The sequence below is a fragment of the Chiloscyllium plagiosum genome, chromosome 11 (genome assembly GCF_004010195.1).
Source record: "Chiloscyllium plagiosum isolate BGI_BamShark_2017 chromosome 11, ASM401019v2, whole genome shotgun sequence".
NCBI lineage: Eukaryota > Metazoa > Chordata > Chondrichthyes > Orectolobiformes > Hemiscylliidae > Chiloscyllium > Chiloscyllium plagiosum.
This window is the reverse complement of record NC_057720.1, coordinates 57,447,090-57,509,508: the sequence shown is the minus strand read 5'-3', so window position 1 is coordinate 57,509,508 and position 62,419 is coordinate 57,447,090. Positions and strand designations below refer to the sequence as shown.

Genomic DNA, 62,419 nt, shown 5'->3' with positions numbered 1-62,419 from the left:
ATTCGTTGCCGCAGAGTGCAGTGGAGGCTGGGACGCTAAATGTCTTCAAGGCAGGAGATTGATAAATTCTTGATGTCACAAGGAATTAAGGGCTACGGGGAGAATGCGGGTAAGTGGAGTTGAAATGCCCATCAGCCATGATTGAATGGCGGAGTGGACTCGATGGGCCGAATGGCCTAACTTCCACTCCTATGTCTTATGGTCTTAAATGCCTCAGTACTCTGACCACTCTGTGCTTTTGCAGCTGTGAGTTCTCCTTTCTTCCTTTCAGTTTTGGCAAACCAGTTTGATTGCCAGATATTTCCTAAAAGCTGTTTGTGATTTCCTTTTTTTGTTCGTTAAAAGTAGGACCATGAACTGTTCTTGGGTAATACTTGTCTCTCTGGCACTTTAGGCAAGCCCCACTTTTGGTGAGGGCTGCATTGATACAATTTTGATGGGGGCATTAACCCACATGCAGTGACTACTGACTGAAAGAATGCAGAATAGGCAGACTGTGATGTCTATCTGTGTGTAATGTTGATTTCATGCTACTGCTTCTGTTTTGGAGCTCATTGCAACAGCTGATGTCTTTTCTGTACACTGACAGTGAACATACGCTTCGCAGCAAGAAGGACTCCTCGCCTGACAGATTCAAAGCGACTAGATGCGGCTACTTGTTTAATCTCTGGTTAATTTCTAAAGAATAGTTAAAAAATTATGCCCTCCTAACTGTCCCCAATCCACGAATGTGCGCTCAACCTGCATGCCAATTTGATTAAGCAAGTTGGATTTTTTTGTCGGTTTATAATATTTGTGTTGTTTAATCCTTTAAATGACTTAATATCTCCGAATTTTATCTCCGAAAAAAATCTTTAAAGCATGCTAAAACACTATTGAAAATGGTTGTACTGTACAGGCCACATTTCTTAAAAAATCTCGTTGCGGAAAAAAGAAATCCAGTTTCTCTACTGACTTTCACACTTGCCATCACTTTAAATTTATTATATGAGATTTTTCATGAACGATGACAAAGCCATCTGCCTACAGAAACGGTCAAAGTCGCTAAAACACTTCTTTGCTTTAAATGTTTTCGACTTTGGCAAAGCAGCCAATCTAAGGCATCGTGTCTTGGAAAGAATGCAAAGCTTTGAGGAAACGGGTGATTTATTACAATGGAGGAAAGATGATATGTGTACGGACATTGAATGATTAGGGCTGTGCTCCAAGCGCAGAAAAGATTAAAATTAAATTCGACAGATATCTTCAAAATCATTCATGTTTGGTCGTGAAAAATATCTGTTTCTAGTGTCAGAGAGGTTTTATTAATGGTCTTTTATCTGTCTACATTCTTTTCCCTATTTCTTTGTTTAAAGAGCGAAACTTGCTTTTCATTTTCAAGCAGGAAAACGTTTTCAAAAATGAATCATCTCTAACCAATGATAAATTTGGATTTTCAGTTCCTTTCCTGTAGGAGAGATAGGGATTGGATGGAGATGGAATGTATCCTGTGAGGGTGACAGCTGCACCATCAATTGGTCGGAATAGACAATCCGTGGTCGATAATTGGAGGATCCAGCAGGCCAATAGCGCAGACGATTGGTCGTCAAGCCGGAACGATTGACCGATTGGCTGGCTCTTTGTGAAGGCGATGCTGATTGGCCGCGTGCGGCGCCGGTAGCCAATGTCGATTGGTCGAAGGTCTGGCATTCGCTCTGCACCGATTGGTTGTAAGGCGGGAGACGGCCTGGCGGTGTCGCTGATTGGATGGTTCCTGGCCGGGGCCGGAAGTGGGACAGGATCCGGAGCAGAGAGAAGATGGCGGGTATTAAAGGTAGGGTCGGGCTTCGCAGTTACGCTGTGCGTTCACTTGGGCTCTATCTTCGCTGCTTCAGTTAGTATTGACAGAGACTGCCGTGGGGAAAGAGGGTGAAGTTTCTCTAAAGATACGGAGTGGGGTCCTTTTTGTGTGAGAACCCAGGGTTAGGTCAGTGAGTCGCTGGGCTGAGTGAGCCCCTTGACACTGGGTCATTGAGTGGGGGCGATGGAGTTATTGTCAGAGACACCCTGGGAGTGAAGATCTGTGGGGAGATTGTACAGGTGAGTGAGATATTGAGGTGAGGGGAGGGGAGAGGTTGGGAACAAAGACGGAAAAAGCTCAACAAACCTGACAGTATCCCTTGTGGAGAGAAATCAGAGTTCCTGTTTCAGGTCAGGTCACCCTTCCTCAGAAGAGATTGGGGTATGGAGGTTGGAAGGGCAGGGTGTGTGAGATCCCTACGGCAAAAGGAGAATTCATATTTGGACAGTATTGTTAATTAATCTAGAGTGTGCCAAGAATCCTGCTGAGAACCAATATAGGTTTGGTAGTTGGTCTCTCGGGTTGATGTACTTAAGTATACTTAAAGGTACATATATTGATACTGGCAGCCTGTGTCTGGTGGGGTTCTGGGACACTTACTTTCTGTGCAATATCTAAATGCTTTAGACCTGAATGTATGAGTGTTGTTCAGTATATTCATGGATGATAGTGAGGAGGATAAAGCCCAGAATTACAGGAGACTACAGATGGGCTAGTCAAATGGGTGTTCGGTGATAAATGGAATTCAGTTTGAATAAGTGAGAGAGGACAACTAGCAAGCAAATACATGGTGAACAGTAGGACCCTGGGATGCCCACAGGATAAGAAGTACCTTCTTATGAATTTCAACCAGTCTCTTAAGGTAGTGGGACAGGTAAAATAACTAAAAAGGCAAATTGGACACAACTTCATTAGCTGAGATAGAGTTTAAGAATAAAGATGTTATGCCAAAACTATATTGATTGGGTCACAGCGAGAGTTCTGTGTACAGTTCTAGAATCCATATTCTAGTAGGAATGCGATTGCACTGGAGAGGGTGCAGAGGAGATTTACCAGGATGTTGCCTGGCCTGGTGAGTTTAATTTATAAAGTGAAATTGGATAGACTGGCCATATTTTTCCTTGAAGCAGAGGAAACCGAGGGGTGGTATTGAAATGTATAAAAGTGAGGGGTGTAGATGTTTTCCCTTGATGGGGGGAGTAATGACCAGGAGCATAGATTTCAGGCAAAGGAGGTGAGGTTTGGTGGGGGTGTGCAGAAAGTTTGCCCAGAGGGTGGTGAAAATCTGAATTTACTTCCTGCAACAGTGATAGAAACTGAAACCCTCAACATTTGAGAAGTATTTAGATGTACACCTGCAATGGTAAAGCATACAAGTTTATGGGCCAAGTGCTGGAAAATCAGATTAGAACAGTTAGGTTTTTTTTGATTGCGTGCAGAAGCCTTTTTCAGTGTTGCAGAATTTTTTTGGTTCTTGCAGCTAATGTGTATGGCTCTGTTCCTTGCTACAGAAATGACATGTATTACATTGTACCATGTTTCAATGCAACAAAATAGGTGGAAGCTGATTTATGGTATATTTTTCAAGGTAATTTCTTGACCAATCTGTCAATCTACCTTTTTAATGATTCAAATCAAAATCAAGTTTTAAATACAAATAATGCTTAGCGGTTAATTGTCAGTCATCATCTAATGACTTAATTTTCCATACAATGTCTCTACCAATCTGAGTCATATTGTCAATGAAGCAACACTCCCCAGTCTTACAGCATATTCAGTGAGCCATATTGAGCAGACGCAAACACATGAATGGGAATGAATAGCAGTATGAATTTGGAATTAGCTCAATGACAAAATGCATAGCCTTGTGTATCAATGCTTTTCAGCCTGGTAGTGATTTGTAATGACATTCCCCAATGGTTATTTTTGGGTCCATTATGGTTTTTGTTCAACTCCTATAAAAGGTTTGGGAGTTGAGAATGAGTTTGCAAAAATACAAAATTTGGCAGTTATAAATTGTGATAGTTATAAACTTTAAATTATGTAATATGGTCAGAAATTGGAGTTCAACCTGGACAAATGTGAAGCATTGCACTTTGGTAGCACTAATACAGAAAAAGTACTAAATATTTTGCAAATTAGTAGTGTTGTTTGTACAGATCTAGTTATCCAAGGACGTGCATCCTTAAATTGGCTACAGTCTCAATAGCAACAATCTTATAATGAAATGAGGTGTGTTGTAGGAACATTATCAATCAAAATATGATGATAACACAAGTAGCTCTGAGCTCAGCTATTGAAACTTGGTCAAAGATGTAGATTTTGAGTGTCTTAAAGGAGAAAATGGGGGTGGAAAGTTGTAGGAAGGGTACTTTGAAACATGGATTTTCGGTGACTTTTAGCCATCACTGATGGAATGATTTAATATTGGGATGAACAAGAAGCCAGAAAGAAATGATTTCCGATTGTTGCTTTCCAGACTGGAGGCCTCTGACTAGTGGTGTGCCACAAGGATTGGTGCTGAGTCCATTGCTTTTTGTCATTTATATAAATGATTTGGATGTGAACATGGAAGGTATAGTTAATAGGTTTGTAGATGGCAGCAAAATTAGAGGTGTAATGGACAGTGAAGAAGCTTACCTCAGAGTACAACGGTATCTTGATCAGATGGGCCAATGGGCTGAGGAGTGGCAGATGGAGTTTAGATAAATGTGAGGTGCTACACTTTGGAAAAGCAAATCAGAGCAGGACTTATACACTTAATGGTAAGGTCCTGGGGAGTGTTGCTAAATAAAGGAACATTGGAGTGCAGGTTCATAGTTCCTTGAAAATAGAGTCGCAGTTAGATAGGATAGTGAAGAAGGTGATTTGGTATGCTTTCCTTTATTGGTCAGAGCATTGAGTATAGGAGTTGGGAGGTCATGTTGTGGCTGTAGGATGTTGGTTAGGCCACCTTTGGAATATTGTGTCCAGTTCTGGTTTCCTTCCTAACAAAAGGATGTTATGAAACTTGAAAGGGTTCAGAAAAGATTTATAAGTACGTTGCCAGGGTTGGAGGGTTTGAGTTATACGAAAAGGTTGAATAGGCTGGGGTTCTGGAGGCCCTTTTCTCTGGAGTGTCGGAGGCTGAGGGGTGACCTTTATCGAGATTTATAAAGTCATGAGGATAAGTAGACAAAGTCTTTTCCCTGCTGTGGGGGAGTTCAGAACTAGGGGGCATAAATTTAAGGAGAGAGGGGAAAGATATAAAAGGGACCGAAGGGGCAATGTTTTCACACAGGGTGGTGCATGTATGGAATGTGCTGGCAGAAGAATTGTTGGAGACTGATACAATTACAACTTTTAAAATTCATCTGGTTGGGTGTAGAATAGGAAGAATTTAGAGGGATATGGGCCAAGTGTTGGCAAATGGTTAGGTTAGGATATCTGGTCGGTATGGACAAGTTGGACTGAAGTGTCGTTTGTGTACTGTACGTCTCTATGACTCTGTATTGAGGATTTGGGGTTGAAGAAAACTACAGATGAGGACCAAGGGGAGGCTATCGAGAAATTTGCAAACAAAGGTGAGAATTCCAAAATCAGGACATGCTTGACTCTGAGCTGATACAGATCAGTGAGTACAGAGGTGATGGTATCAGGAATTACCATGAATCAAAATGCATGAGGATGAGTTTTGCAGGTCAAGTTATGGGTGCCCTTGAGTAGAGTGTCGAATGGGAGACCAACATGCATACGTTCAAAAAGTTGAGTTCAGGAAATAAAGGTGGAAATATGCAGTCTTTGTGCATGACGCACAAAGTTGAAAGTTCAGCACAGGATCAGATGTGCATTGTCTGGCTTAATCTAGTGTTGCTAGGGAGAGGAATAAGGTTGGTAGATTGGGAATGCAATTTGAAGTGCAGACTAGAAATGGCTTTAGTCTTCCCAGTATTTAATTGGAGGAAATTTCTGTTTCGCCAGTGTTGGATGTCAGGCATGCATGCTGATGTATTAGCAACAGTGGTGAGAAACCATGGTCATGTGATAAAGCTGGAGTCTTTTGATGATGTCACGAAGGAATATTGTGTGGATCAGGAAGTCCAAGGTTTCTAACAGACAAGTCTGGATTGGCAGGGCTTGATTTCCAGCTATGAGCTGTAACTTGATAAATAAACAGAGCAGTTGATCCATCTAAAGATAAATGGATTTTTAAGCCTTGGAGTAAAACTCAGGTATTTGTATTCAAAATAAAAGGCATGTATAGATTAAAACAGTTCATTTTAAAACTCGAAGTGTAAACTCAAAAGGTAATAAAATAGGCAAATCTGCAAATACAGGAAATGGGAGAACCATACAAGTGAAAAATGGATCTTTTCCTTTTTAAGGTATAGGAGGTAAGGGGCAATTAGGTTAGATTTGATTCCCTACAGTGTGGAAACAGGCCCTTCAGCTCAACCAGTCTACACCGACCCTCCGAAGAGTAACTAACCCAGACCCATTTCCCTCTGATTAATGCACCTAACTTTATGGGTAATTTAGCATAGCCAATTCACCTGACCTGCACATCTTTAGATTGAATGGCTCTTTGCAAAGTTATGAAGAATCTTGACAGAATATATTGAGAAACTGCTTCTAATGTCACCAGAGTCAATGAACATAAATAACAATAAATGCCTTTTTCATTCTTCATGCCTGTGCTTGCTCTTTAAAAGAGTTGTCTTAAATCCTCACTTTTTTCTCCAGAGCCCTGTAACTCGGAAATCCTCAAGAGCATGTGTAACCCAGTTTGAAAATTATGTGGGTTCACTTAGAGTCATAGAGCTGTTTTCTATCAGCCTTTCAGATCCTGATCACTTTAAGTGGAAACATTCCTCATTTGTCATTTAGCCTTTTGAATTTATTAAAGCCCATACTTAGGAAATTAAGGGTAGTATTAGATTTAACAAAAAAACCTGACAAGGTTGCAAATCTGAGAACAGAATATTGAGAAACAAGCAGTTCAGAAAGTTTTTGGCTCTTTTGTTAAACATTCAGAAACACTGCCTCCATTGCTGTCCAGAGGAGAGAGTTCCAAAAGTGCACAGCCTTCTGAGAGATGAAATTCTCCTCATCTCTATCATAAATGGGAGACCTTATTTTTACACTGAGTCCTTCAGTTCTACTTGTATCTAGAGAAAGAATACTTCCAACGTCCATACTGTAAAACCCCCTCAAATCTTTGTTTCATGAAGAGTACCCCTCATTCTAAATGTCAGTGGATATTGTCCCAATTTCTCCAACCTTTTCTCATAAGATACCCCCATCCAAGGAAGCAGCTGCATGAATCTTCTCTGAACTGCTTCATATGGATTTATTTTCTTTTTCAAATAAGGTGACCAATACTACTCCCTGCTCCAAATGCAATGTCACCAATGGCTGTACAACTGCTGCAAGACATTCTTCTGTGTTTGTTTATATTCCTTACATAAGGAATGACATTCCACTTCCCTCCTTAATCATCTGAATTTTAAAGTGGAGAGGTTCACATTTTCCTGTACCTTACCTTCCAATGTTATGCTCACTCACTTAATATATTGATGCACTTTTGCAGCCTACTCCTGTCCTGTACGCAGCCTGTCTTTGCATCAGTCAGCATGTTTAGCAACCATACCTTCAATCCCTTCATCCAAGTTATTATGCTAAATTGTAAATAATCAAGGTCCCAGCACTGATCCCTGTGACACTTCACTCATGGCATCTCGCCAGTCTGAAAATGATCCATATACGCTGCTGTTAGCTGACCAATTCTCTATCCATCTTATTATGTTATCCTTCACACCACGAGATTTTATTACGCGTAGTAACCTTTGATATGGCACCTTGTCAAATACACATTCATTGGTTTCCCTTTATTGACATGTTAATTCTTCAGAGGATTCCAGTAAAATAGTCCAAACATAACTTTCCTTTTGCAAACCATGTTGACGCTGCTAGATTTTATTGAGATTTTTTAAGCAGCCTGCTATAACTACCTTAGTTAGAAGTTATAGTATTTTCGATGTGACAGTTATGATAACTGGCCTTTTTCTGTCCTTCCTTGAATAGATGAGACTTTTTTTTTCCCCCAATCTAATGGAATCTTTTCAGAATCTAGGGAATTTTGGGAAGCTAAAATTGATGTGTCTCTTATCTCCTACTTTTTAAAATCATAAGCCTGTAAGATAGCTGAACAGAATTAAGCCATTCAACTATTGCTGATATATTTCTCAACCACATTCTCCTGGCTTCTCCTTGTAACCCTTGATCCTCTTTTAATCAAGAACCATCCCTGTCTTAAAGATACTCGATGACTTGGCCTCCACAGCCTTCTGTGGCAGTGAGTTCATAGATTAATAGTCCTGTGGCTGAAGAAATTCCTCCTCTTCTCAGTTCTAAATGGTTGTCCCTTCACTCAAAGGCTGTGCCCTCAGGTCCTACTCTCTTCTACTGTTGGAAACATTTCCATGTCCACTGTATTTAGGCTTCTCATTTTTCTGTAAGTTTCAATCAGATCCCCCCCCCCCCTCAATCCTTCTAAACTCCACAAAAAGACCCAGAGTCCTTAACTGCTCCTCATATGACAGCCTTTTGGTCCCAGGATCATTCTTGTAAACCTCCTCTGAATCCCTTCCAATGGCAGCATGTCCTTGCTTAGAATCGGGGCCGAAATGTTCCACATGTGGTCTGACCATAGCTTTGTGCAGCCTTTGCAGTGCATCTCTGTTCTTGTATTCTCGTCCTTGTGAAATGAATGCTAACATTGCATTGTCTTTCTAACTGTCAATTGAACCCTCATCTTAATTTTAAGAGAATCCTGAACTAGGGCTCCAAGTCCCTTTGTGCTTCAGATTTCAAGCACCTTTTGCCATTTAGAAAATAGTCTATGCCTCTGTTGTTCTGATCAATGTGCATGCTGACTCAGCTCTATTTTTCACTAACCTCGAAATACTTTGAAGTCTCATCCTTTAAGAATGGACTGTAAAACCTTAATGACATCTGAGGTTAAGCTAGCCAGCCTATAATTTCCCATCTGCTGCCTTCCCTTTGTAAACCGGCATATTATATTAGCTGTTTTCCAGGCTTCTGGGATCCACTCCTCAGCTATCTCCTTATATACCCTGTGGTGTAGTCCATCAAGTCTGGATGGTTTATCCATCTTCAAACCTTTCAGCTTCCCCAGCACCTTCTATTTAGTTATGGTCACTGCACTCACCTCTGACCCCTGACTCTCTTGAAGTTCTGGAATACTAACAGTGTCTTTCATCGTGAAGAATGATGCAAAATACCTGTTCATTACTTTGATTAGATTAGATTACTTACAGTGTGGAAACAGGCCCTTCGGCCCAACAAGTCCACACCGACCCGCCGAAGCGCAACCCACCCATACCCCTACATTTACCCCTTTAACCAAACACTATGGGCAATTTTAGCATGGCCAATTCACCTGACCCGCACATCTTTGGACTGTGGGAGGAAACCGGAGCACCCGGAGGAAACCCACGCAGACACGGGGAGAATGTGCAAACTCCACACAGTCAGTCGCCTGAGTCGGGAATTGAACCCGGGTCTCTGGCGCTGTGAGGCAGCAGTGCTAACCACTGTGCCACCGTGCCGCCCACTACCACTATTTTAGCTAAGTCGTAATGTTCGCCATTACTACTGCTCCAACCTCACATTCCAGCAATCCATTGTCCACTCTGACTCTCTTATCTTTTACATATCTTAAAAACCTCTTGCAATCTTATTTTATATTACTAGCTAGCTTACCCTCATACTTCATCTCCCCCTTTATTGTTTGTTTTAGTTGGCCTCTTTTAGGTTTTAAAGGCTTCCCAATTGCCCACTTTCCCCACTGCTTTTTCATTATTAAAGGATTGGACACTCTGAAGGCAAGAAACATGTTTCCGCTGATGGGTGAGTCCCGAACCAGAGGACACAGTTTAAAAATAAGGGGTAGGCCACTTAGAACAGAGTTGAGGAGAAACTTCTTCACCCAGAGAGTGGTGGGTGTATGGAATGCTCTGCCCCAGAAGGCTGTGGAGGCCAAGTCTCTGGATACTTTCAAGAAAGAGTTGGATAGAGCTCTTAAGGATAGTGGAATCAAGGGTTATGGGGATAAGGCAGGAACAGGATACTGATTGAGGATGATCAGCCATGATCATAATGAATGGTGGTACTGGCTCAAAGGGCACAATGGCCTACTCCTGCATCTATTGTCTATTGTCATTTGCTTTTATGCTGTCCATGACTTCCCTTGTCAGCCATGGTTACCTCATCCTCCCCTTAATATTTGATTCCAGCTTCTCCCTCTCAAACTGCAGGGTGAATTCTATCATGTCATGATCACTGTCCCCCAAGGGGTTCCTTCACCTTAAGCTCCTTAATCAAGTCTGCCTCGTTACATATCACCAAATCCAGAATTACCCATTCACTAGTGGGCTTAACCACAAGCTGCACAAAAAGCCATCTCATAGACATTCCCCAAATATATTTTTTGGGATCTGTTACCAACCTGATTTTCCTAGTCCACCATGATTATTGTAATAGTGCCTTTTTTGCATGCCTTTTCTATCTCCTGATTCATTTTCTGCCCCAAGTCCTGACTACTGCTCCAGGAGCTGTACATAACTCCCATTGGGGAATTGTTTTCCCTTTTGCGATTCCTTTACTCTACCCTAGCTATGTTTCTCTGATCCCACAACATGCCTGCCAAATTCAGTCTGTGCTAAATCTCATTTAACTTGTTTTGTATACTGTGCACATTTTTGTACAAACCCTCAAATCCTGAGATAAAGTTTCTCATGACTTGTTGGCTGTTATTTCTAGTAGTCTCCTGGATACCCTGTCCATAGTGTTGTAATTGCCTTAAGTTCTTTCCTCCCTTTCATCACCTGACTCAGAATTATTTCTGGATGCTTTTTTGTGTCCTTCAAAGAGATAATCAATGCAAATTATTTGTTTGTATCATCCACCATTTCTCTATTTGTCATTAAGTTTCCAATCTCATTCTCTAGACGACCAATACTCACTTTATGCTTCTGTTTTTTAAACACATGTAAGAACCTTTTACTCTTTATATTTCTAGTTAGTTTTCCCGCACCCTCTATTTTCTCCTTTTATTAGTCTTTTAGTCACTGAAATGTATCTTTTCTGAGTATTCTTAAGTGTCTACTATTGTATCTCTACTGACCTATCCCTGAACCTAATTGCACAGTTCACTTTTTCAGTTATCTTCATGCCCTCATACCTACTCTTAAAGTTTTGAATGCTAGTCTGAGATCCATTCTTCTCTCCTTCAGACTGTGAAACTCAATTGTGTTATGATTGCTGCTACTTGGTGTCTTCATTATGAGATCATTAATGAATCTCGTTTCAGTGCATTTTACCAGATTTAGAATAGCCAATTTTCTGGTTGGCTGCAGTACGTACTGCCCTGAGAAACCATTCCTTAAACACTTATTAAGCTTATGCAGGCTACCTTTAGCAAATTCATATATAGATTCATTCAGTGTGCTTGTAATGGTTTGAGGCCAATATCCTAATTCCAAGGACATTATTGCAGGAATTTCTCAGGATCATGTCTTAGCCCAAACATTTTCAACTGCTTCATTGATAACATTCCTTTACCCCTTTACAAATGAAAGAATTTGTAAACTAAATAGGTTACACTGCCTCTTGACAGCCACTGCAACTATATTTTAAAAAGGGATATGTATCAAGATGAAATTAACATCTTATAGCGCCGGAGACCCGGGTTCAATTCCCGCCTCAGGCGACTGACAGTGTGGAGTTTGCATGTTCTCCCCGTGTCTGCGTGGGTTTCCTCCGGGTGCTCCGGTTTCCTCCCACAATCCAAAGATGTGCAGGTTAGGTGAATTGGCCATGCTAAATTGCCCGTAGTGTTAGAGAAAGGGGTAAATGTAGGGGAATGGGTGGGTTGCGCTTCGGTGGGTCGGTGTGGACTTGTTGGGCCGAAGGGCCTGTTTCCACACTGTAATGTAATCTAATCTAATATCCGTGTGTGTTGATGTCTCAGCTTCTGTGGGGTCCATCTGTCATGAAAGGTATATACTATGCTAGTGGACTTCCTATACTTCCATTCCATGGACAACATGGTGCAGGCGTAACCCCAGAAGAGGGGCAGACAGTTCAGTGCCACAACCTACTCTGAGGCCTAGATATATTAATGGTCACTTTGGCCAGTCCAACAGCAGACCCACAAGATCCTTCAGACTACCAGCCCCTCTCTGCAGAAAGTGCCCTTAGGCCAGGGGCAACAAGAATTTTAAAAGCAGTCCCTTTAAGTAACTGAATAGGGGCTGCAAGTGAAAACACCAAAATAAATGTGATTACCTCTCTCCTGTAGTTCACAGAAACTAGGTATGGCCGAGCACCCAGTGAATCCAATTAATGTTTTTTTAAATAGAGCTGCTGTGACTTGCTTCTGTCAGGTTAGATGTGGTGATGTTTACGGATGATTGTTTGATGCAATTCTGAACTCAGCTGCTGAAGTATTCTGTGTCCACATTTTTATAATCTCTGATAAAATCTGTAACCTCTTATGATCTGGCTAGAGACCATTAAGTTTTTTTGGTAAAGCAGTCGGCATTTGAAATTTCAGGCATTCTGTAAAAGTAACTTACAGAATCATACAGTTTTAAGCAAACGTTTGAAAAAATTAGTGTCAACAAAGCCATCATTGCTATCTATTGTAAACCCTTAACATCCAGAACTAACCTGAGGTAAATATGAATTAACAGGTAAACTATAAACACAAACTCATATTAAATTGTAGACACCAGAAGATGAATCCCATAAATTTTCTCAACAATGTACCCAGATGTCAGTGATCACTGAGTCTCAAAAATCCTTTAAAACCCTTGTTTGTCTTTACAAGAAATTTCACCTTTTTTTTGTTTTTTGAGTATATTGCCTCTGCTTTCTATTAAACATGATGTAGAGATGCCGGTGTTGGGCTGGGGTGGACAAAGTAAAACGAAATACTCTCAACACCAGGTTATAGTCCAACAGGTGTATTGTAAGCACTAGCTTTTGGATTGCTGCTTCTTTATCAGGTAGTAGTCTCTTTCAACTGTTTTTGACTAACCGTCACATGGGTTCTCTTTTGCACTCCCCACTCCCATTGGTTGGTTTTCCTTGATAAACCACCTTGCTGTCATATTAGTATTTCTGTCCTGGGCCTGCAGCAGTATTCTACCAAAGCACAACACAAGCTCAAGAGACAACATCTCATTTTCCTGAGGCACTTTACAGCCTGTACAGCTCAATATTGAACTCCACAGTTTCAGAGCCTGATTGCGTGATTTTTCTTTTATTCAGCCCAGCATTCACACTCCCACGGCTGTGTCTTGTTTCCTTTGCTTGCAGCAGATAAGATCCATTTTCTCTATTTAACAGGTTTACAACTATTTTACGTCTGTTTTCTTTTTTGCCACAGTTAACACCATCTTTTATACTGGCTACCTTACCATCTTTCACTCCTGCTCCTCCTCTGCCTCTAGTAAAAGTATACAAACTACCATTTTCCAACCACATTCAATTCTGAAGAAGTTATATTGGACTTGAATCATTAACTCAGTTTCTTTCTGCACTGTACCAGACCTGCTGGGTGTTTCCAGCATTTTCTGTGCATGTTTGACAAGCACTCCGTTATACTACACAGTTTCACATTTGCTTCTTTTGAGAAATATGCAATATTACTTCAAGGGTTTGTATACATCCTGATGCCTGGATCCCTTTTCGGGTCAATTTATTTTCCCTTTCTGTAATTATTCTGCCTATTTCATATTCTTAAATCCCTGATCACATCATGATGAAATTCCATATTCTGGTTGAAAGGGAGAACTCTGGGTTCATGTTTTAAACCTAAATAATAATAACTATAAGGTTCTAAAGGAAGATGAACTTGGAAACTAGGGTAAAAGGTCAGTAGAGTCACAATGGCAGACTTTTAAAGAGATGTGTTAAAAACTTACAACAAAGATTTATCCCTGTAAGAAAGTAAGGCTCTTTGAGATAGATATATCATCTGTGATTGTAGTAAGTTGAAAGAAACACTGTTCAAATCTGCAAAGATAATTGCTCAGAGGGTTGGGCAGAACAAAGAATGACTAAAAAATGATAATTGAGGCAGAAAGCATAGGATGAGAAAAAACAAATAACAATACAAAATTGGATTTTGGGTTTTTGCAAGTATTTGACTAAGAAAAGGATAACTAAAGCTCGTGTTGAACCTGTAGAGAGGAATGTTTGTTTGGGGAATGAACAAAGAAATGGCAGAGGCCTTGAACAGGTGTTTTGTGGCTGTGACAATGGAAGGCTGAAATAAAAGTTTCAAATGAAAATCAAGCACAGGTAAGGTGGGATGAATTTAAAACCATCACCATCACTAGGGAACATGTGCAAGGAAAACTATTCGACCCAAAAGCTGATGAGTCCTCAGGACCAGGTGGCTTGCACTCTTAAGGTTTAAAAGAAATGGAAACATGGATAGTAGATCCGTCGATTATAATTTTTCATATTTCCTTAGATTGTTCTTAATGTGTTGGAAAATGGCAAATGTAAGGCCTGTATTCAAGAAATAAAGCAAGCAACTATCAGCCAGTCTGTCAATAGCAAGGTAGTCTGAAAATTGTGATTAAATGGTGAGGAAAGGAAATGTTGTTTATTACAATGGAAAAGAATATGAGTAGGAGAGATTTACTCCAGATCAACAGGGTGTTGTTAACAGCATGTCTGGAGTACTAACTATAGTTCTCATCATTTTTATTTGAAAAAGATATAGAACATAGAACAATACAGCGCGGAACAGGCCCTTTGGCCCTCGATGTTGCACCGACCTGTGAACTGTTCTCAGCTCGACCCCCTACACTATCCCAAAATCATCCATGTGCTTATAATTGTAATAGAAACATTTGAGCAGTTTGACTTGGCATATTCCTGTAATGAATTGCTTGTCTAATGAAGAAATGTGGAACAAGTTAGGAACAACTGTTGTTGTTTAGAGGAATGAGACACAAGAAAGAATGTTCTCCTTGTGCAGGGGATGAAAACTAGGTGACATGGCTTAAGTATAAGGAACTTTGCTTTAAAAATGGGGATGAGAATTTTTTTCTCTCAAATTTTCTTCTCCAGTGATAGTGGAGGCTGGATCATTAAATATATTCATGACAAAATTTTCATAGGCAAATGCGTCAAGGGTTAAGGTGTGCAGACAGGAAAGTGGAGGTAAGACTACAAGTAAATCAACCATGATCTTATTGAATGGTAGAGCAGAGTTGAAAGGCTATGTGGTCTACTCCTGTATCCTATGTTCCTATGCTTTAACATACACATTTGCATGAAGTAGCATTTGCCAAGTTTCTGCTCACTCTCCCAGTCTACGTGCGTTCTCCTCCATATTAACCAGTCTTTTCTGATATAACTTGCAAACTAAAATGAGGCTCCATTTATCCACTTCCAATTCCTTGACAAAAATGCTGCAGTAGTGATCTGTAACATTCACCTAGAAAGTTTTATATGTGCACACACCCTGCCTTTCCTGGCTTAGCCATAATTCAGCCAGTCCTCGGCACCTTCTGTTATAGTAACATGACGGCCAATTATCACAGAAATATTGTGTTAAAAGCTTTATCAAAATCCAAAAATGAGTTACATTATCTCCTTTATTTATATCTTTTCATTGATTAAATACTCTTAAATTATTCACACGTGACTCCCCTTTTGTACATCTGTGTTGATTGTTGTCAGTTGCTTACATTTTATTTAAGAACTTCTAATGTTTTCCTTGGTCCTGATGTCAGACTAATGATACCTGAATACCATTTTCCCCTGCTGTTGCCGCCCTGACCCTGAATGCTTTTTTAAAAAAAATGTTTTGCTTGTTCCTCTGAGAGCCATGCAAATGTGTGTGTTAAAGCATAGGGTACAGGAGTAGGCCACATGGCCCTTCAAGTCTGCTCTACTATTCAATAAGATCATGATTGATCTACTTGTTTTCTTACCTCCACTTTCCTGTCTGCACACCATAAATACTTGCTTAATCTGTATTTGCTCATTTAATTCCAGGTTTAACAACACACTAAGGTAAACCAGATGGGTCTATTTGTTCCTTGTTGCATTAATTTTTTATAGTTCTGTTTTGACCTATATTTTGGGAAAGTTGGTAACAACATCCATACTGTGTTCAAAATCATAATTTCTACCATTGCTGATACCAGAAATCAAGTGTAAGGTGGAGCTGTAAAGTTTTCAGGTGGGCTACCAAGCAAACTTCGAGATACAGATCTTTTTAACAGACCTACCAAAATCTTTTTAACTTGGCTTGTTTGATGTCGGCAACACTGACTTATCAGCATTTATTACCTGTCCCTGGTTGTCGTTGAGCTGCCACCTTGAACTGCTGAAGTCCATGTGCTGTAGGTTGAGTAGCAATGCACATCGGGAAGGAATCCCACGATTTTGACAGTGACAGTGAAGGAACAGTGATATATTTCCAAGTAAGGATGGTGAGTGGCACGGAGGAGAATCTGCAGATCGTAGTGTTCCCATCTATCTGCTCTTTGTTCTAGATGGAAGTGGATGTGGGTTTGGAACATGCTGTCTGAGGATCTTTTGAATTTCTGCAGTACACACTGCTGCTACTGAGCGTCCGTGGTGGAGGGAGTGGATGCTTGTGAAAGTTGTGGCAATCCATCAAATAGGCTGCTTTGTCCTGGATGGTGTCAAGCTTCTTGAATGTTAATGAGTTTTGAGAATATTTGTAACTCGGGTTGAGGATCTGGATGTAAATTTCCTCACTGAGCTGGAAAGTTCATTTTCAGATGTTTCGTCACCATACTAGGTAACGTTATCAGAGAGCCTCTGGCGAAGCACTGGTGTTAGTGGCCTGCTTTTTATTTATGTGTTTATGTTTTTTTTGAGTTGGTGATGTCATTTTCTGTGGTCATATCATTTCCTGTTTTTTACCACCACCTGAGAAAATGGGGTCCAAGTCAATATGTTTGTTGAGTTTGGTCGGAGCTGCACCCAGACAGATAAGTGGAAAATATTGTAGGTTGTGAATGGGTTTTGTGGAGTCAGGAGATTAGTTACTTCAGTATTCCTAGCCTCTGACCTGCTCTTGTAGATACTTTATGTTGAGCCCAGTAGACTTTCTGATTAATGCTAATCCCTAGGATGTTGATTTTGGAGCATTCCGTGATGTTAACACTATTGAATGTCAAGAGGCAGTGGTTAGATTGCCTCTAATTGGAGATGGTCATTGCCTGGCATTGGTTTGGTGTGAATATAACTTGCCACTTGGCCCAAGCCTGGATATTGTTCAGACCTTGTTGCATTTGGACATGGACTGCTTCAGTATCTGAGGACTCACGAATGGTGCCAAACACTTTGCAATCATCAGCAAACGTCCCCACTCCTGACTTTCTGATGGAGGGGAGGCTATTGATGAAGCAGCTGAAGATAGCTGGACCGAGGGCACTACCCTCCAACAGCCACATCTTCCTACCTGTCAGGTATGACTCCAACCAGCTTGAGAGTTTTCCCCCTTCTACCTATTGATTCCAGTTTTGCTAGGGCACCTTGATGACACATTAGGTCATCTGTAATCTTAGTGTCAAGGGCTGTCGTTTTAAACTCCCCCCTGGAATTCAGATCTTTTTGTCCATGTTTGAACCAAGGCTGTAATGAGGTCAGGAACCGAGTGACCCTGGTAGAACTTAAACTGGGTGTATTGAGTAGGTTCTTGCTGAGCTGGTGCTGCTGGATAGTACTGTTGATGACACCTTCCATCACTTTACTGATTGAGAGTAGACTGATGGGGCAGTAATTGGTCAAGTTGGATTTGTCATGCTTTTTGTGCACGCGATATTCCTGGGCAGTTTTCCACATTGTTGAGTAGATGCAAGTGTTGTAACTGTACTGGAACAGCTTGGCTCGGGGAGCGGCATGTTCTGCAGCACAAGTCTTCAGTGCTATTGCCAGAATGTTGTCAGGGCCCATGGCCTTTCCAATATCCAGTGCCTTCAACCATTTGTTGATATTGCATGGACTGAAGACTTATTTATTATGCTGGAGTCCACTGGAGAATGCTGAGATGGATCATGCACTCTGCACTTCTAGCAGAAGATTGTTGCACGTGCTTCAGCCTTATCTTTTGCACTGATGTCCTAGGCTCTTCCATCATTGAGGATAGGGAATATTTGTGGAGCCACCTCCTCCAGTGAGTTTAATTGTCTACCACCATTCATGACTGGACCTGGCAGACTGCAGAATCTAAATTAGATCCATTGGTTATGGGATTGCTTTGCTCTGTCTGCAAGTTGCTTTTTATTCTGTTTTGATTTGCAACTAATCCTGTTAATAGCTTCATCAGCTCAACACCTAGTTTTTAGATATGCTTAATGCTGCTGCTGACGTGCCCTCCTGCACTCTCCATTGAACCATGGTTGATTCTCTGGCTTAATGGTAATGGGGATATGAAAGGCCTTCAGGTTGCAGATTGAGTTGAAGTACAATTCTACGACTGTTGGTGGCTCATAGTGCCTCATGGATGCCCAGTCTTGAGTTGCTAGATCTGTTCAAAGTCTGTCCCACATGGCATGGTGATAATGCCCACAATGCAATGTAGAGTCGTTTGACTGAGAAGACAAGACTTCATCTCCACAAGGATTTCGTAGTGGTCACTGTTAGCAATACTGTCATGGACAGATGCATTTGCAGCTGGCAGATCGGTAAGGATGAGGGCAAGTATATTTTTTCCTCTTGGTTCCTTGCCACCTGCTGCAGACCCAGCTTGATCAGTGGCACTGCTGCTGAGTTGTTCTTGGTGTGGAAATTAGTATCCCTCACCCAAAGTCAACATTGTGCCCTTGTCACCCTCTGTGCTTCCGCCAAGTGTCGTTCAACGTGGAGGAGTACTGATTCATTGGCAGAGGAAGGACGTTATGTAGTGATCTGTTGGAAGTTTCCTTGCACATGTTTAACCTGAATCCATGAGTCTTCATGGGATCTGGAGTCAAGGTTGAGGACTCTTAGGGTAACTCCCTCCAGACTGCATACCACTGTGCCGCCACCTCTGCTGGGTTTGTCCTGCCTGTAGAATAGGACATAGTCAGTGATGGTGGTATCTGAAACATTGTCTGTAAGATATGATTCTGAGTATGACTTCATTAGACTGTTGCTTGATTGGTCTGTGAGACAGCTCTCCCAATTTTGGAACTAACCCCCAAATTTAGTATGTTAGGTTCTTTTACTCTTGAAATTCTTACACACTTGATGCAACTGCAACACACCAACTTCTGTGAACAAGCAACCAAATTTATTAGCAAAATACTGTACAAGCCTTGGAGAAACCCTGAACATTCTTCACCATGCTTGCGAGTAGTGTCCAGGGGTGTCTCTCTGAACAAAGGAAATAGTCTTTCCTCTATACAAAAATCTTTCCATCTCAGTTAGTAATGCCCACAAGACAACCCTCAGCCATCTCCTCATAGTCACATGCCACTCAAGATACAATGCAGTGACCACCCCACCTCCAGAAACAATGTAATGCAAATCATCCCTTAATGGTCAAATCTGTTGCAAATTGTTTTTTCTAACTGTAGGGAAGTAGTCAAATTCCCAGCGTAATGTTCTTATTGATTTCTGGATAAAAATATAAATCATCCCTGAATGGCAAGGAAATAGCCGTGTAAACGTCCCACATTCCACCTATAAGACAAAGACACACCACCTTACCCCAGGGCATTCAATTTCTTGCAGGTCAGTACAGCAAATTAACCTTTTTAATATCTCAAGTAAGGAGAACTTGGCAGGGTCGACAGGGCTATTGCTGTTGTCTTTTCCAGTGCCTAGGTAAATGCCAGATAGTCTGTCCAGTTTAATTTCTTTGTGACTTCGTAGGGGCTAATACTGAGGGGCTTGCTAGGCCATTAAAGAGGGCACCTGAGAGTCAACCACATTGCTGTGGCTCCAGGATAACATGTAGGCCTAACCAGGTGAAGATTCCATCCCTGAGGGGCGTTAGTGAACTAAATCGGCTTTTCTGACAATTTACTGTGGTTTCACGGTGATCAATAGATTCTTAATTCCAGATTGTTTATGTTGAAGTCAAATTTCATCATCCGGGTCTGGCAAAGCTTAATAGACTTTCTGTATTAATAGTCATCAATAATACCATTAAGCCATTGCCTCCCCCCTAATTTGCTTACATCATAAGCCATTGTATTTGAATTTTTGAGACTCTTTAGCAAATCAGGTTTCATAGAATCCCTGCAGTGTGGAAACACGCCCTTCGGCCCAGCAAGTCCACACTGACTTTCTGAAGAGTAACCCACCCAGACCCATTCCCCTACACTTACCCCTGAGTAATGCATATCGCTGAACACCACGGACAATTTGCCATGGCCGATTCACCTAACCGACACATCTATGGATTATGGAAGGAAACCGGAGCGCCCGGAGGAAACCAGCACAGACACTGGGAGAATGTGCAAATTCCACACAGACAGCTGCCCAAGGCTACCGAACCCGGGTCCCTGGCGCTGTGAGGCAGCAGTAATAACCACTGAACCACCATGCTGCCCATTTCCACAACAGATCTGCAAGGAATCAAATTTTATCATTCTATTAGTATCAAAGTGAAGTTTGGAAGAACAAGATTTACAGCTATATATTTTGGGTCCTTTTGCAATTCAAAATTGACGTGTACATGTGCTGCTTATTTCATTCTCTTTGTGCACACATCTGTCAGTGCACAAGTAGAATGAAAGAAGCAGCACATGTACCCATCTCTTCCAATGTTCTTCCAAACTTCATTTTGATACTAATAGAATAAAATTTGATTCTTTACAGATCTATTGTGGAAATGGGTGGCATAGTGGCTCAGTGATCTGTATGCAGATATCCTTCAAACGATGCTGTATTTATTGCCTTGCTGTTTGAAGAACCTTGGTGCATGTAATTTAGCATCTGCACTCATTACAGTGACCAATGTTTTTTAAAAAAAATTCATAGGCTGCAATCACTCTGGAATGTCCTGGAGTTGTGAAAGGCTATATAAATGCATGTTTGTTTTCTTTTCTCTGCAATAATTTTCTCCAACTAAAGTTCTAAAATGTTAATTAAGGTGAATGTTTTTTAAAAAAAAATACACATGACTAAGTTCATGCACTTGAGTACAAAAGGAGAAACAATACTGATCAGAAATGTGTAGATTTTTCCATGTTCAGGAAGTGCGTTAAGCTAATAAAATGTAGTTTTATATAAAAAAAATTCCAAAACAACTAAGAAGTCTCCATCACCTCTGGCAAGCTAGAGAATATAAGGTGGAAGGTTGCAGTAGAGTTTTAAAAATGTAGTTTGAGGAACATTAAATAAGAGGCATGTGGACATATTCGACTGATGTTCCAGCACTGTTGTTTATTGCTGCCAGACAGACCATAAAAATGTGTTTGGCAGTTATTTTGTTTGAGGCCACCATCTCTTCAGTGGTTCTGGGGTTTGGGCACAAACATGAAAGTCCATTGCCAAGTCTTGGCTCTCCCTTTGTCATAAAGCCATATGTTAATATGTCTTAATATTTATTTAATGAGCAAACTAATGAGACGAACTTTTCAAACAATTCAAATAATCTTTCCCCAGTATTTCTTTTAAGCTTGACTTGTTATTTTTCCAAAAAAAAATGTTTAAGTGGAAATGCAAAAAAACCCCAAATTCTTCAGTACCAGAGAAGTTTGGAAAGGTAAAGGCTTTTTCATGAATTGTTATGCTTCACTGCACTTAGTTTCTATTGAGTCTAAAACTTGGAAAATTCTTGATTATGTCAGAAAAACAGAAATGCTGGAAATACTCAGCAGATCTGGCAGCATCTACACAGAGAAACAATTAACTTTTCAAGTCTAAGTACTTCCTTTCGTACTTGAAACCTATAATATTTGACTTTTCCATATTAGTGAAAGGGATGGTCTGTGATAAGATAGGTGGTAGAAGTGGTTAAATACAAAGGTTTCATGGTGCAAGGGTGAAAGGAACGATATCAGGACAACAAAGAAATGATCTGTCTAGAGATGGTGTGAATGGTAGCATTGCGAATAGCTGTTCAGTGTCTTGATTGCCATTTGGACACTAGATGGTACTGCAGTATTTTCTCCATACAGTTCTTCAAAACCCATATTTCTCTTTGCTCAAATCTGTTGATATTTATAATATTAAAGAAGCACTCCAGGAAAGCTCAGACAAGTTCTCTTTGGTGTAAAGCACAATTGCTTTCTGTTTCTTGTCCAGTTCACAGTTAATCCCCATTGCTTTTTCTTCCACCTGTGGTTATTCAGTTTGTGAGAAATCTGCTGGTGTGATAACATCCAAAATCATATTTTCTTAAGATTACTATAATTCTTGAAGCGAATATATATGACAGGTGCAGTCTGTGAGAGTAGCATTTTTTTGGCTTTCCTCTGTTTCCTTTACCTGCTCTCTTTACTGTCTCATCTATTGGCTGAGCATTAGATCTACTGTCAGAGGTCCTCCTGCATTTCACACTTAGATTTGATTAGATTAGATTACAGTGTGGAAATAGACCCTTCGGCCCAACAAGTCCACACCGACCCGCCGAAGCGCAACCCACCCATACCCCTACATTTACCCCTTACCTAACATTATGGACAATTTAGCATGGCCAATTCACCTGACCTGCACATCTTTGGACTGTGGGAGGAAACCGGAGCACCCGGAGGAAACCCACGCAGACAGGGGGAGAACGTGCAAACTCCACACAGTCAGTCGCCTGAGGCGAGAACTGAACCCGGGTCTCTGGCGCTGTGAGGCAGCAATGCTAACCACTGTGCCACCGTGCCGCCCACTTTATCCGTTTTAGTTTCCCTAAGTTTGATAAAATGCAAAATATTGGATGTAATTTGCATTTAAAATTCCTGCATTTAAAACCAGTTTCTTTGGTTTTGTGCACTAGTCTCTAAAGAGTTGATTTAGAAGTAGACCACAAAACAAACCACGGCACATATAGAAATAATATAGCCTATCTGTGGCTTTGTTAAAACTGTCTTTCCACCTCCGCCAACAGTGCCTGTCTCTACCTTATGCCGATGTTGCTGTATTCCTCATCAAGGCCTTGATATCCTTGCTTCCAACCTCTATAGCTTCAACAGCACACAAAGCTCAAGTGTACATATCCCTATTTGCCCCAAGTCACCCTATTACACTCTATTTTTACCCTCTTGTGCATCCCTGATTTAATAATTTCATCATTGGTGGCCACACTTTAAACTATTGAGGAGCTAAAAGCTCGCGAATTCCTTTGTTAAAACTTTGTCGCTTTCCCCTTAAAGATAGTCCTTCAGCTATATTTCTGTGACCACATTTTTGGCCATGTCGAATAATCTCCCCTTATGTAACTTCTTATCACAGAATGGGACATTTTGTTATGTTAAAGATGCTATAATAAATGCAAGGTGCTGCTTTTATCATTGTGAGAAGCATAGAAGCTGTGAATAGACTATGCCATTTACCCCTTTGAGTATCCTCTGCCATTCAGTATGATCATGGCGGATCTTCCAACTCTGACCTGGTCCTGATGTCTTCCTTCGATTTCTTTAGCCCGAAGAACTATATCAACTCCTTCTTGAAAACATTCACTGTTTTGGCTTCAATTGCTTTCTACACCAGAGAATTATATAGATTCGCCGTTCTTTCGTTGAAGAAATTTCTCCTCAATCCTAAATGGTCTACTTCATATCCTTGGTCCCTGGTGCTGAACTCCCCAGTCATTGGAAAAAATCCTGCATTTACCCGTCAAGTTTTGTTAGAATTTTACAAGTTTCTGAGATCTCCTCTCATTCATTCAAATTCCAATGTATATAGTCCTAACCAATCTAGTCTCTCTTCACATTAGTCCTGCCATCCCAGAAATCAGTCTGGTAAACCTTTAGAACATTCTTCCTCAAATAAGGAGACCAAAACTGCACACAATACTCCAGGTGTTGTCTCACCAAGACTGTGTACAATTGCAGTAAGGCATACCTGCTCATGTACTCGAATCCTCTTGCTGTGAAGGTCAAAATATCGAATGCTACACCTGCATTCTTACTTGGTGACAGGTACACCAGGGCGCCTGATCTTGTTGGACCTCCTCCAATGATCATAGTCATGGTTACCATAAAATAAGTTTGATATTACAGGTTTCATTCCCTGAATTAAAATTACATGAGCATTAGCAATAGCTCTGGATTACTATTCTGTGACATAACCACTATGTCACCATCTCCTCTAGGTGTTCCCACTTCAGCCATTTGAGGAGGCTCCAAAGATTAAACTGGATTTTTGGCCGGGTTCCGTAAAATAGCTATTGGCCTGTAAAATGGTATTTGAATTTTCCTTTAATTTACTCATAATCTGATTACTTTGCGTTTTACGTTGTTATTTTAGGTATTTAAATTAGGTTATTCACAAATGATGAGTTAGACACCCCTACTTTGTTCTGGTTCATCGTAACAGTTACCTTCAGTGAAATGCAAATGAATTTGACCAGAATCCGGGGTGAGCGGTTTTTCTGAGAAGAGCTGTTATCACACCTAGGTTGCAATTGTGCCCAAAGTGAATATTCTATCTCCCAGAGACTGTTCATATTTTGTTGAACAGTGCATTCATCCAGTCCTTGTTTTAATGTCCACTTTTCAGCAGAAACCATCATATAACAACGCAGTGTTTAGTTCTGATGAAGACTCAGAGTCATTGAATCCCTACAGTATGGTTTGGACTTGAAATGTTAACTGGTTCTCGCTCCTCAGATGCTGCCAGACCTACTGAGTTTCTCCAGCACTTTGTTTTCAAACAGTTTTTGGGAGTTGTGGGTCCTATATTTTTCAGTCAGAATGTACACAGCTCAGTGCAGGACCAAGTCATACGGATTAATGAGTGTCTACATATTGGGCTTATAAGGATTTTTAAAAAGAATGGCATTGCAGTACAGGGGAACCTCAATTATCTGGCACTTGATTATCCGAATTTTGGATTAACCCAGAAGATCGCAAGGTCCCGATGCTTGGCGAAACTGTGTTAACTGGCATTCAATCATCTGAACATTCGATTATCTGCCAAAATACTCCCTGCCTATGTTTGCTCAGATAATGGAGGTTCCTCTGTCGTTTCTTTCTGGTCTTCAGACTTGCCCAATGTGCTTAATGAATTGCCCCATTGAGGAAGGTTCTTGTTCAGCAGCAAACATCCAAAATTTGGGTAATAAACACTGAATCTGTTTTGTCATTTTTACTTGAGTGTAGGGACAGCTTCCTATTCTTCAGATTCTGTTATATCCATTCCAACCATCTGAGCAGTCAGAATGGAGCTCTGTTTAATGTTTCATCTGAAAGATCAGGTACAATTGTGGCAAAAGACTTTCGATGTGGGCAAATATGAGGTGTAGTCCAAGAAAGAGTGATCTGATTGACGTGCTTGAAATGACTGAAGGATTTGATACTGTAAATACAGACAAACCCCATTTCCTTGGGTGAGGAATTGCAGAACAAAGAGGAGCAATTTTAAACTAAGAGCTCGACCATTCGAGTGAAATCAGGAAGCACTATGGTATCTTCCCTATTAAATGCTTGTGCATGCTGAGTCTCTTTAAATTTTCAGGAATTCTATGGAGAGAATCTCAGTTGGTGGAGGTATCCAGTGATATGAATCAAGAGCCAGCATAAGTATGATGGGCCAAATGACTTTGTTCTGAATATTTCTGTGGTTCTTAAATGAAGTTGACGTATATAATCAAACCTTCACAGCACACTTAATGATCAGATTATCTTGCATTTTTCCATTGAACAATGCTAATTTTCCTTAGTGCTGTACTGAAGTATTCACTTAGATTTTACGCTCATGTTCTGAAGGGAGCTTGGAATCACAGCCTTTGAACACAAGCATGAGTGCTACCACTGCATCAAACTTCGACTTCAAACCTGAATTAGCTGATGCAAGAGAGATGTTGCAAGCAGTTTTGACATTGCGAATTTGGTGAAGGGACAGAGATTGATTCTGACTCTGGTTGATTTGCGAGTTACCCCGATGGCTGGACATGAGAAGCATGGAGTTTAGGTATCTTCAATGAAGGGCAAAACCGAACAAGTCAGTCTACTGACATACTGAGAGACCTAGTCACTTCAGGTCAGTCAGTTTGAGATGGTTAGGAATCAGAAGATCTCCCCAATTATGAAACTTTATTTCTGAGGAACAGTCTGAATGGCAGAGATGACATGGAGTTTACATTAATAACTCCGTGGAAAGATAGGCAACCAGTTTCCTGTGGACCAATTGGAATGTGATAACTACTTCAAATACAGATTGACAGAAGACACCTGCTGTGGAATATTGCTAATGCAGTTAAAATAGAAACTAAATCAAATAACATTATAAAAATGGTCAATGGCAAAACCGTTACACGGTGTAACTTGGAGAAAGACCAAGTTTCTGTGAAGATTTAAAAAAGCAAGGAAATCAAAAAAGTTGATTGTTGCTAACATGAATTGGAAAAGGTTTATAGCCTTCAATAAACCCCTTGCTATGGAATTCCACAGTTTTAAGAAGCTGAGAAAAAATGAGTTAGGAAAGAAGATAATTCATTGCCCTCTATTTCAGTATAGGGAGGAGGAGCAGGAGAAACAGAAAAAGAAGGAAACTATTGTGCTTTTAATAAAATGAGATATTGAAAACTAATGAAGAGAAATGAAAATTGAAAGAACAATTAATAGTCTTGACAACAAACTACTTGATTTTGTTAAGCACAAGGAATGATATAACTCAGCCCCATTATTGGAGCTAAAATATTTCTCATAGTATACTGGTCAACACTAACGTAATTTGTTTTTTTTTCTCATTTTTATTGCAGCTCTGGTTGGCTTATCTTTCAGTGGTGCCATAGGTCTAACCTTCCTCATGTTAGGCTGTGCCCTTGAACAGTATGGGTAAGGTTGTTTTTAATGGGTAAAAATCAGTTTGTTCAAGAAAATCTTGATATTTACTGCACTGAATGGGCAGGTCTTTGAAAATAGTTCAGTGCTTTTTATTTCTAGCCATAATACTACTTGATGATTTATCACTCTGCTACTTTGCTTCTCTGGCTTCACGTATAGGTAGGGAAAATAAAGCTCTCCTCATAAAGTTAATGTCTATTTTCTAAACCCTTGAAAACATTCTGATAATATGCAGTTTCCTGCTTAGATGTGCGTAGTGCTGACAATCAATGATGCAAGTCTCTGACCAGAGTTTAGGCAACAGAAGGGGAAAAAAGAGGTAGTGATTCCTATTTACTAGTTAGTGAACATTTCTCAATGTTAAGTCATAGTATTAGGGAGATTTTTTTTTCCCTTATTACAGGGGAAAAGAGGAGCAGTCCTGTGGGGAAAAAAAGCCTGCATTCTGATTGCAGTGAGATAGATGCCTTGGAGACAAGCAGCACCAGTATGATAGTCCAAGTGTGGGAACCTTGATGGGGAAATTCTAAGATCAGGTCAATGGCTGAGATAATGGAAGATGTGTGTTAGACCTTGGGAAGACTGATTAAAGATTTTGACCAATGTTGGGGTTGAAGAACACTGCAAAAACTCCGATATCTACAATGTTTGGCAGACAAACTAGCTCCCAACAGGACTAGTGGTAGGAGTGGGGAGATTTGAGAGCTGGGAGCATTAAAGGGGATTGGAGTCTGGGGGACTAATGGACTACTGGGAGTTAACAATATTTGGGGTTTGTGGGGGCAGGTGAGTGTAGTCAAGGTGTAGCAGTTTTGTAAAAAATGGAGCCCAAACTGCCATTTCAGGACCTTCCTAACTATTGCATTCATCCATGATCAGTTTATACTTCCTATTACGCTCTACCTTGCTTTCTCCATTATTGGTGAATTCTTATGCTGTCTCCTGTTTGTTCCCATTTGCATTCCACTCTGTTCCGTAGTCCTGCATCTCTCTCCATTGTTCTGCTACAGCCTCCCTTTCCATTTTTGAGTTTATAGTTTCATGACCTCCCTTTTCAATCCAAAGAAAAACAACTGTTGGGTTGTCAGAACATTGGAAGCAATGTTACCCAAGAGATTTCTGTGAGGGAGTTTGAATTCTAGAGGGATGTAGAGGAAGTTTACTCTTAAATAAACAGATGCTTGGAAGGTGAAACATTACCATTACCAGAATTTCTTGTTAATACTTTTACATGCTTGCATGCAAAATAAGAATTTATTTCAGTGCTCCAACTTTCTTTTACCTTTTTCCTACTGTCTGCAGGTTTTCAATCCAGAACTTCTTGCTTAATTGCTTTATCTTTTATACTGTCTTGCAATGTTGTTTAAATTGTAGCTATTAACTTGGGTTCCTCTGATAAAAGATTATGGAGTTTGTTTTGTTGATATTTATCTGAAATGGCTGTGGGACAATATCAAGTCCTGCCTTCATCAGAGATATACAAATGTTTGTTCTATTGGCATTTGTAATAAGGCCTTTAGTAATCATCTTGCCATTTTAATTATGTTTTCTTTCATTTTCAATCCCGCCACAGTGTATACTGGCCATTGTTTGTGCTGATCTTTTACTTCCTGTCGCCCATTCCAAGTTTTATTGCACGAAGATTGGGCGATGACTCTGATGCAGCAAGCAGTGCCTGTCGTGAACTTGCATACTTCTTCACTACAGGGATTGTTGTTTCTGCCTTTGGGCTCCCAATAATTCTTGCTCGAGTTGCAGTGGTAAGTTTTTAGTCCAACACCTTACCACCATTTGTCACCTTATTTTGTTTTATGACTTACTAGTGGGTTTTTTCCATGTCCAAAGTAGAATACTCTGGGTGTTAATTTTTTTCAATTGTGAAAATAGAATTTAATGATTTACAGACTCTTTCTATCATAAAAATGTAGACAGTTGATGAAAAACAACAAGATGGAGGGTATTCCAATAACTAGTTGTCTAAAATTTACAAGGATGTTGCCAGGGTTGGAGGATTTGAGCTATAGGGAGAGGCTGAACAGGCTGGGGCTGTTTTCCGTGGAGCATCGGAGGCTGAAGGGTGACCTCATAGAGGTTTACAAAATTATGAGGGGCTCGGATAGGGTAAATAGGCAAAGTCTTTTCCCTAGGCTGAGGAAGTCCAGAACTAGAGGGCATAGGTTTCGGGTGAGAGGAGAAAGATATAAAAGGGACCTAAGGGGCAACTTTTTCACGCAGGGGGTGCTACGTGTATGGAATGAGCTGCCAGAGGATGTGGTGGAGGCTGGTACAATTGCAACATTTAAGAGGCATCTGGTTGGGTATATGAATAAGAAGGGTTTGGAGGGATATGGGCCAGATGTTGACAGGTGGGACTAGATTGGGTTGGGATATCTAGTTGGCATGGAAGAGTTGGATTGAAGGGTCTGTTTCTGTGCTGTGCATCTCTGACATCAAATTAATTCTCTTTCTCCAAATGATTAATCATTTCTCTGGCTGAGAGATTAATTGTTTGCAGCTCTTTACAAACTTGAGACACCTGGTCCACTGTAGATGTGAGTTTGATGAACTGCATGGGAATTTGATGATGTGATGACATTGAAAGTCTGAGTCAAACAAGGACCAGATTAGGTTCTGAATATTTCTGGATACAAGGTGTTCAGGAAGGAAGGGGAGGAGGGATGACTAATGATCAAGGAGAACATTATACCACTGAAGAGGGAAGATGCCTTAGAGCTAACTGAAAAATCATTGAACTTGAAATGTAAATTTTCTCTTTCCACAGATCATAGCACAGTACAGGGCCTTCGGCCCTCGATGTTGTGCTGACCTTTTATTCCATTCTAAGATCGCACTAACCTGCATACCCTTCATTTTACTATCATCTATGTGCCTATCCAAGAGTGGCTTAAATACCCCTAATGTATCTGACTGTACTACCACTACTGGCAGTGCATTCCATGCACCCACCACTCTGTGTAACGAATCTACCTCTGACATCTCCCCTAAACCTTCCTCCAATCACCTTAAAATTATGTCCCCTTGTGATAGCCATTTCTGCCCTGGAGGGAAAAAATCTCTGGCTATCCTATCTATGCCTCGATGTTGCCAGATTGCTGAATTATTCTAACACTTTCTGTTTTTGCTATGTATCAAATGTTTGCATTATTATGTACTATAATCTAAATGATAATTATGCAAATTGTCACTATCCAACAATGTATTCCTTCCTTTGGATCTAAAGATTGTCATCTGGATAATACAAATTCCAGCCTTGGGCGACTGTCTGTGGAGTTTGCACATTCTTCCCATGTCTGCGTGGGTTTCCTCTGGGTGTTCCGGTTTCCTCCCACAGTCCAAAAATGTGCAGGCCAGGTGAATTGGCCATGCTAAATTGCCCATAGTGTTAGGTGTGTTAGTCAGAGGGAAATGGGTCTGGGTAGGATACTTTTCGGAGGGTCAGTGTGGACTGGTTGGACCATAGGGCCTGTTTCCACACTGTAGGGAATCTAATCTTAAAAAAAAAACTCCTGACTATTTTCCATCACTTGGCCCATCGCCTTGTATGCCTTGGCATTGCAAGTGGACATCTAATTACTACTTGGATGTTATGGCAGTGTCTGCTTCTATCACCCTTTACAGACTATAAATTCCAGATTTCCATTATCCTCTGTGTGATTTTTTTTCCCTTATCCCCTTAAAAACCTCTTCCTCCTTGCCTCAAACCTATGTGCCCTGGTCATTGAACCCTCCCTTATAGGGAATTGTTTCTTCTTGTATAAGCCCCTTATAACTTTTATATATCTCAATCAGGTGTCCCTTCAGTCGTCTCAGCTCCAAGGGCAATATCCCAATCTATTTAGTTTCTCTTCATAACTAAAACTGTCCAGCCCAGGCAACATCCTGATAAACCTTCTGTTCACACTCGCCTGTGCAATTACATCCGTCCTATGAAATGGATTCAAACTGCACACAATACTCTAACTGTGGTTTAATTAATTTTTTTTTCACCATAACCTCCCTGCTCTTAAACGCTATCCCTCAGGTAGTAAAGGCAAGTCTAAAGTTTTTCCCACTTTATCTACCTGCCTTGGTATTTTAAGGGACTGGATGCAAACCAATGTCGCCCTGACTCTGTGTATTCCAACATCCTGTAACTCATCATGTATTCCCTCATCTTGTTTGTCTTACCAAAGTGTATCACCTCATTTATTCAAGATTGAATTCAATTTGCCACTGACTAGTCTGTCTATATTTTCCTGTAATCAAAGGCTACCCTCAATGTTTAGCATCCGACCGATTTTGGTATCATCTGTGAGCTTACTGACTAGCCCTCTTATACTCATGCCTAAATCATTTATATATACTACAAACAGTAAGATCCTGAACAATGATCCCCACAGCATTCCACTGGACACAAGTTTCCAGTTACAAAAACTCTTCTTGACCATCACTTTGTTTCTTGTCACTCAACCAATTCTGGATCAAATTAGTCACGTTTCCTTGGATTCCCTTGGCCCTTCGGCTCACTACTAGTGTCTTATGTGGGACTTTGTCAAAAGTCTTGCTGAAGTCCAAATAGACTCTGTCGAATGCATTGCCCTCATCCACACACCTGATACTACTTTGAAAGATTCAATCATGTTGGTCAAACATAACCTCCCCTTAATGGATTTGTGCCGACTGTTCTTGGTCAATCTCAAATTCTGACTCTCAGAATTGCTTCCAATAGTTTCCTCATGACTGAGGTTAGACTGAATGGCCTGTAGTTTCCTTTTGCACCCTTCCTAAATATTGATATCACATTGGCTGTCTTCCAATCCTCTGGCATTTCTCCTGGGACTAGAAAGGAATTGCCTCAAGCCAGCTATTTCCTCCCTATGTCACTCAATAACCTGGAGATGTTTCATCTGGCACCAGAGATTTATCTACTTTAAACCTTTCTGACCACTCAGTATTTCCTCTGTGTTAATTTCTTAATGTATATCATGGTCCTTCTCCCTGATTTCTATACCTACATCATCCTTCTCATTAGTCAACATCAGCACAAGTATTCGTTTACAACCCTACCCACTGAGGTCCTTAATGAGATGCCCCCCCCCCACCACCACACGTTTTTCCATAGTTATTCTTTATCCTTCATTTACTTGTGAAATAATTTTAGATTTTACTTAATTTTCCTGACATTAATCAATCTTGTCCTTTTTTTATGTTCCCTTAATTTGTTTTTTTAAATTTCCCTTGCACATTATATACTCTTAGAACTTGTGACGTTTTGAGCATTGGACTTGTTTCCTTCATTATGGAAAACCCTTGGGGGGCTTACAAGAGAATATAACCCATCCAGAATATAATGATAACATTTCAGGCAGCATACAAAATACTTTCTAGTCGTATTAAATGGTCCTGTTGTAGAGGGGGGCAAATAATGTAACAATTTTTGTCAGACCACCATGTTGAGATTTTTAATCTCTGTTTCATGTTTCAGATCCAGTGGGGAGCTTGTGGACTTGTGCTGGCAGGCAATGCAGTAATCTTCCTCACCATTTTGGGCTTTTTCTTAGTATTTGGTAGAGGTGATGACTTTAGCTGGGAACAGTGGTAGTATTGTGATGAAAAGTAAATTTGATGACCCTTTGGCATTGAAACTGAATTGTATTATTAAAACTCCAAGCTTAAAGTGCAGTATATGACACTATTTTCAATGTTTCGTTTGCTGTAAACATTAAGAAGCAAGGTTCGTGACTGTATTTTAAAGATTTCATTACCTGGGGCTTTGCCAAGCCGTCTCCTCTCCAAAATGGCAATTTTACTTGGAAATGGGAGTATGCAAATAATTGCTTGTACAGTCCAGTGAACGAAATTACTCACATGGTGTGTGATCACACAACTCCACAACATTTTATTTTTTGTATTTATTATAACATTATAATTTGGAGGAGAAAGTTGTCCATAAATCTTTGCCTGTTTCAATTCCATTTTTAAAATTATAATTTACTTTGGGTTATGACATGTGATCAATGTTGCATGCATGCTGTTGTAAAGGCTTGGAATTTATTGGATTAGCCCGCCCTGGGATGCCCCTCTTTTAGGTAAAGGAACACCCATTGACCAGTGTTGACTTGGCAACACCTTTTCAGGGATACACCTTTTAATCTTAACACACATCCTGGTGTTAAAGCTTTTTCAATGCACCTTATGAGGCAATATGCATAATTTCCAATGAATAGAATGCTCCTACTCACTCCTTTAGAAGCTCCAGTCTCTACCATTTGAATGCTTGTGGAAAAATTCTAATACTTTAAAAACCGGATTGTATTAGAAAACAAAATGCAGTGCATTTTCAATCCCCAGGAAATGTTTCTTTATCGGTTATGCACTTGGCAAAGGGCTTTGTATGTTCAGAAATTGAAGCACTAAAAAAAGTACTACTGGACATTTTGCTATTGTATTAACAAAATGTCCTATCCTTTCTCATACTGACTCCAATTTTGAAGAGGGAATTATTTTACTGAGTCTTTATCATTTTGGCTATATATCTACATTAAATTAAACCATCTTTTCTAAGAATGTACTTAATTCAAGCATCTGAAATTTATGTGAAGGAATTATGAAAATGGACACTTTGCATTATGAACCTCTTGCAAAAGGTGATAATTTGGCAGTGAATTATAGATGATATTTGATTCTGCATTTGGTTGATATGTCCTCTTGACAAATGGTTTAATTTCAGCATTAAGCAAGCCCAAAGAACTACATATAGACACAACTTTGAATACAAGACTTATAGTTCTGCATATTTGCTCAAAACATTGCTACCATATGTTTGTCAATTTGGGTAAATGGAATAACATTTACTGTGCTTTTTGTTTCAACTTTGCCTTTTAAAATAGAACAACAGAAAAATTACATTTAAATCACGTGGGCACTTGAACTGTTACCGCATTAGCTTGCTTGTTTTCTAGAATGACCTGATAACTTGTAGCCTAGACTAAGTAATGTCCTTTTTAAGAGGAAGCTTTGACCACTCAGTTACACAACATGGTATAACATGCATCTAATTATCAAAGATGAGAGTTAGATGAATGCTTAATATATTTGCATGATATTTCTCTGTAATTTTAATGGCGTCATTGAATGACTGTTTAATAAAAATAACTGTGGTCAAAGTATGTATTTTTTTGTTTCATGTATTAATATTGCCAACAGTAATTTCTAGCCTTGCCTTTTAAAACAACCAAAATTAATTGGGATAAAACCTTCTGAAACAAGTTACATTTTCTATTATTGTGCAATTACTTTTGTTTAATGTCTTAAGTAATAGTCCTTTTTTTCCTGAGGTAGTTGAATTATAAACTGAACTTTTACCAGATATTAATGCCCATTGGGAATGAAATTATGTGCACCTGAAGTAATGGCTTTTGGTTATGGCTTGTATAAAAATAACAAGCCTAAAATTCGTGCATAAAATAGTTGGCAGATCTCTATTCAATATCTTGCCTTCAGATTGCTTTTACTAAATATCGCATTTCGTTGGGAGAAAAAAAGCTGTTTAATTAACTTTCCCAGTGATTTGATATAAAGTATTCTAGACTGGCATATTGACAATTTTTTTTCTTAAAAAGGATTTTTGGGAAGAGGATGCGTCGTTAAATATTGTTCCTTTGGTTGAAATTTATTCTAACTGTGGGAATATGGTAAACTTCAAACATTGCAAATTTTTAAACTTTTTTACGTGAACTGTTTACTGAATGTTATTGTCAGTAAGTTTTCAATACTTCACTGTATACATTGTAAATTAACAAACTAATCGTATATCTATATTAATTAGATTATCTGTAGTTTATTTCTAAATAGTTTTATGATTCAATTTAAATGTATGTGAATAAAGTGTAAACACAGACTTTCATTGTTATTTGTTTGTTTGTGCATCTAATTAATAGTTAGAAATTAGACATTTTCTCATTGCAGTACTATATCAGATACTCCAAACTTATAATGCTTTCATAGCAAAGAAATAAGTGTTGTGTGACGTTCATGTGGATTATATTGAAACCCAGATTCTCAAAATGTGCTAACCCAGTTCTAACTTCCCTAATCCCTCAGACAAAATGAATTGTCGGGAGGAAGGCTGGTTTGTCTGAGCCATGGAGAAACATCAATATACAGAATTACGATCAAAATAGTATAAATGGAAAAGATGAGAATTCTTAGGAGAGGCTTTTGAGAGTTTAAAGGGTAATTTGCATTGGCACTTTTATTTAGATTGCCAGCAGCAGAAAGGCTCAATATTTAACACTATAAAATAGTTTCGCTGTCTTGCTATTGTTATTGCTTGCCAAATGATTCATGACAAAAATTGTGTAAGGAATGGTCTTGCTGTTCACTTTTCATAATCTATTTCAGCATGAATCCCAATTCTTAACCTGCATTCTTTTGCTTGCAGCCAAATTGTGAACCTGTCCACTTGTAACAGCAGTTATGTTTGTGCGTGTCCTACCTTTTTAATAGAGAAATATTTCCCAAGACTTTTTAAAATACATTAACTAGCATCTTCAATACCGGAATGCATTTAATTCCATAAGTTTCTAGCTTTATGGATGAAGAAGTTAACCCAAGATTTGCTAGTTGCATGTATTAACTGCTTAGGCATTTTTCTTATCTCTAAACACCCATTGACTATGAATAAACCAATTCGTAAAGACACCATGCTTTGGGAGCAAAAGACTTCTTTGCTAAATTCATTGATGTTCATTGTGTCATGTCCACAAGAAAATGAAGAGAAATCTGAACTTTACTGTACTAAATCCTGGCTGCCAATCACAAGACTTAAATAATTTCTGGAAGAATTCCGGTCAGTTACCAGTTCAGAAACCAGATATTATCCTGCTGGAGTGGCTCACAATACACCAGCAGATGATTCTAGACAAAGAGGAACTATTGGAATTCATTGTGCTGGAAGTAGTGTTAATAACTCACCATTGATCTCCCACAAATCAAGAATGGTCTCGCCTTGGCATTGAACCTCTGTGTTAGATCCTGAGCCTGCACTTGCCAACAATGAGACTGAGAGATTACCCAGAAGATGCCTCCCAGTTGGTCACCTTGGATTAGGCGAGTAGGTTCCCAGTGCTTTGAATGATAGCTTTGAAGCCTAAGCAATCCCACTGGTAAAGGTTAGTGCTCCTGAACAGGTTACAGATCACGAGGGCGTTTCAACATAAAGTCCCTTTTGAAGGGCTGTGTTCAGAATGAAGTTTGAGGTAACAGAGTTCTCTCAGAATAGAGGATTGCTCGTTGTGGCACAGGCATTTCCTTGAATGAAGATGATCCTGAATCCAACTATTGCATAGAGGCTGTCTGGACATGTTATGACACACTTCTGGAGATGATGAGGCTTGAACCTAGGCCTTTTGGTCCAGAGTTAGGGGCATTGCTACTGTACCGTGAGAACCCCCAGCTAAACATTTCTGTTTTCAGATACTTCATTGAATTCAACTGACAAACAATTCTAATGCATTACCATGTATGCCAATGTATAGGTCGATCGCATGTATACATCAGTCCCTTATTTTGGCCAAAAGAATTTTTGTGTTTTCCATATATCTCATATATAAGTCGACCCTAGTTCTTCAGTGACTGATCAGCATTTATGAATCAGTGTGCCAGCCCATTGCGTTCCACTCCAACTTTCTAGTGTGCTGACCATACTGCTCTATTCCAGGTTTTCAGAATTGCTGTAATGGTACGACAGTACAGGGTGACTGCCGTATCTGCAGAGTTACTTGCGGCCAGAATGTTACAGGGAATATTCCAGGACTAGGGAGCAGGAGCTGCCGGGAAGGTAAATTTCCCATTTTATCCATTTTGTAGATAAATATTCATCACCTCAAACAATACCTTGTGCATAAGTCATCTTCTCCCCCCCCCCATTTCAGATTAAAAATAGTCTTCAAAATTCGACCTATACACAAGTATATATAGTAATTGTTGCATGCAGAATTGAAGTTAGTTGTGATGCTTCGAGACAACACCCAAGAAGAATAGTCACTGGCATGCTTGCACATGTGAAACTTTATCTCAGTTTGAATGTTAGATGATGTTAGTAAATGGAATCAATTTAGAGACCCAGTTGAATGTCATTTAGCTTGTGCCCTTACATGATGTGTGTCAGTAGTTAGCACTGCTGTTTAACAGCACCAGGGACACAGGTTCGATTCCAGCCTCTGGCGACTGTCTGTGTGGAGTTTGCATATTCTCCCTGTGTCTGTGTGGGTTTCCTCCTGGTGCTCTGGTTTTCTCCCACAATCCAAAGATGTACAGGTTAGATGGATTAGCCATGCTGAATTGCCCATAGTGTCCAGGGATGTGCAGACTAAATGGATTAGCCATGGAAAATGCAGGGATCGGCTATGGGTTGGGTCTGGATGGGATGCTCTTCAGAGGGTTGGTGTGGACTCAATGGCCTGCTTTTTGCTGGAGGGATTCTGATTGATTGTGCTTTAACTCAGCAGATAGACTAGAGGATGAAACTTGACTCTTTTGAAGTACAGATTGCAATTTTAGCCTGGAGGAGATTCTGGATACTATATTGCCTTCTCAAAATATCACTCCTAAAAGCTGAAATTTTAGGATCCAAGGTTGTTGATTGGCTTCTCTCTCTAACAGAGTCATAGAGATGTACATCACGGAAACAGACCCTTTGGTCCACGCCGACCAGTATCTGAAACTAATCTAGTCTGATTTGCTGCACTTGGCCCATATCCCTCTAAAACCTTCCTACTTACTTACCCATCCAGATGCCTTTTAAATGTTCCAACTGTACCAGCCTCCTCCACTTCTTTTGGCAGATCATATCATTCATGCACCACCCTCTGCATGAATAAGTTGCTGTTTAGGACCCTTGTATATTTTTCTTCTGGCACCTGAGACCTATGCCCTCTAGTTTTAGACTCCCTTATCTGGTGATAGGCCATTGACTATTTACCCTGTTCATGTGGGGTAATAAACCTCTATAAAGTCACCTCTCAGCCTCCAACGCTCCAGGGCAAATAGCCACAGCCTATTGAGCCTCTCTCTATAGCTCAAAACCCCCAAATCTTTTCTGGACCCTTTCAAGTTTCACAACATCTTTCTGATAGGAAGGAGACCAGAACTGCACACAATATTCCAAAAGTGGCCTAACCAGTGTCCTGTACAGCCACAACATGACTTCCCAACTTTTATACTCAATACTCTGACCAATAAAGGAAAGCATACCAAACGCCTTCTTCACTATCCTATCTACCTGCGACTCCACTTTCAAGGAGGTATGAACCTGCACTCCAAGGTCTCTTTGTTCAGCAACACACCTTAGGACCTTACCATTAAGTGTATAAGTCCTGCTAAGATTTGCTTTCCCAAAATGCAGCACCTTGCATTAATCTAAATTAAACTCCATCTGCCACTTCTCGGCCCATTGACCCACCTAATCAAGGTCCAGTTATAAACTGAGGTAATCTTGTTCGCTGTTCACTACACCTCCAATTTTGGTGTCATCTGGAAACTTTCTAACTATACTTCCTATGTTCATATCCAGATCATTTGTATAAATGACAAAAAGTAGTGGACCCAGCACTGATCCTTTTGGCACTCCACTGGTTTCCAATCTGAAAAACAACCCTCCACTACTACCCTCTGTCTTCTACCTACGAGCCAGTTCTGTATCCAAATGGCTAGTTTTCCCTATATTCCATGAGATCTAACCTTGCTCACCATGGAGGACTGCTTAGAGGATTACCTCAGATTACAAGGGGATCTTGACTAGATGAGCCAATGGGCTGAGAAGTGGCCAATGAAGTTTAATTCAGATAAATGTGAGGTGCTGAATTTTAGAAAAGCAAATCAGAGCAGGACTTATACACTTAATGGTAAAGTCCTAGGGAGCGTTCCTGAACAAAGAGACCTTGAAGTGCAGGTTCATAGCTCCTTGAAAGTGGAGTTGCAGGTAAGTAGGATAGGGAAGGTGGTGTTTGGTATGCTTTATTGGTCAGAGTATTGAGTACAGGAGTTGGGAGGTCATTGGTTTAGGCCACTTTTGGAATATTGTGCAATTCTGGTCTTCCTATCGGAAAGATGTGGTGAAACTTGAAAAGGTTCAGAGAAGATTTACAAGAATGTTGCCAGGATTGGAGGATGTGAGCTGTAGGGACAGGTTGAATAGGGTAGGGCTGTTTTCCCTGGAGCATAAAATCATGAGGGGCAGGTATAGGATAAATAGACAAAGTCTTTTCCTTGGGGTTGGGGAGTCCAGAAGTAGAGAGCAGAGGTTTAGGGTAAGAGGGGAAAGATATAAAAGAGACCTAAGGGGCAACTTTTTCATGGAGGGTGGTATGTGTATGGACTGAGCTGCTAGAGGACGTGGTGTAGCCTGGTCCAATTGCAACATTTAAACGGCATCTGGATGGATATTTGAACAGGAAGGGTTTGGAGGGGTATAGACCGGGTGCTGGCAGGTGGGACTAGATTGTGTTGGGATATCTGGTTGGCATGGACAAGTTAGACCAAAGGGTCTGTTTCAATGCTGTACATCTCTATGACTGAGAATGTTGAGTGTCACAGCTTTAAGAAGACACAGTCAGCAGCTGAAATGTGATTGTCAAAAGAGAAATGACATCAAAACAGTAAGCTCAACAGTCTAACAGTAAACTCATTCATAAGCTGGTAACAAGTGCTGGAGTAGGATTGTGGGGTAGGAAAAGAGAGAAAAGTGAGACACTTAGGAAATATAGAGTCCTTGGTCAAAACACTCTTAAGGAGGTTCCAAGAAGCGAAGTTAAACATATTCCCTTTTTTCCAATGGGGTCTCTGAGAAAAAGGTAATAAATGAGAAGGGAATGTGAGGAGATGTAGAAGAGTTCTTCTGTCTGACAATGAGCACCATCAACATCACAATCTGCCACCTTAAGGCATAGATGCAAAGATTGATTTGATGTATTTTGTTACAAAATACAGTGAAAAGTGTTGTATAGTGTTACCATCTTAAAACATTAAAAACAAACCAAAACATAGAATATAAAGGCTGAAAAATAAATAAAGTTCAATTTTACAGCCCGTCTTGTTAAGTGCTCAGCCGGAGGCATGGAGTAGCCAGCCATGAGTCTCCTCACTGTTCTGCTGGAACAAGCATCACCACTATTGTGTGTCCTCGCTGGGCCTCGCAACGCAGCCAGCACCAATGCAACCAGGTCCCACACCGGCCTAAACTTAACTCCTCAGCTACCACCCACAGTCTTCTCTGGACCCACCAGGCGGATGCAACCCGCTTTCAGAATGGGCCCAAACAAGTCAAATATGGTGATCAGAACAATAGCAGGAGGTTGGAAGGAATCAGTGGGACAAAAACACATGATTGGGTGATGAAGGAGCCAGGGGACAATAACTTAGAATCAGAATGATTTAGGTTGAAAAATAAATTCAAATAAATCACTGAAACAGTAAAGAAAGAAAGGTTTGAAAGAACTGGAACTTGGTAACTAAGGTGTAATTTTAGCATTCAGATTTATAAAGGCCATAGCTATGAGTTTGTTCGGAAAAAAAAGCTTTGTATTTTAGATTGTGAAAGGTGGAAAAATGTTGGTTCAAAACTCCATCTTGGCTGCAGAATGTGGGAAATCCTTAGAAGTAGTGGCTAGCCACCATTTTGATTGTCAAGCAAATGGTGAAGAAAACTTAGGAAGTAGTACAGCAATACAGTCTTGCAAAGACACATGTAAAAAGCTTGAAGTACAAAATCACTCCAGAACAGCCAATAAGACTAAAAAAAAGGTTGAAGAACTTAATACAATCACAGTGATTAGAGTTTTAAAAAAAATTCTAAATCATGTGAAAACTACACTTCAGCAGCTGTACAGTAATATGATGAAATACTGCAGATACCAGATATCTGAAACAAACACACAAAATGCTAGAGAAACTCGGTAGGTTGAGCAGCATCTGGGAAGAGAAATAGAATTAATGTTTCACGTCTGATATGGCTTCTTCAGAACAGTATTCAATTTAATGTTGTATTTAGAAATGCAAGACTGGAATAGCATAAATAATATTGCGATGATGTAGATCTGCACTTCATTCCTGATGAAGGGCTTTTGCCCAAAATGTCAATTTTTCCTACTCCTCGGATTCTGCCTGACCTGCTGTGCTTTTCCAGCACCATTCTAATGTAGACAAATGGTTGTTGAAACAGTGGTCCAGAAATAAATCATTGGCAACCAGTCACACGGAGTAGAAAGACTCTTTTGTGATTGCCTACAAATGTGTAAGGGAAATGTTTCATACAACTAATAGTGAACACTGGCCAGCTGACCAAAAGATGCTGAACCAAACTTGTCACCAACAAAAGTGACCAACAATATGGTAATATTCGCTAGTATTGTTTGATACTTTGACTAAGAATCCAGTGAATTGGTTGAGAACACATTGAGCACCAACAATATTTCACAATTATTGATGACTCACAAGTGTATGACAAAAAGATTAATTATTCTAGCTTCGCTTTCGAACAATGTATTGAAAAGGATACACAGGGGGCATTTAGGAATTGCCAGGTACATGGCCAGGGATCAGTCAAGTAGTGTGGTTATCAGAGAACACAAAAGAAATCGAAGACCTCCTATCTCATTGTGAAATCTGCACTTATACAGGATTTTATACACTCCTGTTATTACCGCAAATCGCTCAGAAGACTAAACTCAGCAACTTTGAAAATTAATGAATAGTGCAACTCACTAGCTAACTCAGAGTTATTCAACTAATATTCTGACAGCAGAAGTTTGATGAACAGGCTGATACAACAACATTAGGTAAAAACAATGACTGCAGATGCTGGAAACCAGATTCTGGATTAGTGATGCTGGAAAAGCACAGCAATTCAGGCAGCATCCGAGGAGCAGTAAAATCGACGTTTCGGGCAAAAGCCCTTCATCAGGAATACAGGCAGAGTGCCTGAAGGGTGGAGAGATAAATGGAGGAGGGTGGGGAGAAAGTAGCATAGAGTACAATAGGTGAGTAGGTGAGTGGGGGTGGGGATGAAGCTGATAGGTCAGGGTGGAGTGAATGGGTGGAAATGATGATAGGCAGGTAGGACAAGTCATGGGGACAGTGCTGAGCTGGAAGTTTGGAACTGGGGTGAGGTGGGGGAAGGGGAAATGAGGTGGCTGTAGTAGCGACTCTGTTTCAGGACATGGTTGAAGAGCTTCAGGGCAGAGGAAATGACCTGGGAGTTGCAGTGGGAGAGGGACTCCGAGATTCTTGTAGAGAGAGGAGGAAAACTTCTTCAAGGCAGGCGTCCTTCCCCCACCTCACCCTAGTTCCAAACTTCCAGCTCAGCACTGTCCTCATGACTTGTCCTACCTCCCCATCTTCCTTTCCACCTATCCACTCCACCCTCCTCTCTGACCTATCACCTTCATCCCACCCCCATTCACCCATTGTACTCTTTGTTATCTTGCCCCACCTATCACCTTCATCTCCACCCCCACTCACCTATTGTACTCTATGCTACTTTCTCTCCACCCCCACCCTCCTCTCATTTATCTCTCCACCCTTCAGGCACTCTGCCTGTATTCCTGATGAAGGGCTTTTGCCCGAAATGTCGATTTTACTAATACAACAACATTATCTTTGGCATTGACATTGACAGTGTTGAATGAACAAACTTTGTGACAAAACTGAGAATCTGATAAAAAGCCTACTTCACCAATTAAACAACCAGAATGCTTGACTAAAATGTTCAACCTGATTAACAAAGGAGATGGATAAGCTGTAGATGACTTAATGGAAGCCAGACCAATGTCCTTTGGTTCAGGATGTGGTCAATAGGAAGAAACATGATTAGAGTGGTGCTGGAAAAGCACAGCAGGTCAGGCAACATCCAAAGAACAGGAAAATTGATGTTTCGGGCAAAAGCCCTTCAGCCTTCCCTGATGTGCTTTTGCCCGAAACATCAATTTTCCTGCTCCTTTATGCTGCCTGACCTGCTGTGCCTTTCCAGCACCACTCTAATCTTGAGTCTAGTCTCCAATATCTGCAATACTCACTTCTGCCTAGTTGCTTTTAACCTTAGTGCAAATCCTCTTTCAAGGATGCCTACCTTGAAGAAATTCTCCCCATGAAGGGCTTTTTCCCGAAACATAGATTTACCTGCTCCTCAGATGCTGCCTGGCCTGCTGTGCTTTTCCAGCACCACTCTAATCTGCAGTACCCACTTCCACCAAGAAGAAGAAACAGCCTGGCCTAAAATACTACAATTAGAAGATTATTTCCTCCAATTAGAAAGATAATGGTTGATCCAGCAATCCAGAATAATTCAGAACAGGTCTGCCTTTCAGGTTGGGCATTCATGAGATTAAAGGTTTCCCATGTGATATTTTGCATCAACTACTTAGATTAGTAGAGTGCATCTGTGAAGGTAATTCAGGAGATTAAAGGTCCTCTAATAACATCTACAAAAAAGCATTGCCTTCCATGAAGGTTATCCAAGAGATAAAAGATCTCTCATTGGCGAACTGATCCATAAATTAAACCCAGGGTCAATAGTACTCAGCAAAATTCATTCTCTGCAGTCTGATGAAGGAACATTGAGTGAATTGTGAAATCTCTAGACCACCTGCGTGTGGAAGTGGGGTGATGGTAAATGTAATATAACTATGTAAGTGACTAAAATGGGCTGACCTTGAGGGGAAAAAACTTAGCAGGGAGTTTGTACAAGGTTCAGATGGAGTTAACGTTCATCTTACAGATATCTTAGAGTCTGTGTAGAGATAAGTTCTGCTCTAGCTTATGGTGGGAACAGATTAATCCATATCAGCTCCTTAAGGTCAGAGTAATTATGAAGATAGTTGGACTTATTGCTATCAAACCTTGAAGCTGTGCCTCTTCTGTAGGTACTCCATGATGTGTTTTTTTTTTAACCACAAAGCACTATATAGGTTAAAACAGGGCAAAGACACAGAAACATTGGTGGGAGTGGACTACTTGAAGCAGCCCTTACCCAGTATCACAACTGGTAGAGGTGACAAATACTATTGGGTGTCAGGAGTGAGTCATCTGGGAAAATACAACATGGTTGTGGAACGTTTACTCAAACTGTAATTTCATAATTTGGGTGTATCGTCTCCATTTCTAAAATTTCCCTTATCTGCTCAAGGATATGAGGTTTATCTTTATGTTCAAGAATGTCAGGTGTTCAAGGAACACTTTGCATTTCAGATTCCCATTGATAGCATCAAACTTTCCCTAGGTCAGGTGCAGAAAAGCTGCCTACACTCTGCCCAACAGTTAGCCTCTGTTGAGAAGCTAAGTTAAAAAGAGATTTATGAGAATAGTTTCAGTGATGAAGAACTCTTCAATTATAAAGGGAAGTTAAGATTTTTCTTTGGGGAAGAGAAAGCAAAGAGGAATTCTGATCAAGAAATTAAAATCCTCAAGTATCTGGTCAGAGTTAATAGGGAGAAACAGCTCCCACTCGTGAAACAATCGAGAACAAGGGCATAGGTATAAAGTCATTGATTTATAAAAGAAGCACAATTGATGTGAAATTTTTTTTTCACACAGCAAGTAATTATGGTGGGAAGGCACTGGCTCAGTATAGCAGAGGCACGTTCAATTGAGACATTCAATTGTCTGCTGGACTGTTTATTTGAAAACAAACCACGTGAAGGATTATGAGAAGACTTGAGAATAGCACTAGATGAACAACATGAAAGTTGATGCAAATGCAAGGATCTGAGTGGCTTCCTTCTGTACTGTAATAATTCTGTAAAGTGCTTTGGAGGTGATAAGCACTGAAGTCAATAAAGCTTTAATCTATAGTTTTGTAAATTTCCAAATGGAGGGAGGATTTTGGAACCTAAAAATCTTTATTGGATTTGAAAAATATCAAGTTATACCTGGAAAACATTTCTGTTAAAAATAATAGAACATGCCATAAAATGTGAAATAAAATTGATGCTGATCCAATAGTATTCAAAAAATTAAAGCTCGTGTTTAAAATAGGGACACTTTTGTTACTTTGATGTAAAGACCCTTACGTACCTCAAACCCATGTTTTCTGTAGTTAGGCACAATAATCCTGCTGTTTAATTCTCCATTTTCTGTCCCATCTGTTTAGCATCTAATATGTGATCTTTTTTAAAGTAGGTAAATGCTTTTTATCAATTTATTATTTTATACAAATAGCACAGAATAAAGAAAAGGGAAATTGTTTCAGTAAACTGATATTTTCTAAAGATAATTGTCAAGTGTTAATGCTGAAATATAATTGATGTACAGCACTTCAGTTTTCTAAGACCTTTTGAAAAACATTCCTGGTGGTGATTAATTGCTAAAAAGTAATGGAATAAATATGGAACTGCATAGAAGTTGGCTTTGAAACAGGAAATAAAGTGACTGTGAATGGAAAATTCAGGAGAGAATTTCTAAACTAGTTTTAATGTGTACTAAGCATTTGGATGAGATAAGTAAAATCACCAGGTTTGTGGAAAATGCTAAATTGGTGTCTAAACAATTGGTTGATAATGCAATTACAATTCAGAACAATTTAGAATATCTAAATAAGATTATTGTATTTATTGTAAAATATACATAAAATAATTTTATTTATTGTCGAGTAGTTGGAAAGGTGGCTCTGCGTGGAATTGGAGCAGTATTTCTCCTTCCACATGTCAGAGTGTCTTGACACAATGTAGGAGAGACAGAGAAAGGATAAGTCCATCCAGTTTATTCTCGCTACAATCAATCATGACATTTGAGTACATGAACTCCTCCATAAGAATGGCCAATCTCAGAGTACCATATGATTAGATTAGATTACTTAGATTAGATTAGATTACTTACAGTGTGGAAACAGGCCCTTCGGCCCAACAAGTCCGCACCGACCCGCCGAAGCATATACCACCCAGACATACTCCTATATTTACCCCTTCACCTAACACTATGGGCAATTTAGCATAGCCAATTCACCTAACCTGCACATTTTTGGATTGTGGGAGGAAACCGGAGCACCCGGAGGAAACCCACGCAGACACGGGGAGAATGTGCAAACTCCACACAGAGAGTCGCCTGAGGCGGGAATTGAACCCGGGTCTCTGGTGCTTTGAGGCAGCAGTGCTAACCACTGTGCCACCGTGCCGCCCACAACAATATTTGAGGTGCCTATAGGAATTGGACATACAACACATGTCATACAATATATTGTGGAACAGTCAGTGATGGTGGTGGTGCAGAAGCTTTTGGAAGAGATGCCAGTTTCATTCCACCTAGCTCTCCCTCCGAGTTCTCTGACAGAGCATTTGTGCAGTATGGCCCAGTGACAAATGATTTGGGAGTAGCAGCCTCTGCAGATGAGCCCACAGGTACCTAATTGCAAACTGCAACAAATAAATAGACTGTCTCCACCTCTTCTGAGGCTACAAGGCAGCACCATGTAGAAGTGGGTGAGCATGGTGACTAGCGTCTCAGGCAGAGTATTGAATGGGTCACTGGGTGTCTTCCACCTGGAACTGTTTTCCTTTAAAGACAGTTGGCAAATAATAAGACATTAAACTCTTTTTATTGGTGGCAGAATAAAAGAAATAAAGAAGAAGAGGATGTTCCTTAATAGTGGTCACATAACTTCAGGACAGATGTGTTTCTTTCATAGAAATTAAGCGTTTACATGTTCTAGACTGTGTCCTGAATGAAAATGTTAGCATAAGCTCCTCAAGATGTGTACCAGATTCCAGTGATGTATTGATAATGTCAGTGATGTATTGATAATGACTATACCAGTAATCCAGAGGCTTAGTCTAATGATTGAGGACATTGGGTTCAAATCCCACTGTGGCACCTGGTGGATTTTATCTCAGTACAGAAATCTGGAATTAAAAGCTTGTCTAATGATCACCATGAAACCACTTTCAAATGCTGTAGAAATACATCTGGTTCATTACTGACCCCAGACCCACAGCAATGTGATTGACGTGTGACTGCTTCCTGCAATGACTGAGCAAGCCATTTACTTTAAGGAATAGGAATGGCAATAAACGCTGGCTTTGCTTTCATTGCTCATATTCCATGAGAAAATGCCTTTTATCTTAGGTCAGAGGCATTCATTGAACTGTTCCTGCAACAGATAGTCCCTGGCAATGATAGCATCCAGTGAGATCTTTGGGCCTAGGGTGCAGCCACAGCCCTTTGGTGTTCTGCATCCTGTCCCTCTGATTCCTCCTCTACTACATCTTACTCACCATCCTCAGATTCACACCTGTCTGGACAGTCATGTCATGGACAGTACAGCAGACCATGACAACAGGCAGGAACTTTATTGGTAAGATAATGGAGGGTGCCACCCAACTGGAACCACATCTCCTGTAGTCCAGTTGCCTGCTCACTGGTGGTTCTGGTGAGGCAGGTAGCTTTATTTTATCTCCCCTGAGGCTCCTGTAGTGAGGTGAGGCACCTCTCTTGTACGGATATCCTTTGACTCTAGAATCTATTGATGAACATGCATCTCTCTTGGCCATCAAACTGTGCCAAAGCTGAAGAACAAAATGGATGACTTGGTTGATCTCTTGGAAGGTCTTAGACTGGCAAAGATGCTCAATGGTTGCAATATGCAAGCAAAGATCTGCAACTAACATGATTATCTGATACTTAACGCTCACTCATGTAGGCTAATATTCTACTCTTGTAGTAGTGATGGAAGGAGCATTGCTTAGTCCTTTAACAGTGCACCATAAATCTGGCTGGTCAGGTGTACCCCCAGTCTACTTTAGAATATGAATGACTAGATCTCTGTTCTTTCCAGGTTCAGGATTCAGATGGGCACTGAAGGCAAAATGAATTCAAAATGATATGACATGCATTTAATGTGGCATAATTGGAATAATTTGTGGCAAGTAAATTATACACTTCCATCTCATTGGAAAAATTACTACATTAATTCCATTAATACCTGGGGATATTAAAATTAATGTGGTTAGTGATTTTGTGCTTTTCTTGGCAATTATATACAGCCTCAATAAACTGAATAACTCAATTATTGTTCAGGATAATGCATGTTAAGTATAGCTTTTAGTTGCAGCGCTCCATCTGTATAATGCGTCCCTCCCTTATCAATTGCTTATAAAGGACAGGAAAACTGCTGAGATGATTAGATATAATGTACTTCAAGACAGAATGTTCTTGCTGAAGGAAAAAGGATAGTAACAGGAAGTACCGTCAAATAACCAAGAGCTTGTCTCGAGAAATGTCATGGAGCATACAATGTTATCTTCGGAACAAATCTAGGGATTCTCTCCATGATTATTTATACTGAATTTGTAATAGCTTATATCCAGTTATATATTTCATGAAACTACTGTAAATTTGACTCTCAGGAATATTCTTCATTGTTTGGCATGGCTGGCATGAATCAAGTTCAATGTAATCTTAGACTGAATCGTTTTTTTTTTTGTTTTGGTCTCTGTTCCAATGCTTGGGTTTTCCCATATCTAAATGTAAGGGTGAGCATGTTAGATGGTGACAAGCATGCCACCCCTTGCAATGAGAGCACTCACGACAATGACTGCTAATTTGTCCATTAGGTACTGAGCCAGGTCTCACCCTATCACAGGCTTTGACCCTGGTGACACAGGTTGCCATACATGCCAGTCAATCAGAGGTTGGCAGCTTCTGGATCCTAAGGTCTGTCAGTCAAAGCCTACACCTCAGAGGATCCAGATATAAGAAGGTAAATTTTTTTTATTCTTCTCATGAAGTGGGGCCATGAGGAGAGGAGGGTTGAGGAGGCGCAACTTTCTGAATGTTGCCTTCAATCATGGCTCCTCTGGAAGCCTCACTCCTACCATGGCAGGTCATCTGGGTTTTCTCAGTTGGAAACTAGTTACCCATCTTGCTGGCTGATCAGGTAGGTGGAGAACTGAAGCCCTAAAGTGACCATCAATTGACTACTAAGGATCTCAGCTGCTGGTGAGTCGAGAAATTCACCTATGGACCTTTTTGTTAAGAACTGAATTACTGAGGTGGCATTAAAGGGATGAGTTTCTCTCCAGAGCCAACTTGCCCCATTATTTCCCCTGCTCACCATTTCCCATGGTCTTCTGACATTCAGTATCTGTGGCCATCCTGTGAGGCAATTTCATGTCCCTTATGAGCAAAAAGACCTATGTTATGGATCAATATCTAATACAGTAGTAGTTTACTGTTTGCAACAAAGAATCTTTACTCGGTATACTGCTTACTAGTATCTCTCATACAACAATTGTAGAGGAAACATTTATGGATCCTGATCTCATCCAGATTCTTCACCATCTACAGGCTTCAAGTCTGATATCAGAACTCTTGCTTAGTTAGTTTTGTTTTTGGAACTGTACCTAATTAACAGATAAACAACCTAAGATATTCCATGAAGACAAAAGGAAAGGATGTCAAAAATGAGGGGAATTTTGTTTTTATTCATTTATGTAAAGTTGTCACTGTCTCATTTATTACCAATCCCCAGTTGCCCTCAAGAAGTTGGTTGCGAGCTGCCTTCTTGAAATGCTGCAATTTGTTTACTGTATGTGCACCCACAATGCTGTTGGGGAGGGAGTTCTATGATTATGACCTAAAGACACTGAAAGAACAGTGGTATATTTCCAAGTCAGAATGGTTAATAGCTAGGAGGGAAATTTGCAGTTGGTAGTGGTGTTCCCATGTATCTGCTACCCTTGTTCTTCTAAATGGAAGTGGTTGAAGATTTGGAAGGTGCTGTCAAAGGGTATTTGGTAAATTTCTGCGGTACATCTTGTAGATGGTACATACCACTGCTACTGAGTGTAAGTGGTTGAAGAACTGATGTTTGTGGATATGGTGCCAATCAAGCAGGCTACTTTGTCCTGGATGATGTCAAAGCTCTTGGATGTTGTTGGAGTTGCAATCATCCTGTCATCCAGGGAGTATCCCCTCACATTCCTCACTTGTGTCTCTATTCCTGATGAAGGGCTTTTGCCTGAAACGTCAATTTTCCTGCTCCTCAGATGCTGCCTGACCTGCTGTGCTTTTCCAGCACCACTCTAATCTAAACTCTTGTTGATAGTGGCCTGGCTTTTTGGAGTAAGGAGATGAGTTACTCATTGTAGGATTCCTAGCCTCTTACCTGCTCTTTTAGCCACTGTATGTATATGGTTCGTCCAGTTCAGTTTCTGTTCAAGAGTAATCCTTGGATTTTGATAGTGGCAAGTTCAGTGATGGTAGTGCCATTATATGTCAAAGTGTGATGGTTAGATTCTCTTCAGAAATGGTCATTGTCTGGCATTTGTATGGTGCAAATGTTACTTATCACTTTTCAGCCCAAGCCTGGATGTCCAGACCTTGTTGCATTTGGACATGGACTTCTTCAGTATCTGAGGTGTTGCGAATGCTGCTAAACATTGTATAAACATTGGCAAACATGTTTATATAATTTCTGACCTTATTATGGCGGCAAAGCCATTGATGAAGGAGCTAAAGATGATTGGGCCTAGAACTGTACCCTGAGGAACTCCTGCTGGGATGCCCTGGTGCTGAGATGATTGACTTGACTATCACCTGATGAAGGAGCAACGCTCCAAAAGCTAGTGTGCTTCCAATTAAACCTGTTGGACTATAACCTGGTGTTGTGTGATTTTTAACTTGGAGCAACCACAAGCATCTCCCTATGTGCCAGGTATGACCAAAATCAGTGGAAAGTTTGCCCTTGTGACCCAATGACCCCAGTTTTCTCAGATCTCCTTGATGCCACACTCTGTCAAATGTGGCCTTGATGTCAAGGTCTGTTACTCTCACCTCACCTCGAATTCAACTCGAATGTCCATGTTTGAATCAAGGCTGCCTTGTGGTCAGGAACTGGGTGGCCCTGGCGGAACCCAAATTGGGTATAATTAAGCAAGTTATTGCTGAGCAAATGCTGCCTGATAGCACTGTTGACAATATTATTGCTTTACTGATGATCAAGACCAAACTGTTGAATGGTAATTGGCTGGCTTGGATTTATTGTGCTTTTTGTGTGCAGGACATACCTGTGGAATTTTCACATTGTCAGGTAGGTGCCAGTGTTGCAGCCTCTGGAACTGCTTGGCTTGGGATGCAGTAAGTGCTGGAGCACAAATCTTTAGTACTGTTGCTAGCATGTTCTCAGAGTTCAAAGCCTTTGTAGTATCCAGTGCATCCAATTGTTTCTTGATATCACATGGAGTGAATCAGTTGGCTGAAGACTGTCTTTTGTGATGCTGGGGTCAACTGGAGGAGGTTGAGGTGAATCATTCACTCAGCACTTCTGGCTAAATACTTTAACCATATCTTTTTGTAGTAATGTGCTAGGAATCCCCCATCATTGAGAAGAGGAATACTTGTCGAACCATCTCAAATGAGTTGTTTAATTGTCCACCACCATTTAGTGATGGTGGTTTTGAAAAAGAATGAGATACCTGAGGAAAGGAAGCCATTTGCAATATCTCCTGACATGGGAGGCAAGCAGAGAAGTTCAATAGTTCAATTATTTACGCAGGAGTAGGAATGAGTAGAAGTAGGTGAAAGAAATATGAGGAAAAGTATAAATCAATCTAGAGGTATCTGCTCAGGTCTAGCTAGGTCAAGAGGGAGTTTAGTTCCTACTTTAGCAAAAGTTTTACTTATTGAGAAAAGAAGGAAAGCACCAAAAGCTGGCCTCAATCTTGGTGATAAAGAAGCTCATGCACTACTTGACAGAGGCATATTATGAGGAGTTGGGGAAGGGGTTTAAGGAGTCAATTGAAAAAATAAGCTGAATGACAATTTTCTACAGTCAAACCTCTGAACTCCTTATCTAAAGTAAGGTAATGCCGCCATAGTCCTAATGGACAACAGGGCTGCTCTCATTTGCTTAGTGTTTCTAAGATTTATTGGGATTTTGAAAATGAGGACCTTGCAACTCTGGCATTGTCCTTGCATGGGTCAAGAGTAATTTGAAACATCTGTCTCTGGAAGATTTTGAAAAGGTAGAGAATCACACTCTGTTTTCAATCTGGGCGTAGCCATAACTTCAGTAGGAATTTGCACAATTTAAACAGGAAAGTGTGATGCTATGTTTTCTCTAACTCAATATTTTTAAAGTGTAATTTAGAATTTGCTCAGATATCAAACAATGTGGCTTTAAATAAATACAAATAAAAAAGAAAGCAAGTATTTCATGCATGTTGTGTTTCTGGGTTATTTTAACTGTGTAAATTATATGGAATGAAGTTTTGCACGATTCATATAAATGGAGAAGAGGAGAGCAGGTATAGTAGTCTGCTGATTGAAGGATGGGTTCCAGGATGGAAATAACTAGTATTTATTTGAGTTCTTTTAATTAAAAAAAACTGTCTGAAAATGATTTGATAACACCAGACAACTTCATCTAATTTGAACCATAAGCAGTTTAAACATGTCTTTTGAATGTAGTGACCTTAGAGCTTAGAGGCATCCTTGGTACTGCCCATGTAACAGAACCTCTGTTGTGGCCAGCATATCATTGCCAGCAAAATGGCCAAATTGTTTTAATTGGTATAGGTCCCTGGCTCCATCATGCCAAAGCACCAGATTTATTGAATATATATTTGTTCAGTCTCTTATGGGCAAAAAGTAAAATATAAAGAAGGCACAACAACCCTGATTTGTTTGAAGTTGAAATTTAAGACGGGCACTCTGAAATTGAAAAACTAAATCTTAGTTTATGCTGAATATAAATACTAAATACTTCAACATATTTTTTAGATTACTTATGTTTTTGTAACATATGAAAGAGCTCATTTCTTTCTCAAACTAAAGGAAGAAATTGCATTTCTCCCGAAAGGGATTTACATTCCTGTATTTTTGCATGCTGTTTCTCTTCTCATTTCATGGTCACATCTCCTTCCTGAGCAGATGTCTGTAGCTTTGAATCATTCCTCATGGATTTCCACCTAAATTTCCCTATTTTATATTGTAAAGGATTTGAATGTCCCACTACATGAATCACTAAAAGTCAGTCTGCAGGTATAGCAAGTAAATATGAGGGAAAATAGATTATAGCCAATTATTTGCAAGGGGAATGGAATATAAATGTGTAGATTTTGGTTACATTTGTACAGGGCATTTGTGGAACCATACCTGGAGTTCTGTCTGTAGTTTTGATTTTCTTATTTAAGGAAGGATAGACTCATAGGTGTTTACAGTGCAGAAGGAGGTCATTCAGCCCATCATTTCTGTGTCAGTCAATAAAGACCTGACTACACTAAACCTATTTTCTAGCTTTTGGGATGTAGTCCTGGTGGCTATGGCAATAAAAGTGAATATGTTAAGTATTGCTTAAATGTTACAAGAGTTTCTGGTTCAACCACCCTTTCAGGCGGTTATCATAGAGTCATAGAGATGTACAGGACAGAAACAGACCCTTCAGTCCAACTCGTCCATGCCGACCAGATATCCCAGTCCAATCTAGTCCCATCTGCCAGCACGTGACCTATATCCCTCCAAACCCTTCCTATTCATATACCCATCCAGATGCCTTTTAAATTTACAATTGTACTAGCCTCCACGACTTCTTCTGGCAGCTCATTCCATACACGTACCACTCTCTGCGTGAAGATGTTGCCCCTTAGGTCTCTTTCATATCTTTCCCCTCTCACCCTAAACCTATGCCTTCTAGTTCTGGACTCCCCCACCCCAGGGAAAAGACTTTGGTGATTTATCCTATCCATGCCTCTCAAGATTTTGTAAACCTCTATAAGGTCACCCCTCAGCCTCTGATCCTCCAGGGAAAACAGCCCCAGTCTGTTCAACCTCTTCCTAGTTCTAGAATCCAACCATTCTCGGTGAAAAACTTTATCTTCACCTCACCTTCTGCTTCTTACCTTCAAACTATGATCCATATTATTGACCCTTTTACTAATGAAAACATGCCTTCCAACTCACCCTATCTATGTCTGTAATAAATTTATACACTCTTTCAGGTCCCCTCTCAACCTTCATTAGTCCAAGAGAAACAACCTCAGTGTACCCAATATTTCTTCAGTGCTCAGATTCTCTAGCCCAGGCATCATTTTGGGAGATCTTGTCTGCACCCTCATAGTGTAATCACATCCTTCCTAATAACATGGTGATGAGAACTGCACATAGTACTCCAGTTGAGGCCTAAACAGTGCTTTGTACAGCTTCAGCATAATCTCCTTGCTCTTGCTTTCTGTGCTTTGCATGTCCCATAGGCTGCCTTAACCACCTTATCCACCTACCTGGGATCGGTTGGTATGCACAGCAGTCCTTCGGTGAAATTGTTAAATTCGGGGAAGGTGAACTATAATAATATTAGGCAGGTACTGGAGACATTGATTGGAAACAACTCTTTTTAAGGGATATGTGGGAGTATTTCAAACGGCAGTCAATTAGAGTTCAGGAGCAGCATGTTCCTGTGAGAATGAAGTATAGGCATGGCAAGTTATGTGAACCTTGGAAGACCAGGGATATTATGAACTTGGTCATAAAGAAAAGAAATGTAAGATTGAGGAGGATGGGAATTGATGAAGCCCTAGAAGTACATGAGGAAAGTAGGAAAGAATTTAAACAAAGAATTAGAAGGACTAAAAGGAGTCATGAAAACTCACTGGCAAACAGGATTAAGGAGAACGCCAAGGCTTTTTATACATCTATAAAAAGCAAGACAGGAGCCAGGGAAAGGATTGGCCCATTCAAGGACAAAGGAGGGAGTCTACGTTTGGAGCCAGAAGAGGTGGGTGAGGTCCTAAACAAATACTTTGTGTCCTTATTCACTAAAGAGAAGGAATTGGTGGAGGATGAAGGGAGTGTCGAGTTTCTGAGCCAAGTTGCTATTAAAAAGGAAGAGCTGTGCATTTTAAAAAAATTCAAGGTAGCTAAGGGCCCAGTCCTGATGGGATTTATCCCAGAATATTGAGGGAGACAAGAGAACAAATTGCTGGAGCATTGACAGACATCTTTGTATCCTCTTTGGCCACAGGTGAGGTTCCAGAGGACTGGAAAATAGCCACAGTTTAAGAAGAGTGGCAAGTATAATCCTGGAAATAACAGGCCTGTAAGCCACATGTTGTGGTAGGGAAATTATTGGAAAAGATTCTCAGTGACAAGTTCTATATGTATTTAGAAGCAAGTGGATTCATTAGCAACAGACAGCATGGTTTTGTGTGGGGGAGGTTGGGTCTCACTAACTTGATTGTTTTTTTCTGGAGGTGACAAAAATGATTCATGAGAGAAAAGTGGTTAATGTTGTCTACATGGGCTTCAATAAAGCCTTTGACAAGGTCCCTCATGACAGATTGGCACAAAAGGTGAAGTCACATGGTATCAAGGGTGAGCTAGCAAGATGATACAGAACTGGCTTGGTCATAGGAGATAGAGGGTAGTGGTGGAAGGATGCTTTTCAGAATGGAGGGTTGTGACGAGTGGTGTTCCACAGGGATCAGTTCTGGGACCTCTGCTGTTCGTGATCTACATAAATAATTTGGAGGAAAACATAACTGGTCTAATTAGAACATTCGCAGATGATACAAAGATTGCCAGAGTTGTGGATAGTGTGGTGAATTACCAAAGGAAACAGCAGGATATGGATCAGTTGGAGGCATGGACAGAAAAATGGCAGATGGAATTTAATCTGGACAAATATGAAGTAATGCATTTTGGAAGGACAAGTACAGGTGGAAATCATGCAATGAATGGCAGAACCATGAGGAGTATTGATGGGCAGAGGGATTGGGGTCTGCAGGTCCAAGATTAGTGAAGGTGGCAGCGCAGGTAGATAAGGTAGTGAAAAGGCTTATTGCGTGCTTGCCTTCATTGGAAGGGGCATTGAGTATAAGCATAGACTAGTTATGGTGAAGCTTTATAGAACTTAGTTAGGCCACACTTGGAATATTGCGTACAGTTGTGGTCACCGCACTACCAAAAAGATGTGGATGCTTTGGAGAGAGTACAGAAAAGGTTTACCAGGATGTTGCCTGGTCTGGGGAAATTTAGCTAAGAAGAAAGGTTGACTAGGCAGGGTTTGTTTTCACTGGAACGCAGGAGGTTGAGGGATAACCTGATAGAAGTTTATAAGATTGTGAATGGAATAGATAGAGTGGAAAGTAAGAGGCTTAATCCCAGGATGGAGGGGTCAATTACTTGGGCACACAGGTTCAAAGTGTGAGGGGGAAGTTTATAAGAGATGTGCCGGGGAAGGTTTTCTCACAAAGGTTGGTGCGTGACTGGAATGTGTTGCCAGAAGAGTAGTGGAGGCAAACACAATAGCAGTATTCAAGAAACACCTGAATGAATATATGAATAGGAAGGTAATAGAGGGATATGGATCCTGTGTGTGAAGACAGTTTTAGCATGGAAGGGCAAAATATATTGGTGCAGGCTTGGAGAGCCGAAGGGTCTGTTCCTGCGCTGTATTGTTCTTTGATCTTTGTCTCTATGGTCATCAGTACTTTCCAGAGTTCTACTATTTATAGTATAATCCTTTGCCTTGTTAGTCCTCCCGAAGTGCATTACCTCACACTTGCATTCCATTTGTAACCACTCTGCTCCCCTGACCAGTCACTGACATCCTCCTGCAGTTTACTGCTATCCTCTGCACTATTTACCAACCTACCAATTTCTGTGACATCTACAAACTTCTTGATGATACCTTTCATATTTAAACGGAAATCTCTTAATGTACACCTCAAAAAGCAAGGGCCCCAGCACCAAGGCCTATGGAACCCCACTACCATCACATTCTGCTTCCTGCCTCTCAACCAATTTTGAATCCAACATGCCATTTTGCCTTTGATCCTGTGGGATCTTACTTTCTTGATTAGTCTGTCAGTGGGGACCTTATCAAAGCCATAGTAAAGTCCCATGTAGACCACATCAAGGGTATTACCCTCATCAATACTCCTGGTTACCGCTTCAAAACATTCAATCAAATTTGTCAACCATGACTTTTCTCCATGCTGGCTATCCACGTCTCTCCCAGTGCAAATATGTTCTATCTCTTAGAAATCTTTCTAATAATGTCCCGACCATCGGGTTTGGTGGCCTCTAATTTCCAGGTCTATCTCTTTGTTTTTTTGACAATGGGACAACCTTAGCTGTCTTCCGATCCTCTGACACCTCTCCTGTTGCTAGCGAGGATTTGAAAATTATTGCCTGGACCCCTGATATTTCTTCCCTTGCCTCCCACCTGAGATACATCTTATCTGGGTCTGCATCTATCCATTTTAAAGCTGCTAAACACTTGCTAAACTATTCAGTAATTCCTCTTTCTCTGTTTATTTCTTCTAATTTCTTCAGTCTTCCACACTCTTGTCCATCGCTGCATTGTCATTTTTCCATTGCGAAGACTGACACAAAATATTCATTTCGGAACTGTACCCATGTCCATTAGGTTCACATTCAGATTAAAGCCCTTAATGGCTGAACTCTTTCCCATGTTATTCTCATGCTTTTTATATATTTAAAAAATCTCTTTGCGTTTTATTTTACCGGCCAATACTTTATCATGTACTTTTACTTTCCTAATTTTCCTTTTTAAGTTCCCCTGCACTTTTTATATTCTTCCAGTATTTCTGTATTCTTGTAGGTGGCACAGTTGTTAGCACTGCTGCCTCACAGTGTCAGGGACTCCCGTTTGATTCCACCCTCGGATGACTCCCTGCGTGGAGTTTGTACATTTCTCTTCGTGTCTGCATGGGTTTCCTCCATGTGCTCCGGTTTCCTCCCACAGTACAAAGATGTGCAAGTTAGGTAAATTGCCTATGCTAAATTTCCTCATAGAATCCAGGGATGTGCAGATTGGTGGATTAGCCATGGGAATTGAAGGATTACAGGGATAGGATAGGTGGTGGGTCTAGGTGGGATGCTGTTAGGAGGGTTGGTATAGACTTGATGGGCTGAATGACCTAATTTTGCGCTGTAGAAATTCTATGATTCTAGGGACTCTGCTGTATTGAGCCCTTGGTATCTGCCATTAGTTGCATTTTTTTTTCTTAAACCTAACTTTTATATGCCTTCCATTGCCCTGACATAGCTTTATTTGAAAGTAGCTGTTCTGACACAGCTTTATCTGAAAGTAGCAGTTCACTTGGGCCAAATTATGTCTTATCTTCATAAAATTAGACTTTTATCAGTTTAGAACCTTTATTCCTGCTACCCTGCACCCCCCCCCCCCCACCCCAATCCTTTTGCGGAACTATTGCAAATGTAACTAAATTATGTTCACCATCTCCAAAATCTTCCATCTGCCAAGACTTATTTCAGAATATTGGGTCCAAAACTACTCCCCTCACTGTGTACTGTCTAACAAAGTTCTCCTGAATACAATTTAAGAATTTTGCCCCCACCCACCTAGCAAACTGAAAGAATCCCAGTTAACATTAGGGTAATGAAAATCCTCCACTATTATTACCTTATTACTCTTACACTTTGCTGAAATTTGATTACATAGTTGACCCTCTATCTCTTCCTGACTGTTTAGGAAGAAAACAATAGAAATGTGTTCGAAGTAGTTTGGAGAAGGTTCACTTGATACTTTCGTCAGATTGGGGTATGGGTGAGGGGTGTTTCTTATAAGGACAGATTGGACAGGGTGGGCCTTTTTCCATTGGAGTTAGAAAAATGAGAGGTAATCTCAATAAAACATTTACAAACCCGTGGTAACTTGCAAGTGTGGATGCTGAAAGGATGATTCCTTTTAGGAAGGTAAAAGCTAGGACAAGGGACACAGTTTAAAATTAAGGGATCATTCTTTTAAGATGGAAATGAGGAGAAATATTTTCCTTCAGAAAGTAGTGGATCTTTGCAATTGTCTTCCCCAGTAAGTTGTGGAGTCTGGGTTGTTGAATATATAGATAGATAGATTCTTGACAAATTAGGGAGTCAAAAGTTATTGGAAGGAATGCGGAGTTGAGGCCATAGTCAGATCAGCCATGATCTTTTGTAGGGTGGATTGTGTTTGGTGGGGTGAATGGCTTACTTCTGCTTCTAGTTCGTATGTTATGAACAAACAAATAAGGAATAAGAGTAGATCACTTGGCCTTTCAAGCCTGCTCCACCATTCTCAATTAATTTCAAATGTACATAGAATATGAGAGAAAGTCAGCCAAAAATATAAAATAAAAAAGCTTTTTCAGATATTTAAAATAAGAAAAGAGTTAACAAAGTAAGTGTTCGTCCTATAGGAAATGAGTCCAGGGAATTAGTAATGGAGGATAACGAAATATCCCCAATAATCTTTTATCCTCTTGGTAATCAAGGAACTATATACCTCTACCTTAAGAATATTTAAAGTTCTGTATCCATTGCTTCTTGAGGAAGGGAATTCCAAAGATTTGCAACCCTCAGAGAAAATATGTTTGTTCATTTCTGTCTGAAATGAGCTGCCCCTTATTTCTGAACTATGATGTCCAGTTCTCGATTCTTCAGCAAGAAGGAAACTCCTTTCGACATCCACCCTGTCAAGGCTCCTCAGGATTTTGTATGTTTCCATTAAGGCACCTCTGTTTCTTCTTAACATCAAAGGATACAGGCCTAACGTGTGCAGCCTTTCCTCATAAGGCAACCTGCTCATTCCAAGTATTGTTTAGTAAACCTTCTTTGAACTGTTTGCAATGTACTAATGTCCTTCCGTAGGTATGGTAATCAGCACTGTGTACAGTACTCCAGATGTGTTCTCACCAATCTTCTGTAAATTCTTCTTATAATGAAACATGACATTCTATTAGCTTTCCTGATTAATTACTTGCTGTACCTGCATGTTAACCTTCTGTGATTCATGCATTAGGACACCCAGATCTCTCCATTTGTCAGAGTTCTGAAAGCTCTAACCATTTAGGTAATATGCTTTTTTATTTGTTCTTTCTGCCAAAATGGACAATTTCAAACTTTCCAACATTGTACCTCATTTGCCAGATCTTTACCCAGTTATTTATCCTATCTATATTCCTTTGTAGGTCCCGCTGTCATAGAGTCAAAGAGATGTCCTCTTCACAACACATTTTCCAACATAGCTTTATGCCATTATCAAATTTAGTCACCATGCCTTCAATCCTTCATTCAAATCATTTACCTAAAATGAAGAGTTGAGATGTCAGCATCAACCCCTGTGGCACACCGCTCATGATATCCTGCCTGCTTGCAGAAGACCTGTTTATTCCTACTCTCTGCTTCCTGTTAGCCTGTCAATCTTCTATCCATGTCAATGCCTTCTACACCATGTGCTTTTATTTTCTGCAAAAAGTTTTATTGCAGAATGCTTTCTAGAAATCTAAGTACCAGACATCCTCTGATTCCCATTTATCTACAGTGTAAGTTACTTCTTCAAAGAGCTACAATAAATTTGTTAAACATAATTTCCCTTTAACAAAACTATGCTGGCTCTGCCTGATTACCTTGAACTCATCCAAATGCCATGTTATAACATCTTTAATGATAGCTTCTAACATTTCTCCATGACAATGTTATGCTAACTGGTCTGTAGTTTCCTGTTTTCTACTTCTCTCCCATTCTCAATAAAGGAGTTCCATTAGCTATTTTCCAATCCACAGGAACTGTCCACAAAGTTAATAAGTTTTGGAAAATTAAAACCAACTATCTCACTAGCTATTTGTTTTAAGGTATTAGGATGAAAACTATCAGGACCTGAGGACTTGTCAACTTGCATTTCCACACTCAGCACTATTTCCCAGGTAATTGTAATTTTCTTGAGTACCTCCCTTCCTTTTAACTCATGATTTACAGCTGTTTCCAGGATGCTGCATGTATCCTCTCAAATGAAGACTGCCGCAAAACATCTGTTAAATTTCTATGCCATTTCTTTATCCTCCATCACTAATTCCCTGGACTCATTCCCTATAGGGCTAACACTTATTTTGTTAACTTTTCTTATTTTAAATATCTGAAAAAAACGTTTTTTATTTTATATTTTTGGCTGACTTTCTCTCATATTCTAATTTTTTCCTGTTTATTAATGTTTTTGTATTTCTCCGGGTTTTTTTTAAACATTCTGTTCAGTCCTGCGACCTGCCATTTACGTTTTGCACAATTAAATACCTTTTGAGTCTGATATGATCTTTGACATTTTTAGATAACAACGGATGGTGGATCCATCACAAGTATTTTTCTCAGTTGTTGGAATGTATCTATTCCGTGCCTCCTGGAATATCCCCTTAAGACTCTATTGATCTATCCCTTTATGTGAATTGCCAGTTCACTTTCACCAGCTCTGCAAATGTATGTATTCACAACGACAAATATCCACTAGATAGTCACCATTCTGAAACCAATTTCTTGTAAATCCTGAAATCTGCATTTAATAATGTGCTGTTACATGTATGCTTTTGACATCTCTTTTCAGTAATACCAATTCATTCTCATTTTCAAGTAGTCCTGGTCTGCAGTTTCAATTAATGCTTCACCTCATCTGACACTTTGCTCAAGTTGTCCTGTTCTGCAGTTTTAGTTCATCTCCCACTTGTCTGATACTTCAATGCAAAAAATGGTTTCTTCCTTTTGAAGATCACAAGCTTTGACAACTTATGTCCTGTCCCCATTAGTCCAAGAACTCCCCACCTACGTTCGTGACACCACCCACGCCCTCCAACTCCTCCAGGATTTCCGCTTCCCCGGTCCCCAACGCCTCATCTTCACCATGGACATCCAGTCCCTGTACACCTCCATCCCCCATCACGAAGGACTCAAAGCACTCCGCTTCTTCCTTTCCCGCCGTACCACCCAGTACCCTTCCACCGACACCCTCCTTCGACTGACCGAACTGGTCCTCACCCTGAACAACTTTTCTTTCCAATCCTCCCACTTTCTCCAAACAAAAGGAGTAGCCATGGGCACTAGTATTATAGAAGGGAAGGTCGAAGGTAGGTTAGAGGAAGGAGTTGTAAATAATGGTTAGTTAATTATTCTGTTATACTTTATGAAATAAAGTTGTTAATTTTTACTTTAAATAGTTCTTGGCCACTCGATGTTTACAGATTACTGCACAGGATAAATGTTTTTTGTGTTGCTGGTTTTAAATTAACCATGTCGTAACACCCGAGTTCAATCCCACTCTCGGGTGACTGCGTGGAGTTTCCGTGTTCTCCCTGTGTCTACATGGGTTTCCCCTCACAGTCTAAAGATGTGCAGGCTCGGTGGATTGGCCGTGGAAAATGCAGGGTTATAGGGATGGTGTGGGATGCTCTTCAGAGGGTCAGTGTTGACTTGATGGGTTGAATGGCCTTCTTCCACACTGTAGGAATTCTAAACAATCCCTTGTGTCAATTTTTTTTTCTAACCTCACCCATTATATTTTGTGTGATTATTAACCAGTTAAATCCTGTCAGTATTCTCTTACTGATCAATATAAATGGGCTGTCATTCTTTATAAACAGACAAACAAGGAACCGTGGAGTCACTCTGCCATTCCAGTCTGATCCCCTGTTCAATCAAATCATGGCTGGTCTGATTTTAACCTCAAACCTACATTCCATCTTATACCTGATAATTCAAAGCACACCACAGAAACAGGCCCTTTGGCCCACATAGCCTGTGCTGATGCATGACA

General features: G+C 40.2%; 1 protein-coding gene across 1 annotated transcript; it reads left to right on the top strand.

Annotated features, from left to right (window-relative positions):
• Window positions 1–1,720: 1,720 nt before the first annotated feature.
• Window positions 1,721–34,738, top strand: LOC122554423 (leptin receptor gene-related protein). The gene is made up of 4 exons (XM_043699434.1): window positions 1,721–1,813; window positions 26,754–26,829; window positions 28,412–28,598; window positions 32,324–34,738. The coding sequence occupies exons 1-4, from the start codon at window positions 1,747–1,749 to the stop codon at window positions 32,438–32,440; spliced, it is 447 nt and encodes a 148-aa protein (XP_043555369.1). The 5' UTR covers window positions 1,721–1,746; the 3' UTR covers window positions 32,441–34,738.
• The last annotated feature ends 27,681 nt before the right edge of the window (window positions 34,739–62,419 follow it).

Excerpts from the sequence above, each read along its gene's own strand:
- LOC122554423 (XM_043699434.1), top strand. The coding sequence starts at position 1,747 with ATGGTTCCTGGCCGGGGCCGGAAGTGGGACAGGATCCGGAGCAGAGAG. Across the intron at positions 1,814-26,753 it reads GAAGATGGCGGGTATTAAAG|CTCTGGTTGGCTTATCTTTC; the intron begins GTAGGGTCGGGC and ends TTTTTATTGCAG. Across the intron at positions 26,830-28,411 it reads TGTGCCCTTGAACAGTATGG|TGTATACTGGCCATTGTTTG; the intron begins GTAAGGTTGTTT and ends ATCCCGCCACAG.